At 43.7% G+C, this 72,089-nt stretch overlaps 1 protein-coding gene and 1 long non-coding RNA gene across 2 annotated transcripts; one reads left to right on the top strand and one right to left on the bottom strand.

Moving 5' to 3' along the window:
- Positions 1-16,528: 16,528 nt before the first annotated feature.
- LOC144824843 (uncharacterized) lies at positions 16,529-46,752 on the bottom strand. Its single transcript, XR_013609146.1, has 2 exons — positions 46,663-46,752; positions 16,529-17,110 (listed from the first exon to the last, which is right to left on the bottom strand). It is a non-coding gene; the product is annotated as an uncharacterized LOC144824843 (long non-coding RNA).
- Positions 45,127-47,688, top strand: HOXD1 (homeobox D1). The gene is made up of 2 exons (XM_078683828.1): positions 45,127-45,657; positions 46,556-47,688. The coding sequence occupies exons 1-2, from the start codon at positions 45,198-45,200 to the stop codon at positions 46,906-46,908; spliced, it is 813 nt and encodes a 270-aa protein (XP_078539954.1). The 5' UTR covers positions 45,127-45,197; the 3' UTR covers positions 46,909-47,688.
- Positions 47,689-72,089: the final 24,401 nt, after the last annotated feature.

Raw genomic sequence — 72,089 nt, 5'->3', positions numbered from 1 at the left:
CCCTTGAAGGCTTGGGTAAATCTAAATCAAAATCAGGTAAGTGTCCCTACAAGGGAATTTATTTTCACAATATCTTAATAGTTCTTTTTTTTTTTTTAACAAATCTTTATTGAGATTTTTAACTTTTTATTTTTACATCGTGGTTACCCCTCCCTCCCCCCCTCCCTGCCACCCGGTACAGATAGAGCAGTAAAAGAATCAAAAATTATACAGAAAAAAAAAATTAAAAGAATAAAAAAAATACGATAAAAAGGAATATACAGGCTTCGAAGGATAAGGAATAAAGAATAAATAAAAAAAAATCAAAGAGCAAAAAGAAATACATCGTTACATTCCAAAACACTCGATGCCTCTCAGCCGTATTGATCTATGCTGGGCTCAATAACCATAATCTAACTGGGTCCCAAATTTTTTATCCCGTTATTTTTTTCCTGATACCTTTCCGGCTATAAATGGCAATTTCAAGATTATATGTAGCTAAAAAGCGCATCCGCCACTGTTGAAATGTTGGTGGATATTGATCCAGCCATGCAGAAGTCAAACAGATTCTTAAGACTGCCATAGCAATATATATGAGTCCCTGCATGGCAATGGGTCTACTAACTTGGTCTACTCCTAGCATGATTTCTGCTGTGCTAATCTCTATATCGACATCGAATATTTCAGATAGAAAGTTGGAAACTTCTCGTTTAATATTATCTAGAGTATGACATGTAGCCAACATATGTATCAGATCGACTTTAGGTCGATTGCATCTGGGACAAAGAGTCCCCTTCCCTTCCCCCCATTTTGAAATTTTGTCGGGAGTATAATAAAGGTCGAAAAAAGTTTTATAGAACTGAGCTTGTAGCTTGGTCGACATTAAAGTAGTGCAGGATAGTTCGAGTGCTTTGTGGGCTAAACCATCTGTGATATTGATCTTATTTTGCCAGATATTTGCATGTTGATCGACATCGTCTGGTAGTACAGCAATTAGGTCTTTCTAAATGTCTCCAATTTTTACACTGGCGGAGCTGACCACAGTGTTAATTGTGGGAATTTTTTTGAAGCAACCATTAGGTCCCCCCTTTTTGGGAATAAAATCTCTTGATTGCAAAAACTTTAAAAAATCATGCAAATTCAACCCGTATTTATTTTTTAGCGATTCAAATGAACAAAAACCCGTTGAATCGTAAAATGATCCGAATTGCGATATTCCTAAACTAACCCATCGCCGCATACAGGAATCCAAAAAAATTTCGGGCAGATTGGTGTTGTTTTCTATTGAAGTATAAAATGAAAATCTGCCTATCCCCAGATGTTTCCGAACCATATTCCAAACTGTATAGATACCCTTGAGTGTTTTAAATCGTTCTTTTTTTAGATGACATTCATAGGATAATTTCCAAAGGTGGTTATTGGCGTTATTACCCAGAATTAGTTCCTGTGGAGTTGGAGTCGATCTGGTGAAACTTTCTATTACATCATGGTATTCAAGTTGTATGAGAATCTCTTTAACTTGTTTTTTAGTCTCATTTTTAATATCTTTGAGGTTGTGGGGCTGACCTCAAAGGTATCTCATGATAAGGGAAATCGAAATCCCACCCCACATGGTTACGGTGTAATGAAGGAGTTACAGCTAACACCCACTCCTTGGCATATGAATGTTTAACTGATCTAGAACTAGGTCAGAGAAGGCAGGTACAATTACAATTCCTCTGTTTGGGCTTTCCATCACCAATTGAGGTGGCCAATTCTTTTCAGCCATGAGCATGTCGTAGCTGAAATGGCAAGTTCTCCCAAAAGAGAACATTAATGTATCTTGGCATGTCTCCCTCCAATTAGAGTTGCATCTCGTATAAACAATGTGGGACTCTCAACCTAGTATCTAGTGATTACACTTGGATATAGTCACTCAACACTACTACCACCAGGTAATCCATCAGGTTCCAGAAAACTATTGTGACTTCTGCCATGCTGTCCAGCATGGTCAGAGCCCACTCAAGGTTCAGAAGCAGTGTCATTAATATCCACGGCATGCTGACTTTTAGTCCAACTACCTTCTTTTTTTTAGTTAAGATTTTGACTGTTTGGATTTATCTTTCTTTTTTTATGATGTAGTCAAACAAGCATTGGGAATCCTTCATCGGTTTCACATACTCCTCTGATCTGCACTCTGATTGTCCACCTTTCTCCAATCGTTTCTCGGATATCTCCTGAAAAGAACAAGATGAACGAGTATCAGTATCCTGATACCTGTTAGGCACTTTAATGCTATCATGCTTAAGTAGATTATAGCATTTTTCAGTGGCCTCCAGTTGAGGCGATACACCCTGTGGCTTAGTCTTTTCTTTATGTTTATTATATACCACTTCTTCTTCGTAGAAGACTCGAGTGCTTGCCTAGAGTTATCTTTTTCAGAATTACTCCTAATTTGAGGATTACTAGGTCTGGCTCCCAAATTATCTCAACCCACTGGTGTTTGCGTTTCTTCAATAATTTTTGGTAATTTGCACTTCTGTTGTCCCAGAGCCAAATTAGCGAGTCACTGGCGTATAGCTAACACTGCTGATTCCCATTTAATAATACTTAACATAATGGCGGACACTGCTGCAAAATTGCCCATCAGTTTCATCCCCAAATCCAGGGCAGGGGCTGTCCCGTACTCATTCTGAATCTGTTCAACCACATCTGACAAAACAGCTAATAAGGGTGTACCATGAGTTCTGGTATACACTGTAGCCAAGGCTGTATCCCATGTGGTGCAATCCTCCACCAGGAGAGCTATCTCCATTAGCATGCATACTGTAAGAATTCTATGTTTTTCCTGAGATCTCATTTAGGGAAATACTGCTTCAAGCTAGATTTTTTTTTGCAATCCAACACAGATTATTTTTCTGTCTGGTGGAAATTGTACTCATTACAGCATTAATAATCTGTGGACTAACGCCAGGTGTAGCCAATTATGGTTATTCAGCTTGAGAAGCCCTTGCAGGATTTATTGTCATTGCTCACATGACAAACTGGTAAACATCTCAATGTTTTGACCACATCTGTGTGAAATATATGCAGTTCTTGCGCTTCCAGATTATCTAAAACTGGATATGGTGTGTATCCAGCTAAGACTGGCTATGTTGCTCCCTCATTGCTAAGTGGACTGAGTATAAAGTTGAAATGTGTATGTTGTAGGGTACCTTCAAACCAATTTGGATGTTCTTGGTAAGTTAATGGTACTTTTAAAGTTCCATAAGCTGTGTAGTTGTTGTATTGTATTGTAATTGTAATTGTATTGTATTGTAATTGCATTTATATAGCGCTTACTACCCCTGACGAGGCGTGGAAGCACTTTTTCAGTGAGTAGCACGCTACTCCGGAACCCATAAAGGATTAGTGTTGAATTAGTATAGTAAAATATGAAATTAATTTGAGTGGTGGATAGGTTAGTCAGTTATTTGGATTCAGAAGGATAGCAGAGGGATAGAAAAGAGAAAAAGGTTTGAAATGAAATTAAATGAAATGAAATTGGGTTTTGTAAAGCGCGTTACTACCCGGAGGCCTCGTAGCGCTGTGCGCATTTAGATAGCGCTTGCTAAATCTAATAATGGGGTGTTGAAGCGCTTTTTTGAGAGTAGCACGTTAGGTACTTACATTTTTTGTGTATGTGAAATAGTCTTGTTGTTACACTGAATGCTGGGAATGTAACCCATGAATAGAATACCTCTGTCCTGAATGCTTTGTAAGCCTCCACCATGAAGGTAACCTCTCCACTCGTCTGGGGCAGCCCACGTTTTCTTTTTTTGGAGTATTATATAGTGCAAACTCAACCCGAGGGTAACAGAGCACATTACATGAGCACCATTTGCATTACGGACGGACACATTCATTTTGTTAGGCACAGAGAGATTTCGTGATTTGTCCACAATCACAGGATGTTTAGTGTCCCTGTTGAGACTCGAACCCAGTTCACCCGCTCTAGCCATTAGGCCACATCCTCTTCCCAATGTTGCTACAGCATTTGTGTAACTGAGTGTCAACATTTGTGTAACCGGTGTCGTTTTCAGACATTTGAATATGTAGACTCAGAGAGGGTACCCCTATGGGGAGATCCTTTGAAAGGTTAAGGCTTGAACAACCAACAGTCAATACATAGGGTTTAATCTACTCAGCTGAGAAGGATTTTTCCCTAACACCAAGGAAGTCTCCTGTTAATAGGTGAGTAGGGGTATTTGGGTACACAAAAGAAAACTACTCAGGTGATCCATTAAATAAGAGTCCAAATCCCATGCTGTGCGCCATGTTTTAGCCATATGCATGGGAACAGAATCAGTCTGAAGTGATCTCTGCTTACTTGGAAAGGATCCGGCAGTGTCTTGCATATATAGGGCTAAATTCAAATTTGGGTGATAAATATCATGTTGATGCCACAGGGTTCTTCCATTTATTGTTGACCTACTAACTTCCACATCTTTAAATCTCCAAACCATCTGTGCACCTTGTCGTTTTTCTGTGGGCGCAGTCTTTTGATTAAACCCACTGACACCCCAGCAGTGGAAATATGCCGGCTTCTTCTGTCTTGATGAAGACCCCCCTATAAGGATTCATTGTTCCTCCTAATACCATTGGGGTCAAAACGTCGAATATCCCTCATTTGAACCTGTACTTTATATGCATCTGCATGTAGATGACAGCAATTAATTAACTGTATCTCTTTACTGTTGTGTGGTTCTCCTCAGTCATATAACAAGTACAACTGATGGTCAGACAGTTTTTTTGTATAATAAATTTAAATATTATGATTTTGTAATTTGTAATTTGTAATTGTATTTGTAGAGCGCAACTGTCGCTCCGGAAGGAGCATCCTGGCGCTGAATTGATAGTATGCAATCAGTTACCTAAGCTGAATTAGATGGCGGCCATGACATATTCGTCTGGGAGATTGAAAATCCAGGTTTTTAGTTGCTTCCTAAACTGGGTTTCTAGAGTCTGGGACCGGAGATTTTTGGGCATGGAGTTCCAGGCTCTGGAGGACAGATAAGTCAGAGTTTTACCACCTTTGGTTTTGAGGTTGAATTTAGCTAGTTTTATCAGGTTGTCATTGGAGGATTGTAGAGTCCTGGAAGGGTTGTAGTGGGGGTAACGCCTGGTTAGATACTTAGGGCCTGTGCAATTGAATGCCCGAAATGCGATGATTAGAATCTTAAAAAGTATCCTTTTATGCAGAGGTAGCCAATGAAGAGTTTTCAAGGCAGCTGATGCTGAGGATTTCCTGGGTAGTTTTAATACTAATCTGGCTGCTGAGTGTTGAACACTTTGGAGTTTTTTCAGTGTAGATTTTTTCATTCCTGCCATCAGACCATTGCAATAGTCTAGGCGGGCGAGGATTAGACCCACTGCTACCGCCTTTCTTGATTCAGTGGGCAAGAAGTCGAAGAACTTTTTAAGAGATTTTATGATACCAAAGCAGCATCCTGCCACATTCCTGACATGTTGGTCAAAGGATAACTCGGTGTCAAACAAGACTCCGAGATTTCTTGCTGTCGCTACAGTTTGAGGGGGAGCGATGGAGTCTTCTGGCCACCAAAGGCTGGGACAGAAATTGACATTTTTTCCCATTGGGAGGATTTCTGTCTTGCTGGCGTTACATTTGAGATGTTTTTTTTCCATCCAGTGGAAAACGTCCTTCAGGCAATTTTTAAGATTTTGTTCAGCATCAGTGGAATTTTCCTCTAATGGCACAATGAGTTGAGTGTCATCGGCGTACGAAGTTACGAGTATGCCGAATGATTCAATCAGGGAGATAAGTGGGATCAAAAAAACATTAAAAAGTAGAGGGCTCAGAATAGAGCCCTGAGGGATTTCAGACCGAACCATTTTCTCTTTAGAGAGGAAAGGGCCCAAGGCAATGGTTTGGGATCTATCTGTTAAAAAGGATGTTATCCACGCTAGAACCACGCCTGAGATACCAATATCTTTTAATCTACCCAACAGTATAGAGTGTGAGATGGTATCGAACGCCGCTGTGAGGTCCAATAGAATCAGCACGGCGTTCTTTCTTTGATCCTGAAGCATCTTTATGGAGTCTGTCAATTCAATCAGTGCTGTTTCCGTAGAATGATGAGGGCGTAAACCTGACCCTCTTAAATCCTCACACGAGCACTCCTTTCAGCACTTTTTACTTTCATCTCATCTCGGAGCACCATTTGGCAATTGTACAGATTGATTTCCTTATGTTGACTAATTTGAATAATGTGTTTATTTTTAGTGATGTGATTTGTATAAGTATTTTCCTTCCGCTTCGACCAACTTTTTGTACCATGCATCATACAAAGCCATGGGTGATGAGAATCCTGGAGTTGTCGTGTGTGCTGGAGCATGCGCAGGCGAAGTGCAGCTCTTCTTTGTGACGTCAGTGCCAAAGAATGGAATGTGCACTCGTGTGAGGAGGCCCTAACCTCATAAGAATGGAGGCAGCATTTTTACACAGCGAACGTCAAATTTTGGGCTGTGAGATTGTCACACATCATTGTGAGGATTCTGTTGTGGGAGCTGCACTAAGGTATAAGGGAAGCAGCGATTTTGCAAGCCCAATATGCTACTTGGCTCTAAAAAACATCCAAATGCTGGAATAATTTCTTTTCTGAGGCCCTTCATGTGAAGCCTAGAACATCAGCACTAAGTACTCTGGGGTGATCACTGCATTTAGGATTTCATGCATTGCAACCATGTACTGGATATCCCACTTTACTTTTGGAAATCCTGTGAAGTGTCTCCCGATATCTGGCCCTCATGAAGAACACTGGGTGAGAGATCGCTCACCGGTGTAAAAGCCTAATATTCTGACTGCTATTAAATGTTTAATTTTGTATTATTTGCAGTTATGTATTTTTTAACATAATGAGCTACCTGGTGTACATTTTATGATGCCTTGTGAGGACTGGTTGCTTATGATGCCATGGCCCTATATGACATGCTACTAGATGATTTTACAGAAAATTCATTGCATGCTGTGTTGGTCACTGTTGGTCTGGGTTGCGGCAAGGTGAATATTTTGGCAATGCACTGTTGAGTGTATTGTTCATGGAGATTATTTTGTGGAGTTGCCTATGATGGATGTGCTTGTGCAAGCTTATTTTTATATTCCCTGGTGTGTTTGTGGGTGTGATTGGTCCTTGTTTGAGACCATAATAAAAAGGAATGTTTCTGTATTTCTGATTTTATGTTGTCCATTCTTCCTAAGAGGTTACGGATGAAGGGGTATTTGTTTAGACCAAGGTTCCACACTTCCTAAGGAGTTAAGTGTGTATGGGGCATATGTTAAGCCCAATGTGCCTCCCTTCCTAAGGGGTTATGGGTGAAGGGGCATTTGTTTTGCTCAAGGTTCCTTTCTTTCTAAGTGGTTAAGAGTGTAGGGGCATTTGTTTAGCCCAATGGGTAGTTATCATCTTTTAGGTGTCGGATGATAGGTATTTTAGCCCAATGATTAAGGGGAGAACCTCGTTACTTCCCTATATAGTAGAGGGTAGGTAAAGCCCATGAACCCTTTTAAAGTGCATGGTGATGGGGATATGTGTACATCCAATGCACTCCGGTGTGGAAGAAACCTGTTCCCATTTCTGTGTTGCATTATGGTGGGTATGGGCTGGTCCTGTCAGAGTGTAGATTAACGGGTAGTTGTATTCAAGGTTTGGGTTATCTTCTCTCTGGCACTGTTTATTTGTGGAACGTTTTGATGGTCTGTGAATGTTACCATCATTCACACATTGGAGCTTTGGATTTTGTGCAGAGTATTGTTTGAACTCTCCTGTTTGTTTTGGCGGGGGTGGTATTATGTTATTGTTGGACATTTTGTGCTTCATCCTTTTAAGTTCCTGTTGTTTCTTAGGGGTGGGGATGCGTCATGTGCCATTTCCTGTGTGGCCCCTTGCCATCTTATGCATTCTTCTTCAGCACTGTATCCAGTGTCATGGGACGGTTTCATCAATTACCATTTTACATCCTATGATATTTTCAATTGTAATTTATATTGTTTATATATAAAGAGACACGCGTTGTATCTTAATACATCCTCCCCAGTGTTCCAGGTCCCTGCTGCTCAGCCAGTGTGTGAGATCATCTAGAATGTAGAGTGTTTGTGGGATAGAGTGTCAGTTGGAGGTGCGCTGAGCAGCAGGATGATGCTCCTGATGGGGCTTACCTAATGTCTTACTTAACAGCCTAGCTATTTACATATCTACATGAAACTAAGATCAAATAACCTCCCTATATAATCCACACTACGGCCTCTGAACTTCATTTACAACACTGCCTAAACACTCCTGTTTCTCAGTTTCGAGAGCAGCTACACTGGCTAATGGTGTGTAAGCGAATCATGTTCAAAGCACCTACAATAGCTCAAGCTCTTCACAACTCCGGACCCAGATACTTGGAGAGAATTTTAGAGTACAGACCTGGTAGAGCGTTGAGGTCTAGTAATGCACGCCTGTTATCAGTCCTCCATTTAAAATAAAATGTTGGGGTCCTCGCCGCAAAGATCTGGAGCCAGAGGCCTTTCCATCTGATATCCATTACAGATGAAGTAACCTTTAACCCCTTGAGTGCTCATGACGGCTCCACGCCGTCATGAGCCACGGGCGGGGTGTGCTCATGATGGCGTGGAGCCGTCATGCCTCCGCTGCACCTCCCACGCGGCACTAATTTCCCGCGTGAGCGGGCGAATTAATGAGCGGGCCTGGTCATGACGGAACCACGCCGTCATGAGCACACACCGCCCGTGACTCATGATGGTGTGGAGCCGTCATGAGCACAGAGCTCACCCCTTGCCCCCGTGCCGTGGCGGAATTCGCGGCGCAGGGAAGGGGTAAAAGATCCTTGCAAACCTACCTGTTTAAACATTAATCAGACAGCTCGCACTCAACTGCTCATGTGACCTCCTGCCCGTTCTATTATGCCAAGCAACGGGAGGCTCATCGAGTAGCCAGGAGCTATATAAAAACTCCTCCTTCATTCATTCAATATGGTTCCAGTTCTAATCAGTCTTCACAATTTCATATTTGCCTCAATGCTGCAGTAATGAATATGTTTTCCCAGCAGACAGCCAGGGACGTAGCCTGATCAGCAAACAGGAATACACTGCATTATTATACCTATTCTCTAACAGATATTGACATGTCTTATGTGAAAGCAAGCCTATACCATAGCTGCCTGAGATGTACATTGGATCCAGTGAAATTACTTTGCGCTGCTGTTAGCTATGCTCTGCTTGAAGTGTGAGAGAAGAAACATGGCACCTGCTGCTGGCTGAGCTGTAATATACCTATACGGTATGTCAGTGTGAAGTCTACAGTGCTGCTGATAGTACTTATTCTGTGCTGTTTGTAAGGAGAACTTGCACTAATGTACACACTATATGCTGCCTTTACTGTTTATTCATGGATGTGTGAGCCTTTGGAGGGTATGGTACACATTTTGTGTCTGTTGCAGAAATTGCACTGCTGTTTGCTGTACAGTTCCTATTCTGGGTGGCTAACCATGCTAGTAAGGAGCGTTTGAATTGAAAGAATTGGCTTTCCAATGCTTGTTTATATAGTAGCACAGAGTCCCAGGGATAGGCCTGTCATGTTTCTTGCACCAAGACATGACATTTTTTTTTGACTTTGCACTAATACTACACACAAGGTAATAATATTAGTGTAACGTTGTAATTATGAAATTTTGCTCCAAACTGCTTAATCGTGAAATCCCATATAAAAAAATGTACCACTCCAGAACACCTGAAAAGGACATCCAATAGAAATGACTGTCCTAAATATTTTTTGTTTTGTATTGTAAAGAGACAATGTTCCAAGCATAAAATACAGAAAACTGTAATTTAATGCAAGTTTGTGCCTATGGTGAAGGGAGGTGATGAGGCAGCAGGAAGGAATACTGAACTGTCTTTTGACTCCTAGGAGGAAGACATTTTCTGCAATGAGAACATTCAGAAAAGATAGTTAGTTAGCACCTATATTTTTGTTGCAGTAATTGTGGGCTGCGATTTGTCAATAAGTTCATATATTTTAGCAAATGTCTAAAAAATAAATCAGCTTTCATTAATTATGTTCTGTTTGATGTATTAACATAGAAAGTCATAAACCACAATTGTATATGATCCCATTCACATACTTTTTGCAGTTTTATACAGCATGTATGTTATGTTATACTATGTCATGCTATGAGGATTTATTTAGCACGCTGCTCGCCAGAGGGGTGTGGAGGCACTGGTGTGAGTAGGCTATTTAGCCTCCTAGTCGAAGAGCCACAATGTCAGTTTTTTGCAGAATTCAAGAAGGAATGGGGAGATCCTGATGTGATGGTGATGTGGTTCCAGGATTTAGCAGTGATGTAGGAAAAGGAGCGTCCTCCTGATTTGCTCCTGTGGATTCAGGGTACTTGCGCGAGGAAGACTGAGGCTAAGTGCAGTTGCCTGGTGGGATGGTGGAAGTTGAGGCGGTGATTGAGGCAGGCAGGCCAGACATTGTGGAGAGCTTTGTACGTATTGATAAGCAGTTTGAATGGGCATGGATTCTGGAATGGTAACCAATGTAGCTCCTTGATGTGGGGCATGAAATGTGCGTTGCGGGGGATGTTGAGGATGAAACTGGCGGCGGCGTTCTGGTTAGCCTTGAGTCTTTGTAAGAGTTGATTGGTGATAACGGCATACAGTGCATTGCCAAAGTCCAGTCTGCTGGTGATGAGGGCCTGGTGACTGTGCATCTGGTGTTGGTGGGAAGCAAATTGAATATTTTGCAAAACATAAGTAGGATGAAGAAACAGGAGGAGTGTAAGGTATTGTATTTCTTCTATTTCCATTGTAATCACTGCTCTTATTAGGTCATGCTTTCTTAACCTACTATGTTCCATACTATGCATCCTCGCAGAGAGTGTTCCTTCAAACATGTTTATGTTTGAAGGTGCATCTCTCGAGGATGCAATGTCTGTTAAACTAGTGTTTTGCTTAAACTGTGCTTTAACTATTCATTCAACTGCTGTGCTTGTTACTTACCAGTGGCGCTCCCGTGTAATGCTGGATTTACTGGATTAAACCTCCTTTTGGATTATCACCTACGCCTGAGATTCATTCTTCTTGGATAAATATAACTACATTACATTTGGCGACAGGATTTGGGAAAATCGAACTATTTTCGGCATTTTCACTATTTTCTTGGTTCGTTATTTAATCTAACTAACGATAATCCCAAGAATACATTTGTTCCACTGTGTCTAATTTTTAAAAAGAAACACGCGTTTCTCACCAACTTTTTGAACCGATCTTCAAGGAGGTTTCTTCATCATATTATGGATTTTTCTCTGAATCGGTGATTCACACGAACCTCTCTGAGTTCAAATCACGCGAGAGAAACCTCCAGTGAGGTCATCGCGCAACGGACGCATTTCCTGAAATGAAGTGAATGTCATTGTTTTCGTACAACGGAAGTATTTCATTTCTGAGCCTGATTTATTAAAGGAGACACTACGCGTTTGTTTCCTTTCCCTTTTAAAACCTGCACAAATGTTGATTTCTTAAAGGAAACTCAAGAAAAATGGTATGTACATTTTATTGACATTTCTCGACATTATTATAATCCGTTAGCACATTGGGAATTTCACTTTGTTTCCAAGACTGATATTTTATTATCTAAAAAAACCTCAAGAATTCAAGTCATATTTATATACTTTGAAGATATTTGAACATAATTTACATTATCTACAACGACTTATTTAAACATGGAAAATAATCAACAAGTGATTATATTAAATACATTTTTACCTGTTAATGGCAAACCAGTTGAACCTTGGAAAATATGGTTCAAAAGCTTTGAGAATTACTTAATAGCAATTGATGCTGAAGAATATTCGGCTAAAAGGAAATTAGCCATTCTTTACAGCCATTTGGGAAGGGCTGGTAGAGAAATTTTTGATAATTTACCCACGGCCATTCCACCTCCGGGCAGAGGTGATGGATGGAATGTTTACAGGGATGCAGTTCATAGACTGAATATCAAATTTTTGGTTCAGCCAAACGTTATTTTGGAACGCTATAATTTTAGGAAGAGAAAACAAAATATGGAGGAAAGTGTTGAAGACTTCATTTCTGTATTAAGGAACATGTCAGCTGAGTGCAACTTCGGAGCTGATCTAGACATTTACATCAGAGATCAGTTCGTTTATGGTTGTTGCCATAAAAAAATTCAAGAAAGGATTTTGAGTTGCAGAGATCCTACATTGGCGGAGGTCATTGACATGGCTAAAAGTATTGAGAGAAGCATAGTTTCATCAAAAAGTATTTTTTCTGAAAACTCTCTCCCTGTTAATCTTATTCAAAATGACTTATCAGTTAATGCTTTAGCAGTTAGAAATAAGTTTAGCAAAACTCAACAGCCTCGTTCTAATACATTTTGTTTCAGGTGCGGATCAAGAACTCATCTTAGTAATAGCCCAATCTGTAATGCTCTGGGTAAGAAATGTACAAACTGCCATAAATTTGGTCATTTTAATAGTGTTTGTAAAGCTAAACGTACTGTGCATGTTAGAACTGTTGATACACATGAGCCTTATCAATGTAATAGCTTATCAGGTTTTGATGTTGTCCCATTAGAATCTGATATGCAACATTTAAACATCAATACTATAGAATTACCCACTATGTCCAATGAGCTTAAAGAAATTTTGGCTCTTGATTCATGTGGTAATTTAATTGATGATGAACGTGTTCCTGATCCTACTTGTCAAGTGTTTATTGCTAAACACTCACTTGACATGATGGCTGATTCTGGTGCACCAGTCACAATTGTTTCTGATGTCATTTTTGACAAGTTGTGGGCTCATTCAACTACTTTATGTAAAGTTGACATCATTCCAAAGGCATACGGAGAAAAGGATATTGATATGCTTGGTTTCTTCATGTCTGATGTAACATGTTTGGGTAGGAAAACTTACACTAAAGTTTATGTAGCCATTAAGGGAAAAAGCATAGTTGGTTGGCAAGATTTAGCCAAAATGGGCTAAAAACTTGTCCCTGGGTCTAAAAATCCAGTTCAATTGAATGATGTTGAAATTGCTTTGGTGGAGGGAATTGATGAGTCTTTTATTATTGATATTTTAAAACAATTCCCAGAAGTGTTTAATTCAAATGTAGGTAAAGTTGAAAAATTTGAACATCTTATTAAGTTGAAACCTGATGCAATCCCAGTTGTGCACAAACTTAGGGCAACTCCCCTTAGTGTTAGGGATGATCTAAAAAAATTATTAGATAACATGGTTGCTGACAAAATCATTGAGCCTACAGACTCATCACAATGGGTCAGTCCAATTGTTATTGTTGGCAAAAAGGACTCTAGTATCCGTTTGTGTGCAGACCTTCGGTCTTTAAACAAAAATATATTGATTGATTGTCATCCTATTCCCAGAATTCAGGATCTCCTTGTTAATATTGATGGATGTAAGTATTTCACGCTTTTAGACTTACGAAGTGCTTATCATCAAATCCCTTTATCCTCAAAGTCTACTGATTTGACCACATTTATTACACCGTTTGGTGCTTATAAGTATTTAAGATTGCCTTTTGGCCTAGCCTCAGCCGCTAGCGTCTTTCAAAAGTTCATCGACTCTGTTGTGTTAGGTAAAATTAAAAATGTTCAGGCATATCAGGACGACGTCCTTATTTTTTCCAAAAGTATTGAGGACCATGTTAGCACTTTAAAGGAGGTACTGTTATGTTTCAAGAATGTTGGCATTACGTTGGGAAAGGATAAATGTAAATGTTTAAAATCAGAAGTTGATTACCTAGGTCACTGCATTAGCTCAGAGGGCATAAAACCAAAATTCTCTCTCACAAAGGCCATTTCAGATGTTCCTACTCCTGATAACAAAGATTCTTTGAGGTCGTTTCTTGGCATGACAGAGTATTACTCTAGATTTGTCTCAAGTTATTCACAGATTGTTCAACCTCTAAGGGATCTGCTTAAGAAGAATGTTAGGTTTGAGTGGTCTGATAGTGTAAACAAATCATTTGTCACTGTTAAAGAAGCGATCTTAAATTCTCCAGCTTTGTCATCTTTAACCCCAGGAATTATGTGTACGATTTCGGTCGATGCCAGCCAGTTAGGTCTAGGCGCAGTTCTATGTCAGCACACAGGTTCTCTTGAACGTACAGTAGGGTTTGCTTCAAGGTCTTTGTCCACAGCAGAGAGGAATTATTCAACAATTGAGAGGGAAGCATTGGCTTGTTCGTGGGCTGTAGAGAAGTTTAAAAGTTTTATTTGGGGCACACACTTTGTATTACTAAGTGACCACAAACCGTTGCTCAATTTATTGAATGGTAATGGTACTGGGAAGGCTTCAGCACGTCTAGTGTGTTTACTTTCTAGGTTGCACGAATTTAATTTTACAATTCGTCATGTGTCTGGTGGTCTCAATGTCAGAGCGGATTGTCTCTCAAGACTTCCGCTCCAGGAGGATTATGTAGAGACGAAATTTAGTGATGTGGAATGTGTAGTAGCATCTATCTCTGATTCAAGCGAGGTTTTTCCATTTTTAACTCAAGAACTATGGTTCAAAGCCTACAGTGACGACAAAGTTTTACAAGCTGTAGAGAACATGGTTGTTAATGGTTGGCCAAGGGAACGTTCTTTACCTGCTTCCATGAAATCATTTGCTCAGGTTTCTGAAGAACTTTCGATTGTAAATGGGATTTTGATGCGTGGAGATCAATACATTCCAACTTGTTCTACACGTACGAAATTGGTGGAATGTGCGCATCAAGGCCATTTGGGCATTGGAGGCACTTCCAGAAAACTAAAAGAGTTTTTCTGGTGGCCCGCATTAGACAAGGATGTCGCCTTATTTATAGATAGATGTGATTCTTGTCTTTTATCCGATAAACATTGGAGAGTCAATAAATTGCCTCTTCATCCTGTTTCTATTCCAGATGAGGCATGGTCTAAAGTTGCGTTGGATTTTTCTGGTCCGTTTAATTTATTACCGGCCAGTGATCGCTTCGTAATAGCTTTAATTGATTACCACTCTAAGTGGGCGGACATAGATTTTTGTGACTCCCCGTCTTCTTCTTCTGTTATCAAATTTTTGGAAAGAGTTTTTCATGTAGAAGGCTATCCTAAAGAAATTGTTACGGACAATGGTTCGCATTTTTGTTCCTTGGCCATGCAAGATTACTGTAAAGCACATGACATTAAACATTTGAAAGTAGCACTCTATTCCCCTGCTGCTAATGGTCTGATTGAAAGATTTAATAGGTTTTTAAAGGAGGGTGTACAAACAGCTCTTGCTAGTAATTTCCCAGTTAAAGATTTTTTGAAAAAGAAAATCTGGTCCTACCTAATCACACCACATACAATACCTGGTATTTCCCCGTTCAGACTGTTGAAGAAAAGAAATCCGAATGGGGTTATTTGTCCAAATTGGTTGAGGGAATTAAAGAAGGAAAATTCTCCTTGTATTTCTTGTCATGATAAAAGTATTTTAAAGGAGAATGTTATGAAGAAGCAGGCTCTACAAAAAAAGTATTTTGATGCTTCTTCTCATTTTGTTGTGGAAGACTTTCAAGTAGGTGATTGGGTTTTATTTAAGAAACCTAAGAAATGTGTTAAAGGAATGTCAAAATTTTCTTCTCCTTGTCAAATTGTCAAGACTTCTAAAGGTTCAGTTTTTCTGGAGGAAAAGGGATGGTGGAGTAAAAGAGCTCTTGTTAAAGTTTCTAATGATCAAGCCAAAAGAATTCGTGTATATAAAACTGACTCCAGTGATGTTGAATATTCACATTTTCCTTTAGGTACTCCCTCTGATTTTAGTCATAGCAATGCTTGTTCTTCTGTTATTCCTTCTACTTCTTCTGCAGGTACGGTTTTGCAAACTTCACCAATTTCCTCACAGACATCTTCCATGTCAAGTGCAATGTATGAATCTATTAGACCAAATCGTAATTGTTCCTTTCCTTCTAGGTTCAAAGATTTTTATATGTCTTAGTTCTCTTGTGTTTTATTTATTCTTCAATATAAAAAGGGAGATGATGTAAGGTATTGTATTTCTTCTATTTCCATTGTAATCACTGCTCTTATTAGGTCATGCTTTCTTAACCTTCTATGTTCCATACTATGCATCCTCGCAGAGAGTGTTCCTTCAAACATGTTTATGTTTGAAGGTGCATCTCTCGAGGATGCAATGTCTGTTAAACTAGTGTTTTGCTTAAACTGTGCTTTAACTATTCATTCAACTGCTGTGCTTGTTACTTACCAGTGGCGCTCCCGTGTAATGCTGGATTTACTGGATTAAACCTCTTTTTGGATTATCACCTACGCCTGAGATTCATTCTTCTTGGATAAATATAACTACATTACATTGAGGTGACGGAGTTCACTTGTTTGGCCATTGTGAGTTTTGTCGCCCATGATGATACCAAGATTTTTGGCGTAGGAAACATTGTGAAGGTGTTAGAGTACTTTATACAACAAAATATGGCATCATACATCAGTGAAGAAACTTGTAAACAGAGAGATAAATGGATCAAGTTATTTTTAAATACAAATAAAGGCAAAGCACTGTATAACAATATGACCATTCAAAAACATGGGTGGTTTCGGATAGCCAAAGAAGATCCTACATAAAAACAGGTATACATAGATGAAAGGTTTCACATCAGCAGAAATGGTCCTAAATAACACAAATGTTCTTACATTGACGTATAATTGATTGAGATAACTCGTTCTATGTTGTATCACAGACTGCAGATTTTCTCATCTTAAAGGAAAGCTTTGATTTTATTAAAGACATGAAGACGGATATTGTTTCTTTTTCTTTTTCTCATTCTATTAACACAGCAATAAGAAAGTACACATTTCAAGATGCTCTGGGAAGAAATTATTGAGAACATAATGCCAGAACCACTCAACGGTGAGAGGAACACACAACAGCATTCTCTTCGCTAGTAAGACCGCTTTGGCAGAAGAATGAATTCTAGGCCCAGAAGAACAACGATTCAAGCATCCCGAATCAGACAAAGCATCTGGATTCCATAGCCAGTAGATGGAAGGTGCTGATCGTCCCTTGACTATATGTCAGTGTTGTTGAGGAGCAGACACTGTAATGACAAAACATAACCTTCACAAGCAGGCAGGTGAAATCAGCTAATACTTGGCCGAAGGATAATCGTCACATCTTCACTTCTGAAGCTTTACACAGTGAAGACTTTTCATCACAGTAGCGAGGAACATAGTGTCAAATTGATGTATCATTATATGCGGAAGATATAACACTCTTCATCAAACACCCTGCGTGTAACCTTATTCCCCTACTTAGAGAGTTTGTTGCCTTCGGCGGAATGTCCGGGGTGCATATTAATTGGGCTAAGTCACAGTTCTACCCGCTTACGGAAGCTGTCGGGGATTTCCCCCTTGACTACCCCCTGGAGTGGTGCAGTTCGGAACTTCGATATCTAGGTGTCCAGGTCTCACGTGACAAAGATGAGACGCTACGCTCAAACTATGGTGTGGCAGTCACGAGACTAACCACTCAGGTGGATCGCTGGATATCCCTCCCCCTTTCCATGGCGGGAAGAGCGTCCCTCATTAAAATGGTGGTACTCCCCCGATTCCTCTACCTTTTCCTACACATCCCATACTACCCGGGTGCTTTCTTTTTTAAAACATTGCAGTCGGAGCTCTGCCGACTGTTTTGGGGAGGTAGGAGCCCGAGGTTGAAATGGTCCGTTCTGATACAACCTTATAATAAAGGGGGGTTCGATATACCTGACTTTGAGTTTTACTATTTATGTGCTCAAGCGCATTATGCCTATCATTGGATGGTTCCCACCCCTTTTATGCCGCAACTGGCAGTGGAAGACTGGATTGCACACCCTCTCCCCCTCAACGGGCTTTTACATTGCCCATCGTCGGATATCACCACACCATAAACCTCAGTCACGTGCACAATTGAGGCCTGGCGCCGGCTGACTAAAAAACTGAACTGCGCCCTACTATATTCCCCCCGTATGCCACTGGCCTATCACCCCAGACTCGCGCTCCTGAGTGAACATGGCTTCCGGCTGCTCTGCAAGAAACTGCACATAGCATGTTGGGGTGACCTGTTTACAGCTGGTCGATTCAAAACTGCAGACCTTTTCTGTGCTGCGCATGATCGCACTCCGCTTGAGGTATTCTATTACATACTCTAAATCAAAAGAGAGAGTCAGGGAATTTTACATATGCTATGTGAGGTGGGAACTCCTGGTCCCCGAGATAGTTTAAGAAAACAGTGGAGGAGTATCCCCTCATCAAGGAAGACAGAGAGAATTCTCTGAGGATAGGGTTAAGTGCTTGAGTCAGCACTTTATGCCTCAACCTGTCTTCCTTGATGAGGGGATACTCCTCCACTGTTTTCTTAATTTATTCTACTACATACGCCTGCGCCAGGGAATGAGGGAAATCCTACCTGACTTCCCAGACGAGCCTGAGCCCCTGCCTCCTCTGCACTACATGCTCAGTTCCGTAGATGGCTCACACTTAGTATCGGGCATGTATCGGTAGGTTCGAACGTGTGCTCCAGTACCGGAATCCTCTGCCCGCATACATTGGTCCGCTGACCTCACCGATGAGCTCACGGACGAACAGTGGTCCTACTGCTGTTCCCTCACAGCCCGGATATCGGCTAGTAGCAGGCTCAAAATAATCCATTACAAATTCTTGCAGCGCTTATATTACACCCCTGTGAAAAAATTTAGGTTCCACTTAACTGATAATGACAACTGCGAACGGTGCCATGCGGAACATGCAGGTTTTTTACATCTTGCCTGGGAGTGTCCTCCAGTCCAGGCCTACTGGCAGCAGGTGCAGAGGGCTCTTGAAACGATGACCGGGATAACCATTAGTATTGATCCACTATTAACACTTCTGGGACATACACCGCACATTCCCCCGACATGTAGAAAATTCGTAGATATCTCACTGCTGCTTGCTAAGAGACGGGTGGCGTGCAGATGGGGTCGTGGCAGGGCCCCGAAATTCAAGGAATGGCTTGCGGACATGACGCACAGTCAGGAACAACACACAACCTTTGTGGAATTACTCCCGGCTCCTAACTGACCATAGGACATATGGGGACCACTTACAACCTATTTGCTGGCCCAGACTGGGGATGACCTTCCGGACGATACCAACCCGCAAACGTCACATGCACACACCCTTGGATAAACGTATAGTTGAGATGCTTCCAATCGCACATGCTCGTGGGATCTACTCATGCACACTTTCCTGGCTGCCATAGGCCATTATTAATAGGCCATAGATGTATTCCTGTACTCCTGATGCACTTTCCCTACCTCCCATTGTTATATACCGAATCATGACTCTATCTAGTATATGCTGATTATTTTTGCTTACACCGAAAGCATGGTATGCCACTTGTCCTGTTGCTTTACTCATTGTTGAGTTCATTTGTCTACATTGTCATGTACTATGGAAGATATATGCTTTTGATGCTGCCTTGTCGAATGCTCAGCCGAACTCTTGAGTTGTACTATGTTGAAAACTAATAAACAAAGTTTTAAATTAAAAAGAAAACAGTAGCTAGGAACATCTAAATTTTTTGACGAGGCCTAGAGCTCATATTATGCTTAAGTAAAGTGTATACAAAAAGTATACAAGGAAAAGCACACCCAAATCTGCCATAAAAACTCCAAAATAAAGTGTGATGCTTATGGGTATCATCAAAACTTTTCCATATCCCTTGCATCTACAACAACGATGTGTTATGTTTTGATTGCATTTTCATATACATACAGAGGTGTAACAGACCAGTCATTGTGCATATATCTGTATTCTTTGACAATTCGTACCACGAAAAGTGTGAACATTATAATCTGATGCCTCTCCGCCGATCCAAGAATTCATGGCTAGGCCTGTTTTTTCTGTCCCATTTCACAATGATTTGCTCAAAAAAAAGAGTGCTATGAATGTTTTTTGATTCTGCAGTTGTTGGTCTCAATGATGCACCTCCCTTGGAATGCTACTAGCTTTAGAGAGATGGGTGACAACTGGTCTAAAATCTTTACTCCCCTGTGATGTACAATTAAGTAATAGGCTGTGTTAACTGGCGGTAAGAAAATTGGTACCATTCTATGGCTACATATTTTGTATTTAACATGTTTCTATCAGAAAATTATTATTAATACACTAAAAATAAAATAAGACTTTAGCCAATCCCATACCGTCCTACGTGTATAGCCCCCTAGGTGTTGATACAGTGCAGATTGCCCTTGATGGAGTTTCTGTGTGGACCATTGGTATATTATGTAACTGAAATAGGTACTGTTATTTTGTGCTAAAACAAAAGTATAGAATGAAAGAATATAAGCTTGGGGTAGTGAAAGCTTTGTAATGGGGGTGCTGGATATGCATATTGATTACCTTTAATTAAACTCAGAAAGTACTAAAAAATGTAAACTTGGTAAATTGTAATACTGCTAATGTTTTAGTAAAAGAGCATAGAAATAGTAATGTCTTAAATCTGACATGTCAAGTCCTCCCTCTTCCCTTTCTAACCAGTCTATTCATACTTATTCTAAACTGGTGTTTGCTGAACAAAAGCCTACTAATCATGACCTCAATGTTTTTTTTTATTTTAATACAAGATGCAAGGGAATGTTGTGAAAAGAAATGTCATTAACGAGAGTATGTTTATTTTAGTAAACATAACTCTAACTACTATAGATAAGGAATGGCTGATCTATCTTGCTAGCAGAGCCATGAGTTTCTATAATAATAGGACATCATTGATTTATGTAAGTCATCATAATTATCAGACATCCTGATTCCTACATTTCTTATTGGTTCTTCATTGTAATTCTGTGTGATAAAAGGTGACTTTGAAAGCTGGCATTAAAAAGAAACCCTACATTTTGGAGGTATTAACCTTCATCCCCTTAATATGGTGAAGGAAGCGGTCAGTTGGAATAGTTTATCAATAAACTGAGTGTTTGGATTTAAATCACTGTATCACTTGCACATAATTTAAGCCTTGGGGTTCAGGGTAGAGCTGGTCTTATCTGATGATTTGTCCTTAAAGCAATGGCTAACAGCGCAAATAAAATAGCAAAGAGGAAAAGAAAAGAACAGCCTTGCCTTGTCAGCCTAGTAATGAAAATATCTGATGATTTAACCATTTCACACTTAAGATGCATTGTCCCTAAGTATACGTTGGTAACTGCTCTGGTGAGTTGGAAGGAAAACCCTATTATATAAATTAATTCCAGCTTACTGGATCAAAATTATCACTGTCGGTGTTTTAGTGGAAGAAAAATAATCAACTTCTTTTACCAAAAATAGGTGTTTTGCATATAGCTGATGAGCTGGAATGTTTCAATTTATTGAGCACTACCACTATATGTGTTACTAGTAATTATGTAAATAATTTTATGATCTGCACTGAAGAGAGTTATATTGCGATATGAATTAACAACGTTTGCTTCTTTGTCTTCCTCGGGGAAACAGACCACTGTACCTTTATGAAAAGAGGGCAAAACATTTTCTTTTAATAGGATGTTATTATAGAGCCGCGTTAATGGAATTCTCTTGGGTAACATTTTAATGGGCAACCATCTTCATCTGCAGCTCTACATGTTGTGACATTTTTAACAATAATAACCATCTCTTCTTATTCAAAATGATATATTCAATCTTGGTGTTCCATTGGAGAAAGAGGGATTTCTAATTGGCTCAAGAACATGACCTCCCATTTTGATATATTAATTTAATCTTGATATATTGTTTCAGAGTTGTCCTAGAAGGCATTTGCAGTGTCAGTATGATGTGAGGTGTATTATGGTCTCTGATTTGCGTAATAGTATTTGTTATATTCTGTACTTTACTACGCCAAGCCAATAATTTCCCCTTTTATTCTCCTTCTTCATAAAATTGTTGACCCACTGTTCAAGCATGGACTTAATTATTTATCAAGTAAATAACTCCTCAGTTTATCTTTTGCAAATTCCCATTTGTGGGGATTCTAGCTATTGTTTTGCTGATTACTTTACTTTTTGATTCAGCTTGTTAGTGAGTGCTTCGTAAAGAAGTTGACTACATGTTTTCCTTTTTATTTAAATATGCCCAGAAAGCTATTATTTCACCCTGCAGAGTGGTTTTATACGCATCCCATACATTGACTAGGAAAGCTGATCCTATATATTCTTTAAATAATAAATGTGCTTTTTCTTTACTATTTTTAAGGAAACCCTAGTATGTTAATCAGGATTTGTCCAACTGCCATCTAGGAGAGAAGTTTATTTTAAGCAGGAATTATAAAGATGGCTATATGCCTACCAGTTGAGGAACATTTGGACATAAATTTAACTGATGCATTATGTAAAATATTAGAAATTAGGAAGTAGTCTAGACGGGAAGTGCTCTGAAAACACATAAAGAAATAGATACATTGCTTTGCTGTGTGATGCAGTGGTCTCCATGGAACTATTATCCCCATCTCCTTTTTTAATGTGCTCAATGCTTTAGCAATTCTTTGTTTCCACTGGTGAATATCTGATTTTGTGGAATCTAAAAATATTGATTGGAAAAAACGAAAATCCCCACCTGAAATTACTAATCAAGGAAATTAGAACAAACAGTTATTGGAGTTATATCGGTTTTGGTTCATCTTGCAATGGACCATAATAATAAATCATTGTAAAGAACTGTTAATTTGTTTCTATTGCCTCCCGCTACTCAAATGCCCACATCATTCCAAGCCACCTTTGTGATAATTGCTATACGGCTACTAGAAATAAGAATTCCAATCCCTGTGTGTACTGATGAGACTGAAGAAAATCAAGCCTATCTAAATAATAACCAACTCTTCATCCTTTCTAGTTGTTTTTCGAAATACTTTTCTTGTGTTAAAACGAATGAAGGGTTAAAGCCAGTTACCCATCCTTATGGAGCTTTTCTTTTCTTTTTTTAATATTGTTGAGGCCATTTACATTGAAAAATGAAAATATTTAACTCAGTTATGGAAGTATTCACTTAACAAACATCTATCAATTTAGGAAACCTTTGTTTTTCTTATGGTGACACCTCATTCCATTCTCTACTACCCAAACATCCCCCACCACTACCCCTGTGTACCTCCTTTACACTTTGAAGCTGCTCCTCTTTTACCATTGTCCCCATAACTCCTTCCCTTGCCCGTCTTGGATTGTGCTTGGCCTGATTCCATGAGGGAACCCACCGTTTCCAAACGTACAACGTTGTAGGACACACCTTTGAAGAGAAACAGACAAAAGTCTCCTAATGCCAAGCTTACCCAAACATGAATTTTCAAATAGAAACACCGACACAAATGTGTTGTTATCAAGAAACACTTGATCATTTTGACTTTTTCTGTAGTTTGTTGAGAAATTCATGAGATGCATCAATGTCAAGGACTTCTCCAAGTATTCTATCAGCTAACACCTTAAGTTTGCTGGTTGGGGCAGCATAGCTTAAGCACCTGCACATTTAAACGGAATAATCATTTGTTTAAAATCTCTTCTACGCTACGGAGTTTCAAAAGACATGTCTCAGTACATTTGAAAAGGGAATTTTCCATCTACTTTGAATATCTTTGTACTGACCACAGTGGAGAGAATGTTTTGCTTTGATTATATAGTCACCAGTATACCAAATTGTCATAGGATGTCAGCTATTTTGGCTGAATGAATAGGGGACGCTATGTGCTCCAGTGATTGTCAAATCTTCTTTAGTTCTAGGTAAAACATGATTTCCAATCAGGTCCTCCATCAAATCTATAACAGAGGAGTTTTGTTCTTTTTTTTCTAGACGACCTATAAAATGTAGATTTGTCCTTCTCGTACGATTCTCTTGACATTGCAGATGAGTTTTTAAAACCTTCTTTTCCTTGTTAAGCACTGACGTGTTTTTGCAAACTTCTATGGAAATCTTCAATATATGAAACTCTGTGTTGCAGCTCCGAATTCTGAGATCCAAAGCGTGAAATCTTTTTTTTTTCAATTTCCCTCATTTGATTACTTAAAGACCAGGCAGCTTCCATTTGACTTTGAGAGAATGTTTTGAAGCAAAGGTTAAAAGGGTGTGTTTTTACTCATTGAGTGATTCTTTAGTAACAGAGTTTCCTGAAGCAAAGTTTGCAATTTTTTTAAATATATCCAATAATGTACTAGTGCTCCTTTCAGTTTATCTTTTTCGTCCTATATTTTCAATCATATTTTGTCCCATTTTTTTCTCGGCATTGATATTATTAATTCGGTCTTTTGCTTATGGAATTGTAATGTTTTGTTTAGGTCTTCCGCCCCCTCCCCCTCCACCCCACTTCCCAATGTGATTTTTAAAATAAACGGAATAAATGTTTTGTGTATCAGACTTTTTACCTTTTAGCTTTTTCCCCATTGCAGTAGTGGATCAATTAACAATTTCACTGCAGATGCTTTCAGTCTAACTCTTGGTAACCACACTCCCTGCCCCAGTGTGTCTAGAGTTGCAATACAGTGGCAATTGTCCACTGTTGCAGACATTGCCAATTGTGGAAGAATGCTATTAAATGTATGTGGTGCTTCTACCACTTTTCTCTCCAACATATTACCTTCCCTCTCAATATGTTTCTGGGAGCCCAAACTTTTAGACCACTGTATTGAATTTAAAAGTTAATTGTTTTCGACTTCATCTATGTAGCAGGTTGAGTTTGGCAAACATTGCGTGTCTAAATCACGCGCCTAATAGTTTGTGTTTAATCGTACAATCTTTTTTTAAGTTAATGACACTGTGTGCACTTTAACTTTACTACAGCGATGTGGGCCTTTTCTAAAAGTCACTGGGCTAATTTTAACATTTATCAAGAAAACTGAGAAAACTGTATCTCTAACAAATGCTAAATTATTGTTCCCTGCAAGGTCTGCTTGATAGAAATGCAGGGAAAAAATCTGTCTTCAGACATCACAGTATTTTCTCCTGCACTTTCTGTCCCCTATGTCCTCCTTTCCAGTCCTACCTTGGATCCGAATAGCTGCTCTGGACTCATAGGAGAGGAGATGTCAGGGAGTTGGAGTTTCACCGTGGCGTGACTTCCGCGTTCCTAATGCCTCTGCTTTCCTCCGTGTGACGACTTTCCAGAGTGACGCCCTTGTTCACTCTCCTCATGCACCACCTTATCATCAATTCTGATTTGAGTGCTGTTGCTCCCAAAGAAAAATCCTTAAGCCTGTGTCCCTGATTTAGGCAGTATCGATGATGCTCCAGCCACGGAGTTTGATGCATAGGGATGTAACCACATCTGTGTGAGGCATTAGGCGGAAATGTGGTGTTAGTGTGGATGATGTGAATTCCCTGCAGGTAAATCATTCTGATGCGATAATAGTTTACCTCAATTGTAGGGCAAACGACTGTATGGATCCAATTGAAAGTATTACGTCGCTCTCGAGAAGTGCTGGTAGTCTCCCTCTCAAAATAAAAAAGTGCTGGTACTCCGTACCGGGCAGTACCGGCCCATTTAAAGCACTGGGTATGCCTGTGCTGAGGTGGAGAGCAACATGGTTGAACGGTGTGTTAGACCACATCAGAACGACTTACCTGCAGTGAAATCACATCATCCGTAATGCCACATTTCCTGCCTAATACCTCACACAAATGTGGCTATATCCCTTTGAATCATGGTCACCTGAACTCCGTGGCTGGAGCATCATTGATACTGCCTAAATCAGGGACACAGGTTTAAGTGTGCATGAGCACCATAAAAGCCTTTGAAAGTAGAGTGGCGACTCAGTGGGACTCTCGCACAATTTGGGGTGCCATGACAGAACGTCTTGTTTGTGGAATAGGGGTGTCTATGTTCTTGGGAAATATATGCCCCGTCTCCACAACATACCATTTTATGGCTATTCAAGGAACACTTGGTTCACCCTACCCACCAACGAAAATTAAAGGCGTCTTCAATTCATTCGATGTTCAATGAAAATCATAAGACAGGTGTTTCAAACGAAGGTAGAAACAAGGGTCGATTGCCTAGGTCCAAACCGGCCTGGCTACCATCACTTTCCATGTTTCTGTAAGAGCTTCAATACAAATATTACCCAAATCTCAGAGAAAAGCTGACGGCCTGTCTTGTAATATTAAGCGTTTACACCTCCATAGAAAAAGTACTGTTTTCCAAACCTAAAATATCCTGAAATATTAGGAATTAGCATTGCATTTTCCGAGTTTCCATGGAATGCAGCTGGCTGGTGAATTCCCTGTGGTGTAAAATCATATTTCTTCCCCCACAGCAGTGCTTCGTCAAGAACCTTCTTCTTGCCTCTTGATACTGCACACAGCTGAGTAACCTGACACACAGAACAAAGCCTCCGTGCACCTACTCTGCTGGGTAACCTGACACACGGAACAAATCCTCAGTGCACCTACTCTGCTGGGTAACATGACACACAGAACAATACCTCTGTGCACCTACTCTGCTGGGTAACCTGACACACAGAACAATACCTCCGTGCACCTACTCTGCTGGGTAATCTGACACCCAGAACAATACCTCCGTGCACCTACTCTGCTAGGAAACCTGACACACAGAACAATACCTCCGTGCACCTACTCTGCTGGGTAAACTGACACACAGAACAATACCTCTGTGCACCTACTCTGCTGGGAAACCTGACACACAGAACAATACCTCAATGCACCTACTCTGCTGGGAAACCTGACACACAGAACAATACCTCAGTGCACCTACTCTGCTGGGAAACCTGACACACAGAACAATAACTCCGTGCACTTACTCTGCTAGGAAACCAGACACACATAACAATATGTGCACCTACTCTGCTAGGAAACCTGACACACAGAACAATACCTCCGTGCACCTACTATGCTTGGAAACCTGACACACAGAACAATACCTCTGTGCACCTACTCTGCTGGGAAACCTGACACACAGAACAATACCTCAGTGCACCTACTCTGCTGGGAAACCTGACACACAGAACAATAACTCCATGCACCTACTCTGCTGGGAAACCTGACACACAGAACAATATGTGCACCTACTCTGCTGGGTAATCTGACACACAGAACAATACCTCTGTGCACCTACTCTGCTGGGTAACCTGACACACAGAACAATACCTCTGTGCACCTACTCTGCTGGGTAATCTGATACCCAGAAAAATACCTCCGTGCACCTACTCTGCTAGGAAACCTGACACACAGAACAATACCCCCGTGCACCTACTCTGTTGGGTAACCTGACACACAGAACAATACCTCCGTGCACCTACTCTGCTGGGAAACCTGACACACAGAACAATACCTAAGTGCACCTACTCTGCTGGGAAACCTGACACACAGAACAATAACTCTGTGCACCTTCTCTGCTGGGAAACCTGACACACAGAACAATTTGTGCACCTACTCTGCTGGGTAACCTGACACACAGAACAATACCTCCGTGCACCTACTCTGCTGGGAAACCTGACACACAGAACAATACCTCAGTGCACCTACTCTGCTGGGAAACCTGACACACAGAACAATAACTCTATGCACCTACTCTGCTGGGAAACCTGACACACAGAACAATATGTGCACCTACTCTGCTGGGTAATCTGACACACAAAACAATACCTCTGTGCACCTACTCTGCTGGGTAACCTGACACACAGAACAATAGCTCTGTGCACCTACTCTGCTGGGTAATCTGACACCCAGAAAAATACCTCCGTGCACCTACTCTGCTAGGAAACCTGACACACAGAACAATACCTCTGTGCACCTACTCTGCTGGGTAACCTGACACACAGAACAATACCTCCGTGCACCTACTCTGCTAGGAAACCTGACACACAGAACAATACCTCAGTGCACCTACTCTGCTGGGAAACCTGACACACAGAACAATAACTCTGTGCACCTACTCTGCTGGGAAACCTGACACACAGAACAATTTGTGCACCTACTCTGCTGGGTAACCTGACACACAGAACAATACCTCCGTGCACCTACTCTGCTGGGTAACCTGACACACAGAACAATACCTCCGTGCACATACTCTGCTGGGAAACCTGACACACAGAACAAAACCCCTGTGTACCTACTCTGCCGAGTAACCTGACACACAGAACAATACCTCCGTGCACCTACTCTGTTGGGTAACCTGACACCCAGAACAATACCTCCGTGCACCTACTCCGCTGGGTAACCGGACACACAGAACAATACCTCCATGTACCTACTCTGCTGGGTAACGTGACACACAGAACAATACCTCCGTGCACCTACTCTGTTGGGAAACCTGACACACAGAACAATACCCCCGTGCACCTACCCTGCTGGGTAACCTGACACACAGAACAATACCCCCGTGCACCTACTCTGCTAGGAAACCTGACACACAGAACAATACCTCTGTGCACATACTCTGCTGGGAAACCTGACACACAGAACAATACCTCCGTGCACCTACTATGCTTGGAAACCTGACACACAGAATGATACCTCTCTGCACCTACTCTGCTGGGTAACCTGACACCCAGAACAATACCTCCGTGCACCTACTCCGCTGGGAAACCTGACACACAGAACAATACGTGCACCTACTCTGCTGGGTAACCTGACACACAGAACAATACCTCTGTGCACCTACTCTGCTGGGTAACCTGACACACAGAACAATACCTCTGTGTACCTACTCTACTGGGTAACGTGACACACAGAACAATTCCTCCGTGCACCTACTCAGCTAGGTAACCTGACACCCACAACAATACCTCCGTGCACCTACTCTGCTGGGAAACCTGACACACAGAACAATACCTCCGTGCACCTACTCTGCTGGGTAAACTGACACACAGAACAATACCTCTGTGCACCTACTCTGCTGGGAAACCTGACACACAGAACAATACCTCAGTGCACCTACTCTGCTGGGAAACCTGACACACAGAACAATAACTCCGTGCACCTACTCTGCTGGGAAACCTGACCACAGAACAATACCTCCGTGCACCTTCTCTGCAAATGTTCGGGCAAGAAACTGTCTTCAAATTCTGAAAATGGCTTGCAATTTACAGGTGTATTTGCTAGACAATTTTAAAAAACAATGAGCTAGAACGGATTTGACAGACACCGAGTCAATATTCAGACTCAGTCAGTTATCACTTTAACTTGGGTTGAACTTGGAAGGGTGTCTGAACGTTTGGCTTGAATTGTACTTGAAGGCGTTTCTGGGAGCTTGGCGACCCTCAAAGGGCCTATAGGCAGCATACAATTCACTGCCAATCCCCATTCTCACTTCCACAATTGAGCTAAGTGCTACGACTTCACAGACACCCACACAGGGTCTCCACAGAACAACGAAACAGTCAAGCCCTGCTTGTGTTGTTTGACATTAAAGACCACTTCGAAGCCTGCCATCCGTTAGGAATTCTAAGTAAAACAGAAACATGTTTGCAATGGAGCAACGTTCTCGTGTGTAAGCAGCTGTAACAACCACAAACCTTTAGTGGAATGCTTGAAGTAAAAAACTCAGTTTGTATTCAACATTTTTAGAGAGATCTTTACTATTTTTGGAAATTGTGTGTATTCGTATAGAAAGCAAAACGTGTGCTTTCATAGGTGGTAGTCTATTTTTTTGAGGCGTGCATTCAGTTGTATCAAAACACTAAACACGGAAAATGCCAACAGTGATGGCTTTTGTATAGTGAAAATGTTTCCTTAAGCTTTACTAACACAACTTGGGCAGGTGTCCAATAGCTAGCAGCACTGTAATCTTCCTCTCTCTCACTTAAAACTGGTACAACAAAAATAGATACCTTTTTCGTATAGAGAAACACATGCACAAAGGACACTTGCAGTTTCAGCAAGCATAGTAGTGCAAGTTTCCCTCACACATACGCGAACAAAAGACATTTACAGTTCAAGCAGCAGCAGAGCAAGCTTCCCTCATGCACAACACACCCACAACAGATAGACTGTAAGTATCAGAGGCGCAGGTTTCTATGCACACACAAACTGGGTCCAAGTAGCAAGGTGAACGAAAGGCAGCAAAGCTAAAATATTGGGTGTGGCATTCTGTGGGTCTGCTGGAAAGCTGCATCGTGGGAAGAAACCGACACACAGCACCAGTGGCGGTTGGTAGGGAATGGTGGTGGGGTGGCGTGTTAGAAAAAAAGAAAAGAGGACTTACCTCTATGTCGCCGTCCGCCGCTTTGTCTCCTTCGTCCTCTGTTCCTGGCTCCCGGCAGCGCCCAGGCTCCAAGACTCCCCTAAGCCAATCACGATGCTGCTGTCACCAGCATGACAGCAGCATCGTGATTGGTCTGAGTGTCATATTTGGCCACCCAGGCAGTGCCTGGGAGCCTGGGACAGTTCTCCACCCGACTGTGCAACACAGCCAGGCAGGGAAATGCTAAGCGCACATGACGGCTGGCCAAACCGTCATGCACACCTATGGTGCACCAACCACTACTCCTCCCTCTGATGAAAGCCCCGCCCACCCTAAACTGGCTCCATACTAAAAATAAGATGATAATAACATTGTGTTATTATCATTTTATTTTTCCTATGCACTGCTCAGAGAGCAGTGGGGTGACGCTTCTCCAGCTTAGCGGAGGAGCGCGGCTGCACAGCACATCAGGAATCATAGCAATGGGCAACCATGCCCTACATAGGGGCAGTGTCAATGCAAAGGTTGGGCGAACATCAAGTTACATAAAACAACAACAGAGGGCTATTTCTACAGCAATAATAACCTCAGTATGAAGCTCCAGAAATGGATATTCCAACTTGAGGAGGTAGAAAATGTAAAAGACGTTGACACCTGCTACACAATTCATACCCCCTTTTCTAACACTGGTGCTCAAGTTTTTGGCTAGTGGTGCTAGAGTCTAATAAAAACATGCGCAATGGTAGCACACCAAACACAATACTTCCAATAAACCTGTACACTAAACTGTAGGACAATTTACTAACGTTACACCGCCTCCTCTACTGTATCCAATCCAAACCCTGCCATCTTACTTCAGTTTTCTTTTCTTCCATATTTTTCTCTATATCTTCTAAAACTGGGTATATCATTCCATCCAAAACAATCCCTACAAGGTGAATGTGCAGTAACTCTGGCAAGACTCCTGGAAGAAAATATTCTCGATTATCCATACTAATAATATAAAGAGAGAGACCAAACCTTTGAGGCGGGTAAGCTCCGGAACCACTGCGCCAACAGGAACACCGCATACAGCATTGGAAAGGTGAGGCAAAGCAGATGGACATTTCGTATTTCATAAACTTTTATTCGATTATAGAATCATATAATCATAAAAAGTACATTTTTTAAGAAAAAAGGGAGAAATGGTTTTTTCTTAAATCAATAAATAAAAAACAGTATACAGATAAGATCACAGAGATGGAGTTTCGGAATGGTAATATAGTCTCTCTAGATTGAAAAGCAAAATACATGTTTAGTTAGAAACTTTGCGACGCGTTGATATAACTACTTTAAGAAAGGTAGCTACCAGTTTCGCTTCTTGTAGAGATTTCGGAGATTGTAAATGAGAAAGTGCTGGATGCGATTGTCTGAGTCCATTAGATCGGAGAATAGGAATGATCCATGTTTTTCTTGCTGATCTGTAATATTTACAGAAAAGAACTACATGGATCGTAGATTGTGCAGAAACTCCATCGCAGGGACAGCTCATTAGATTACGGGACCAGATCTTCGTTTCCGGAAATGAGACCAGTCGAAAGAAAAGATCAAACCGGAGCCTTGTAATTAGGAGCTTTTCATAGTTCGATAAGAAGTATGTTAAATAGGGCTGAATAAGTTTCTCTGTCTGCAGTTTACAAATTCTTTCATTTTGAATTTTAGTGATCTCTGCTTGATTGCGGAGTTCCCTTAGATGGCCCATACATATTCGTTTCAACTGTTTCTTCGAGATGTCTTCAATTGAGGGTGGTTCGAGGAAGTAGTGCTCACAATCAAGATCTACAAAGAATTTATAGATATAATTCAGCCACGGAATTTTCCGCCAATGCGCTAGGCCAAGACAGTCGGAGATAAGGGAACGGGTAATGTGGCTTTCGGGATTACACCATATTCGCTGCCACAATAAGATGGGCTGGCTTCGTATGGTGTCAACAATATATTCCATCCCAAGTTCCCGATGCGAGGCTAAAATCGGGGAACTTTGGGGAAGAGATAGAATGTATTTAATAAAATCGTTTTCGGTGACCTGGAGTTGATCAATACATCCATAGCCCCAGATACCTGCTCCGTAGGTAGCCACACTGTGGCATTTTGCATAGTATATAGTTAGCAACTCCGCTGGGGCTGGTTTGCCTAGTTTTCTTGAAAAAACAGTTAGTGCTGAGGTAGCGCGGCGGAAATTAAGATTTCTAGCTTCCACTGCCTTGCGCCAGGTCATTGTGTCGTCCACTAGAATGCCCAAGTATGGGTACACAGGTGTTTTTTCTAATCTGGTGTTGTTTATAAGTATGGGCTTGGAGACTCTTGGCCTTGGGCCAATGTTCATTGTAAAAGTCTTTTTGATATTAACTTTAAGGCCAAGTGAATCCATGAAACTCACATACTTATTAAGCTGCAGCTGGAGTTGGTTAGAAGTCCGTGCAAGAATTACAGAGTCGTCGGCATACAGGAGGATGGGTATCGGGCGGTGGTCTATCTGCGGGAGGTCCTGGCTCCCTTCCAGCATAGCCTGCTCAAGCCCGTTTGTGTATAGGTTGAACAGGAAGGGAGCCAGTACACATCCTTGCCTTACTCCTCTCGAGATTTTAAAGGGTCGTGAAAGTTCACCGCCGGTGCCAAATCGAACTCGGCCTTCTGCGTTGGTGTATAGTTCTCTTAGGAAGGCTAATAAAGGTGGATCCACTCCGAGGTGCGCTAGGATCTGCCAGAGCTTAGCGTGTTGTACGCAGTCGAACGCCGCGCTTAAGTCTACATAGACCAGGAAGATGTTGCCTCCTTTAGCGTGCGCGTACTTTCCGGCCAGGAGGACGAGATTTAGGGTCTGCTCAACCGTTCCGAGCCCCTTCTGGAAACCATATTGCAGATCCGTGATGATGTTATTCTCCCGGGCCCAGGATTGTAGTCGGTCCAGGAGTATACGGCCTGCAATCTTGCCAGTGGAATCCAGAAGGGAGATCGGCCTATAGCACGCGGGGTCATTTCGGTCCCCTTTCTTGAAAATAGGCAGTAGTGTTGATGTTGACCATGAGGGGAAGAGACCGATTGAAACTACTGCAGCCATGACCCGTGTAATTATTTTCGACCAATAATCGATGTCATATAGAAACAGATCCATAGGGACCCCATCTGGACCCGGAGCCTTGCCTGTTTTTGAAGCCTTAATTGCCTTTCTAACCTCATTTAGACTAAAACGTAGGTTGATTGGGTAGATGTTACTCTTAACCAGATCGGGTTCATGCATTTGGATTGTTGGTACGACATCTGGTGGTATTTCAAAGATTTTTGAAAAATGAGAGACCCAATCGTTCTCAGTTATTGCCACGTCGAGATGGTCGGGATCACTGATGTTGGTCAAGAATGGTGATCTTATGGTCTGCCAGAAGGCAGTACTATCTTTCCTTAGTGCAGACTCATGTAATCGGAGCCATAGGTCTTGCTTAATCTGTTTTTTACAGTTTTTTCGAGCAGTGTTGTACTTTTTCCTCAATTTGGAAATTTTTTGAGGATCTCTCGGTTGCTGGTGTAAGGCTTCTTTGAGAAATGTGAGGGCCTTCCGACAGGCGGAATCGAACCATCTCGTGGTGCGAAGTCTGGACTTATTTTTTGGATTAATGAAGAGCTCGTCCCTTATTACAACCTGGATGTTTTGAAAAGAGGTGACAATTAGTTCTGGGGGTGTCACAGGGGACAGACAGTTGGTTAGCCAGATGTGTGTTTTTTCGAGGATCCTTTGAGTCATCTCTTTCGGGTCGATCTTAGTCCATTTAATTGCATATCCGTTCAACTTCTTCAACGCCAGCGACTGTTGATCGAGGGAACTAGATTTTATGGGGAGTATCTCGGCTTGTTTTATATGTATTTCCACACTAAGTGGGTAGTGGTCGCTGATTGGATTAGACCCAATCTTGTAGTTGCTTAATTGCCTTTTATACGAGTTTGAGGCTAGAATATAGTCAATGGTAGACGAACATCCTCGCCCATGAAAGGTGGGTAGAAAAGCCTGTTCCGGGATCACTAGTTCGTTTACAAAGTCAAGATCTAGAGTAAACAGAATTTCGTTTAATTTGTTACCACCTAGGGTGTGCACAAAGTGAGCGATAGGGTTTCCAAGTTCGTTATAGAGCCCACAGTTCCCGTTTTTGTGCTTTGGGCACAATGTGAGGTTAAAATCTCCACCCCAGATGAAGTATATTGTGCGATTATTGTTGATTTTTTGGAATGAAGATAAGTATGTAACTATCACGTCTAGATGTGAGCAACATTCCAGAGGGCTTGAGTTATTGTAGTAGTTTATGAGAAGATATAGATTTCCTTTCGATGCTGTTGTCTGTGTGATTTGTACAATTTGGAAGACGGGTGTTTCCTTTAACAGTTTCACGGTGAGGGGGAGGGTATTGGAAATATAGGTCGTGAGACCACCTTTGGGTCTGCCCATAGTACCTGATAGTGCTGGGGTGAAGAAAGTTTTGTAGCCAGCTAGATGGAGTGGTGTTGTACACCAGGTCTCTTGTAGGCACAGAATTTGGTGACTCTTTGCTGTATCCAGCCATGATGAGGAAGTTATTTTTGTGTTTAGACCTGCAACATTCCAGTAAGCGATGGCAAGTCTCAGGGTTGAGGGTTCCGTCATGATGGGTGCTGGTCTTATCAAGTTGTTAGCAGACGTGATGCCTGGTGTTTGTCGTGTTTTGACACAGGAATATTCGGATGAAACTTCAATGGCTGTGACTTGCTGATGGCACGTTTTGTCCCTGAATGGTCAATCGACCATTTCGAGACAATCAAAACGGTTTCGAGTTGGGAGGCCCTGCCAGCCTTCGTAGGTTTGATAAGGTCTTTCTTGCCAGTAGGGCCTCTGGTGTTCTCTAGGCCTATTTCTCGGTCCACCCCTACCTTCATAGTCATATGGATATTCCGTCTGTTTCCATGGCACTTGATACCATGGCTCTTGGTTCCAAGGTTCTTTAGGGAACTGGTGCCATGACCAAGGTGGGGGGTTGCGTTGTTGTTTAGCTGGGGGATAGAAAAAGGAGAGATGGCAAGCGTCAATCCCCCCTTTTTTTTCGAGCTGAGGCCAGGCACAGATGTAGTCCACTGTTAAGGGATCTCTACATGTTACAATAATGCAATCTCCGCGGATTGTTTTTGTAGTTTTGCCTATCCAGGCTACCCTGCGGGCTGTAGTGACCCCTCCGGATAGGTGGGATTCGAGAGGTCTGTTGATGCTTAACCACTGCATGGCCTTGTTCTTAAGTGACCATGCCGTTTCAGGTGTGTCGTCTGTTAGCTCGGGTACACCTGTGAGGACTATTGTGTATGGGGTGGCTTCCGGAGGCACGTGGGCAGGGCGTCTAGTTGCTACCGGTTTTTTGGATGTGTTTTTAGGAGTCAGTTGAGAGGGCAGTGGTTTCGATGGAAAAATGTCAGCCCTTTTTTCTGGGCAGGCTCTACTGGAGTCTGTATTTGTCAACGGACCTGGGGTATCTGTCATGTCTGGGTCTACGTTTACTGTTTGCTGGATGGATATAGAAGGAGGTTTCTCTCTCTGAGGTTGGGGCGCTTTGGCTGCCGCCTTTGGGAGTGAAGTACTTTGTTTGTGATTTTTCTGTGCTAAAGGCGTTGGATTAGCATATTTCACTGTTTTCTGTAATTGCTCTTGGTGTTGTTTTTTAGGTGGCTGTGAGACATTCCGCTGACCCTTTGTATCTATACGGGTGTTTGTGTCTAGAAGGATCGCCGAGATTACAGATAGCTGAGCTTCAAGATTCCTAATGCTGAGTTGGATAGGCTTTAGGTATTGGTATAGTAAATCTTTCGTTGTGGTAAGAACTTGCGAGGTGATTCTGCAAGTTTTACATTGGTTTTCGAGATGGTCAGTTGAAATTGCCTTGTGTGGTTGGTCGGTTACTGGGAGAAGTAGTGTGCTATGTGACGAAGTGGAATTTGGATGAGTTATCAGGTGTTCTGAGCTCGAGATGTTAGTTCCTAATTCTTCAGTGATTTGTGGATGTTTATTTGGGATTGCTCCTTCCCTTTCATCTTGTTGGAGCGAGTTATCATTCAGCTGGGCGGCCCCCTGAGTATGGTAACCGGCTAAGTCAGGAGTGGTTTCCAGGTCGTCAGATGTTACGGAAAAATCTGACTCAGACTGTGTGACGGAGAGATTAACTACCGACGGTACTGTATTTGATTCTGGAGCTAATAAAATCATTGGAAGAGAACAGTTCTGTGTGCTAAGATGAGTGGGCGAGGTAGCGTTTGCTATAGCACCCAGGGAGGAACGCTTCGCATTTGCGGTCATGAGATCTAATGATACTCTCTTTTCCATGAGGACTATACTCTGGTTTATTGTCTCATGGACCCGCGAAATGAATAGGTCGATAGGACCTGTTACTTGTGCAACCTCCTGTGCGTGTTTGGATTTTGGCTTAGTGGTGCTCCTTGTTTTTGGTGGCATAATGTTACCTGGTGTCGAGTTCAGTGATGGAAAGGAGATGGCCCGGTCCGGTCTCTATCGGGCACTAACGGGCCCGCCCTTGGCCCGGGCTTCGCCCCGGTGTTCGCCCCGCGCGCGTCCCGCGATGCGCGGTCAAGATGGCGCTTATGTGGAGTGCGAGGTTATGGGGGCGTGGCACTGGAAGGGGGCGCGGCGCTCACGGGAAGAGGACCAGCTGGAGATGGTGTTTGCTGGTCCTCGCAGTCCCGGGGCCAGCGCCTCGTCCTCCTCTGCGGCCTCGCGTTGGTACAGGTCTCTCAGCGGCACTTTTGCAGAGAGCTATGCTACTCCTGTAGCAGGGAAAACGGGCAAACAGCAGTCTTGGCAGGAATTAGTCTCCACGAGTGGCACCCGCGAAGCGGGTGCCGCGAGCAGTTGTAGTGCTAGGCTGGGGGCGTGGCACTGGAAGGGGGCGCGGCGCTCACGGGAAGAGGACCAGCTGGAGATGGTGTTTGCTGGTCCTCGCAGTCCCGGGGCCAGCGCCTCGTCCTCCTCTGCGGCCTCGCGATGGTACAGGTCTCTCAGCGGCTCTTTTGCAGAGAGCTATGCTAGTCCTGTAGCAGGGAAAACGGGCAAACAGCAGTCTTGGCAGGAATTAGTCTCCACGAGTGGCACCCGCGAAGCGGGTGCCGCGAGCAGTTGTAGTGCTAGGCTGGGGGCGTGGCACTGGAAGGGGGCGCGGCGCTCACGGGAAGAGGACCAGCTGGAGATGGTGTTTGCTGGTCCTCGCAGTCCCGGGGCCAGCGCCTCGTCCTCCTCTGCGGCCTCGCGTTGGTACAGGTCTCTCAGCGGCTCTTTTGCAGAGAGCTATGCTACTCCTGTAGCAGGGAAAACGGGCAAACAGCAGTCTTGGCAGGAATTAGTCTCCACGAGTGGCACCCGCAAAGCGGGTGCCGCGAGCAGTTGTAGTGCTAGGCTGGGGGCGTGGCACTGGAAGGGGGCGCGGCGCTCACGGGAAGAGGACCAGCTGGAGATGGTGTTTGCTGGTCCTCGCAGTCCCGGGGCCAGCGCCTCGTCCTCCTCTGCGGCCTCGCGTTGGTACAGGTCTCTCAGCGGCTCTTTTGCAGAGAGCTATACTACTCCTGTAGCAGGGAAAACGGGCAAACAGCAGTCTTGGCAGGAATTAGTCTCCACGAGACACCAGTAAAAAACGCCCTCTGTGCCCTCCTCGGGCGAAGCCTCTCCTCACCGCTCCTTTGTGTGCTTCAAGTGGCCCCAAGCTAGCAAACAAGGAGGCAGGAGGGCCGGTGGCAGGTCCGTGGGTGGAGTAGGTCGCCCCGGAGCTTGGGCCAACCTTTTACTGTTTGGCCACTCGGCTCGGCACCTCGACCTTAGGTTGAAGATGAGGCAGAGGTCGGACGGCAAGCGGACTCCCCCTAGACCTAGGGGCCCGCTCACTACACGCTACACGCCGCCTCCGGTGCAATTTTTCGGCCACGGAGCAGCTTCTGTTCTGTTCTGTAGTCCTGCTCTGCTGCTCTGCTGCTCTGCTGGTGCCGCGCACGCGATCGCCACCTAGCGGTTTCCAGGTTTGTAGCAGTGCACAGGCTATCTTCCTTAGCAGGGTGGAGGTCAGCAGGGCTGCATCTCAGTTACAGTTTGCAGATGGACATAGGCTATACACAATCGCAAAATGTAGTTTGGAAGGGACAAAGCACGTTGTGGGACAAAGTAGTCTGTTGGACGTAGCACCACCTCTGAGGTGGGCGTGTGCGTTCAGCATTGTATTACGTTTGAAGCGTGAGAATAGCGTTCTACCACGTTGAAAAGAATAGCGTTCTATCACGTTGAAAATGTGTGGTGGCTGAGTACGCCGTTGGATGACGTTGACGCGGCGTGTGGCGTCTCAGTGCACCACGCCGTGTTGTTGAAGTGCGTGAAAGTACGAGGCCAAACAGAAAACACCCGGGCACGATGTGCACGGCAGGACGGCTGTGCCGCATTTGCAGACTGTGAGGCCAGACAATTTGGGAGCGGGCACACACGCTCAACGTAATCACTGTGCCGCTTTTACAGACTGTGAGGCCACACACATTGGGAGCGGGTAATCGATCTAAAACACAGGTAACAAACTATTTCTACAATTGAGGTTTTGAAATAAAATATACATACCTATTCTAACCATTGCAGACATGTTTGTCATACCCGGACAACGTTGGGACGGGCCGCTAGTTACTCTGATAAACCAACTCATACCAAAAGTTCCATCTCATGTTTGGTTAATTCCAAAAAAGGCAAAAAAACTAAGAGAAACCCAGTGATCATTGAATGGTCATAACACCTACACATTCCACTAGACATTTCCTTCTCCTAAACGACGGCAAAAGGACAACCTAAACGCCCCATGATTAAATGCAGAAACCTTTAAAAAACATCGAATTTTTTTAATTACTAGCACTAAACCTAAACAACGTTGCAGCAACATCTCTAGATGAAATAGCCCCGCTTTTTCTTAAAAGAATAAACAAAAACTTTAGCTGCATTATTCTCGAAGGAACTTATTGAAGAAATGACATTGGTGACAGTTTTAGAAAGGATTTAATGACAGAGGAGCTCCTTAATTTGAACACTCTAAAACTGCCCAAACAAATATAAAGAAACATCCTTAGGGCCCGATCATAAGTCGAGGGGAGTGTAAACTCCGTGGGAGATACCATTAAACTCTATTTCAAACTCTGGGTTGCTCTGCACCTGAAGATACCAGTCATAGTGAAATTGACGACCGCATGATTTACGAGACGCCGACACTCTGTTCGCGGCTTTCACAAATTTTAATTCTTCAAAAAATAAGGGAAACCTGGTACACCTTGGAATTATGATAACTTACTGATATTTGAAAATACTCAAGTCTCAAGCTTGAAGACCATTGTGAAGCTTTATTATATAGAGAATTCTGAACAAGCCCTGAAGAAGTCCGGTCACGGACGAAACGCGTTGGCTATTGGTTTTAAGTATCTCTTGTGAATAAAGAATTTGTCTACTGAAGAAATCTGACTTTGGAATTCTTGGGAGAATGACTGAAAAGACAATGGAACAATATTTACAACATTATTGATACTGTAATATTCACTGTTGAAGTGTGCGGGGTCACTTTGGGCAATAGTGAAATTGGTGCTGGTCTCATCCTGGCAAAAGTAGGTGGAACTCCTTTCTGAAAATGGCCCAGTATTGGGGGAAGAAATGAGTAAACTGGTGTGATATGTCTGCACGTGTGGCATTCCCATTACAAGGTAGGTATCTCATAATGTAAGATAGATACCACATGGGATGGGTCATTCTGAGTTTGAAGACATTTCCTGCCATTACCTTGCAACTTGGAATTGTCCACTTAGAGCCAAAGCATTCTTCCAAAATGAACTTAGCAGTGCTTAATTTGAGACAGTGGTTTCCGGTGCTCAGCACCGGAGCTTAATCATCAACACCGGCGCTTTCCATGAGCACCAGTTAAGGACACATTCATTTATGATAGGCACAGGGAGATTAAGTGATTTGCCCAGAATCACAGGATGTTGAGCCGACAACGAGACACAAGCCCGGTTCCCCTGCTCTGAAGTTGGCAGCTCTGGCCATTACGCTTCATCCTCTCCCCACTTTCATGGTTAGTAGTTGACTATGTATTTGGTGGCGATAACAGGGGGTATGGGCTTGTGAAAGCTGCCGACTGATAGAGCCCCAGCACTTATTTTTTACAAATTAACTAATGGAAAGCCAGATAGAGACAAAACAATACCTGTTTGACGTGAGGAATGAAATTGACGAACCCTCCTTCCACCCTTTCCTGACAGATCTAAAAGTAAATCTGAACAATTTGAGAAATTCTTCCTTGAAAAGATGCAAAAAGAGAGGAACAATCTCTTCATCTATGTTTACCCAGACAATACCTCCAAAATAAAACTAAAAGAGAAATACATGATAGAAAGCAAAACGTGTCCTCCTCGTCACCAAAATGCCAGAACAAACGGAGGAACTAATGGCTCTCATCACATGGTGGAGACCATTTTGCAGCACACCTAACCAAAGCCACTTGCCTCCTGATAATACCTGAAAATCACTAAATCCTCCACAGCAAAATATGTGTTCCAAAATTACTGAAAAAAGGTACAAACCTAACCCTTTTAAGAATAGCCATCTGCAGACATAATGTATCAGCCGAATGATTTGAGAAGATAACAGTTTTACCCTTTCCTGGAAGAACTCTAGAGTGTAGTCAACATTAAACTAAAAGAACCTACTACAAATGCAACCTTCTAGATAACAACCATTACTGCTTTAGAGAGGTGGGCAGCCTTGACAGTGACTGATGATGCACTCAAGGTCCTAGACAAAGGAGAGTCGTGCATTCTAGTTCTTCTAGACCTTGACGCCATTTGATACGGTTGACCACTAAACCCTTACAAACACCCCTTAAAGACAGATGGGGATGGATGACACTGTCACAACCTGGGGTAAGTCTTACATGAAGGATAGATCCAGTAAAGATGGACATTTATGCTGCAGCACTTCGAGTACCAGAAAGCTCTATATTGACCCTAACACCTTTTTATTAATTATTATGTGGAATCTCTAAAAAAAATACATTAGAGAAACAAGCTTAAAAATGCATCATATGCTAATGATACTCATCTTTATCTCAATATTAGCTCAGAGTAAGACTCAGATAAGGTTGTCCAAGCACTTTATAAAATTACACCTCGACGGACACCAAATTCCTTCTCATTACCACTAAGGCTAACAGCAATCCTGCCCGCAACGAGATCCTAGAGTCTAATCCTTTGGGAACAAACCCATGATTTTAACCAAAGCGAAATTCCCTGGTTTTTTACTAGATGGCAACCGCTTTCTAAAACGGTACATAAGCATACACGATTGCTAAATTACACCTCCATATCATTGCAGTCTAAATATATTGTATTGGATCAAGACCTACAAACCCAGTCCAGTCCCCAGTTCTTTCCAGCATGGGCTACACTACCACCTTATGCACAGGCCTACCACAGTCAGAGTTGACTCTGCTACAGTAAGTACTAAACTCAGCACCAAAACTAATATTGAATACCAAAAAGACATATCACATCATATAGACCCTCACACCTTTCCAAAGAAGAGCTATATGCTCTGAGGTGAAAAACATACAACGCCTTATATCATGACTCCTTGGCGTACCTAGCACAGAAACTGAAAGTACAAGGGTGAACCAGAAATGCCTGCAGCAAGGATCTGCAGATGTTAACGACTGCAAACTTCAACAAGCTCTCTGCCAATCATTCTGCAGACAGCACCAAGAATGTGGAACAACGTTCCCTCCAGGCCTCGGGACATCTCCTTCTTACACTTATTTTAAGGGATGGCTGGAAGAATTCTTAAAACACCAACACCATGCTCCCGCCAAACTGGCCTACAAACAGCTTTCCATAAGCCTCAGATCCTTAGGACACTCAATGAATAGCTATAGGGTATTGATACTTCCATAAGGACTAGAGTCCACCAGGCATTGTACATCAATCTGTAAAGTGGAGGACCATGTTACCTACTGGGACTCAGTATAGCAAAATGTTTGTACATGCAGAATGTGTATTGTCATATAGTAATGTATTGTTTGTATCTCTTTGACATCCCAAAGTGTTATTGTACATGCTATATGTAGCGCTTTGACGTTAACAATGACTTGGTGAGCGCTATAAGAAACCACAAAAATAACCCCTTTCCTCTCATCTTATCAAACACTATTTGCCCCTCACTCTTTTTCTCAGTCCCTTGCCCCATATGTCTCCTCCTCATATTTGTTTGCTTTTCCTCCACTTATACCTGTCCCCCCATTGCTTCCTCCATTTCCCTTTTTCAGCATCTCATCCTGTCCCGCTCCCTTTCCCTCCTCACTCACGCACCTCCTCCGTGCCCCTCTACATGTATATGTGCCTTCCCCCATACACCATCTCTCCCTCCACGCACACCTCCCAATTGTCCTGCTCTTCCTCATTTCCCCCTATCTCCTTCTCTTGACACACCCACCCCCTCCCTCCCTTTTCCTCAAGATCTCTTCCTGATCTACCACTCCCTTTGTCGCTCTCTCACTCTCCCTCCCTCTGTCCATCTTCCTTTGCTCTTTCCCTCCTCTGCATCCTTTACCCTTCTCTTCATCACTCTCCCACTCTCTGCCCATCTTCCTTTGCTCTGTCCCTCCTCCTCTGCACCCTTTACCCTTCTCTTCATCACTCTCCCAACTAAGCATAAACAGAAGCGGCATTGTCAGGGGAGCGCCTCTGCCCATTAGCACTGTCTGTCCAGACTTACTAAGGAGCAGCACTTACTGTATGATGAGAGAGAGATCCATTAACTGCAGCCAGGACGGAGAGAGCTCAGATGTGCTTAGGATTGTAAATGATTAAACTCTAAAAACCCGCGCAAGGAGGCAAGAACATGGAGAGGAGGCATGCTGATGCAAGCAAGCCCCGTGCTGCCACCAGAGCCTGGTGACACGGCTGTGGGCGCTGTTTCCTTTTCAGAAAGTCTTCCCACGCACCGCTGGGGCACACACTGACCTTTTGCACCTTGCGGCGGGAGTAGCAAAGGGCCATGTCTTCTGTTAGAGGCCTATCTGAAGCACAGAGGCGCATCGTGGTTGAGCAATCAGAACTCTGGATGAGTGAAGAATACAAAGTAGTGATCGTGTGTCATTGGCAAATTGAGTTGGGGTTATCAGAGGAGAGGGCTGGCAAGCAACCAGCAACACAAATGTCAAATTAAGGCCCGAGATTTTCCGATAAATATGTAGTTTGTCGACCTATGGCCGGGAAAAGAACGGCGAATGAGATGCTCTTTCTTGGTGCTGTCGGAGTTGCATCGGGCACAGAAAACAAGATGGCTGAATTTGGGGTAATTGTCTCGTGTGCAATCCAGGAATTCGTGAAGTGACTTGGGGCGTGGGTGAAGGAACGTGTCCGGTGCTGTCACAACACGCAAGGCCTGTGTAGGCTTTACATTTGAAATGCAAAGATAAGCACGTTTAGGCCCGCATGTGAGGTGCCCGTGGCGCCTCGGGCCTGGCACGTGATAAGCAGAAGGCTCCAGGGGGATTCCTGTAGAGGACGAGAGTTCCCAATTGTTGGAGCCTCCGGCGTGACGTGGTCTTAGGGCATCCGTTCTGAGGTCAGCCTCTGAGGCTCCTGCACCTGGACCGGCACCCACCCCGTCAGAGTAGGTGGAAGATTAGAGTAAAATGGGGGCTATGACCCTCCAAATAAGGGGCACTTGGAATCCCTGGTGTTCACGTGCGCAGGCTGGCTGGAAAAATATTAGGACAGCAGAAAGTGAAGCCTTCCACCCCTGCCTAGGCCTGAGGATGATGATGCAACCAACATGTGCACTGCCGAAACCCTCCCCTGCGCATCAGTTTAATCAAGCGCACCCCTCTGCACCAGCTCTATCACCTTTAGGCACCTTTCACTACCCTGCACTCCTCTGGAATAAGTTCGGCCTCCCGCACTCCTGTTCACTCCCTTACAGTCACGTGCTTCAGACCCCTCACCTGCACCTTTGTGTGCATTCTCACTCCCATGCACCACCGGGCACCAGTTATCTCCCCTGCATCTGAAACGATTCATAGGTTCACTCGTCTGCAAGTCTGTGCATGAGTGAAGTCCCCCCTCTCCCGTGGACCAGTTCACTCTCCTGCATCAGTGTACCCCAGCAACCGGCTTACCCCCGCCCCAGGTCACATCTCTGTAGTACAACACTTAACTATCCCGGGCCCGCGGAGCACACTGTTGCAGTGTGTGATCTGTACACCAATTGACATTTCTACGCCAGACAGTAACATTCCCTGCATCGGTTAGTTTCAATGTACCTTCGTGAGCTGGGCATACATCCGCACTTGTCAACAATACGTCCTCTGCACCTCTGTGGACCAATCACTCCCTGCGCCTCCGTGTACCAGTTCCTTATCCGGTATCACTAGTATCACCCTCTGTATCTCTATGCTCCACTTCACTCCCCACATATGTGTGCCCCACGGCAATCCCCTGAACCGCTGTGCATCCATTTCCTCTCCGCCCCCCCCTCATCTTTTTGCCCCACTTCGCACACATGCACCATTTTGCACCAGTTCACAGTCTGTGCACCAGTTACTTTGCTGCATCTGCGTGACTTTTCCAGCGTGTCAGGATACAGTGCACTCTGTTCTTAGGGGGTCTTCTGGCTGTGTCATGGACGAGAGGGCTGAGCTGATGTCTTCAGCCACAGCCCCTCCTTGCCTGGAGAGATGCTCTGATGTGCTACAGCGGGGAGTGCGCCGCGGCTGGGTCAGTCTAAGGCTTCCTGGCTCCTGGGGCAAAGTTTCCCTGGAGCAGCTCCCATCCCAGGGGGTCTGCTCAGCGCCCACTGATTGGTGCACCCCAGCCCACCGGCCCCGCCTCCGCTATATCAGCCCTCGGCGCTCGCAGAGCAATGGCAGCGCCGAGAGAGCGGGGCAGGTGAGCGCCGCGCATCCATGACTTCCTACCTGGAGTACTGCGGGGAGGCGCTGGCCTTCTCCCCGCGGCTCTGCCGCGCCGGGGGCCCGCGCGCGCTCTACCCGGGGCCGGAGCCCGCATACGCGGGCACTCTGACCGGCCATGGCCCGCCGTACAGCCTGGAGAGCCCGCAGGAGCCCGCGGACTACCCCTTCCTGCCCTCGGGGCCCGAGCTCTACCACCCGGCGGCCGAGGAGAGCGGCGGCCACTACCCCGGCGCTGCCCCGTACCTCTTCGGCGCGCAGTCCGAGTACAGGTACGGGGAGCAGGCGTCCTTCCAGCCCTGTGCCGCCGAGCAGCCCGAGCTGTACCCAGGCCCCTTCCAGAGCTTCTCCCCATCCCCCGGCTCCTACCCCCGGCCGCACACCCCCGCCCACGGGGCCCAGGCCGTCAGCACCTTCGAGTGGATGAAAGTCAAGAGGAACCCTCCCAAGAAACGTGAGTCTTCACAAACTTGTTTGCGCGCTGTTGTAAGTAACTGCAGACACTTTCTTTATAGTTGAAGGTAATTTTATTCCGGAGAGCAAAGACAGACAACCCAACGCCTGCTGGCCAAGCTCTAACTGACCCTCCTAGAATTCCAAATTGAGGCAGAGCCATCAGTATTCTGGAATAGGTGTAAAGGGCATAGAGTAGGAAAGGTCATAGAGAGACACAAATGCAAGTAGTTTACAACACATCTTCCCTCTTTACAAGGAGAATGAATCACGACACATTAACTGAGAAAATTATGAGACATAAAATTACATAAAAAGATTAATTACAACGCTCCTCCCTGTCCAGTGAGTGGGCTCCTAACCAGAAATGATCGTGGTCCCCCGCTGTCCTAACATGCTTTCTCCTTCTAAAAATGTCATCGCCAGTATACAAATAACGTTACCTTTTTCTACGCAAAACTCTCTTTTGTCTCTCAAAAGTCCAGCTGGCATGTTCTACATTATAAGGAGAATTGCGTGGGGTCAGGAGAACAAAGTTAACTGTATGCGCTTGCCTGCCACTAGTACTTTATTGCACTGTTTGATCACTTTTTTAGTTAAAGTTTGCCTTAAAGTGCATCCTCGATATGATGTGCATGTTCCGAGGCAGGTGGAACTCCCAATTGATATATGATGCTATTGTTGCGATTTGTGATGTCTAGGCGCACTTCCGCTGTCACTAGGGAAAGTGACAGCTAGAATATAAATACTCGCCCCGGGCTATATCTGTTGTTTTCTCCAAATACTGTCCTGTGCTCATTGTACTTCTCGGCCTCGCTTCACATGCCGCTCTGTTGCTGTCTCTTGCACCGTTTCCATACAACCGTACTGACTTGACTGTCCCTTCCTCCTCCTCACAGACACGGCGGCCGAGTACGGGCTCTTCGGCCCTGCCGGCACCATGCGCACAAACTTCAGCACCAAGCAGCTGACCGAGCTGGAGAAGGAGTTCCACTTCAACAAGTACCTGACCCGGGCCCGGCGCCTGGAGATCGCCAGCTCCCTGCAGCTCAACGACACTCAGGTCAAGATCTGGTTCCAGAACCGGAGGATGAAGCAGAAGAAGCGCGACAAAGAGGGCATCTCGCCCACCAGGCCCGGCCAGGGGGCCCTGGCGGGGGGACACAAGCCCGGGAGAGCGGGCGACAAGTCCGAGCCCGGCTCAGGGAGCCCCAAACCCTGCCCAGTCCCCGCGGAGGGGCTCGGATTGTGATTGGGACAAACGCCGGGACAGGAAGTGACGCCTACGCGCTGTGCGTACGGGGACTCTGAGGAGGCTCGTGCGACCCGGAAGGACGTGTCAGCTTTGCTCATCCAGAAGCTAGTGAATGGGATGAGACTGCACTGATAAACTTCACTTTTGACGAATTCTCGTGCTCGACTATGCAACGCGAGTAACTATGTATTGCCTTGCTGCAGACACGTGCCAGTGTCTGTTGAGAAATGCTGCTTGACCAATATGTTTAATGTTATTTATTGTTTGATAATCAGTGGCTGGTGCGGTTGGAAAGACAGGGACTCTTTAATTTCCGACTCCAGTTAAGAATTCTATGTATACTTGGATGTGACTTGTTCTTTTCAGGGGTTAAAGGTCACCTGACATCAACAAGTTGTTTTATCTTGTGGTTTGTTGGCAGGATATGGGAATCGTCCCTTTTAATCAAACCAAAGAGACTGTGTGAGGTTAGCACAGTCAGTTCGATGCGTATACAATTACGTCATTTGCACTATAGATTATGATGATTGCCTTTATTTACATTGTAGGAATAATGCACACCATATGCACAGATGAGTCCACATTCAGGTTACCGATATGTTTTTTCGTTACAAACAAGGGTGTTCCATAGCACACAAAGCTGGAATTGTTAGTATATATTTTGTACACGATAAATAGATCGCCCGTCATGTCCAGAATTATTCCTTTATGCAAGGGAATGTAATTAATTATTTGTTTTTTTATAAAGAAGTAACGAATAAATAAATATTTGCTACAAGTCGATGCTCTAGAGTTTGTACAAGTTTCGCCTGGTGTGCTCGAAAATTCATCTAAAACGAATTCTTTCAAAGGCTGTTTCCTGAATGGATATACTTGCAATAATGTTTAGATCTATATAACGGAAATTCTTTACTTTGCACAGTGACGCGTTTGTTTTTCCGGAGAGTGGGAATATTCAGAGTAACAGCTAAACCTCCTGGATTTTGTATAGTACTGACCTGTGAGGATGTGATTTTGGAAGCTGAGTTGTCGCGTACGGTCACTTTACCCCTGAAAAAGGGCAACTGCTCATCAAATAGGGTAGTCTGGGGCTCCAAGAATGGCCACTTTCAAAGTCAAGAATCACAAAGGATTAGCCGGGACAAAGGGAACACGTGGATGCTTTATTCAGCCTGGTTCAGGGGGTGACAGGTCTCAAAGAGAAGCAAAACAGGAACCGGGCTCGGAAGGGCACAACATTCCAAGACGACATTTCAAACACTCTTGAAGGAAGCATGGGGTGCAAAGGGTGGGGCTTCAGCAGACAGATGCAGCGTTCACCGGGCTGTCCTTATACTGCATTAACTTTTGGCAATGTTAAAGGGCCTGAACTTTGCAGCCAGGATTAGATTTCTCCCGGGTTGACCTTATAAATACATTGCCACTTTTGGGCTTATAATGGTTTCGGGTAGGGGAGGGGGCGTTGCAGCCAGGCCCCATATAATACACTATTACGTTTTTGGGGCGGTTTAAAGGGTTGGAGGATTCAACCGGATGTGCCGAGAATTCACTGGTCTCTACTTTTTGGGGTGTCTGCACTGAGATAGCAGCCATGACTCGGGTGTCTTTAGAACATACTATGTTTTACCTTAACTACAATGCGAGTCGAATATTTTGCAAAGGCCCAAGGAACCCACTGATGCAAGCCCACACCAAGGGTCCTTATCACAGTATATCTTTCTGATAAGCCCATGTTACCCAATGTCCACCTTCAAGAAACTACAGACTTGCAAAAGTGCAAAGATAATGTCATTTTTATCAGAAAGTATAGCACTCGAGGCATGTTCCGTGGAAGAAAATGTGTATTTAAATGTAAGTTTCCAAATCCTAATACAAGAAATGAACTAGATGTTGCCCTAAAGTAAAATGAAAACTGCGAATTAGAAAAAAGTTTGTTCAAGCCAATGTTCTTCTTATCCCCGTGACCATCTGCCCTTAACAACCTCATGCTAATTACCTGCTGGCTGACACCACTGAGGCTCCTGGGTGAGCTGCTGCCATTTCAAAGGGTTCAGGGTTTGACACATTTACAATGACCTCCGGTAGTGCCCGAGTGCCTTTGATATGACAACTCCGCCCTCCTTTGATAAGCATCAACACCGACAACTACCCCATTGTCTGTTGGGGGGGGGGGGGGTGGACTCTTCCAGTACACCAAGAAAGTCTCCCTTCTGTGCCTCACAGGAAAACTCGCGTTAAAACAGTACATTTAATCACTTCTGCATGCCGTATTGTACAACTGAATTGCATTTCCACATGTTTGAATAGTATGCCCCTATATTGTACCCCATGTGGCCTATGTCCACATGATTATATAGGATAAGCCCGTCCCCACTTAAGTTGTTCTGTGTGACCCTCAAGTGCGTAGACTTGTGCAGGGGCCTTCGCACGCACTCCTTGTCACTGTATAATCCCCACGAGCATGCTGGCACAGTGTGAGCTGCTTCTGGCCGCTGCAGGATGCTACAGTGTTGGCCTCGTGTTCTCATGACTGTGCCAGCGGAGCCTCGCGTCACTAGATTGGTACAGTATGAACCTCACGGCCCTGGAATCGCACAGCGTGAACCTTCTCCGCAGGACTGGACAGGGTGTACAATGTGAGCGCCTAGACATGAAGGCGTGTACTGTGTGAGCCCGCTGTCCTTACCATCGTCCGGTAAGAGGCCCACGTCTCTAAGAATGGACGCTAAATGCGAGTAGCGAGGTGTGTAAGCGTTGGCATCTTCACTAAGAAAGTCCGTGTCTAGGGGTGTACCGTGCGAGCCTCACACCCACGGGTGTGTGCACTAAGGTGTGTCCAGGGTGCCAGAAAAAGGAATCCACTTAATATAGTTTGTAAACAAACAGGTAAGAGTGCAGTAAATTCTTCTCCTCACCTGGGCTGAGGAAACAAGTTCTGTGATCAAGAGGTTTATATAATATATGCTTATTTTTTCAACGAGGTGGGCGACGCGCTCTGTTCATTTTCCCCTCCCAGCTGACAGTTCCTAGAGGCCGATCCTCCGGGCCTCTGGGTTCCCAGTCGTTATTGAGACATAGGTTGGTGGGTGACGCGTTCCTCCGTGGTACATTTACTTTTCGAGGTAAGATGACAACTAGATGTTGCCCAGCTGCGTCTGCAGGAGGGTCCCTGTCCCTCTGCAGGCCTCGGCGGAAGGAAGGGTCACTGGGAGTTCAGAGCAGACATAAGAGCGGCCGGATCACAGCGCGTCCCCACATTAGCATTCTGGCCTTTGATTCCAACTGGCCCAACAAGCGCCCGTACAAAACACCAAAGCCTCAGTGAGAGCTCAGCCCCCGGATTAAGATGTCGCGATGTGTGCCTGGCATGAAGATGCATGTCAAACAAGGAACAATGGCTGACCTGTGCCTACAGTACCGTGCCCGCCCTGCCCACGCCAGGCCTGCATCAGGTTTGAGCTCTCAGGGGGGAGTGTGAGACGCTTAGTGATTTGCTCCCACAAACTGAAAGCACTAATGACGTCATTTCTGCTCCTGCTTATATTGGAAACCAATATATTTACTTATTGTTATTTCTTGGAAAGCGCTTCCGTACCTGGCCAGCAGAACGGTTCCAATACACAGCACACACACCTCAGTGAAACTACGTTCCCAGAGTCGCCATTTTAGGGCAAGGGGTCAAACTAAGAGATAAATCCCATTTTTATCTTCCTCATAAAAACGTGGTTAGGGCTTAAGGCACGAGAAAGAGTTGGGTAATTTTCTCTCTCCTCATTTCTCACCTACACTCGTCCTCCGATTTTGACAAAGTTTCCGTGGGACCGAACAAAGACTTTTATGGGCGGGTAAAGAGTATGTTTGCCACCGATGGATTGACCTACATCCCGCGATGAGGTGTCCGTTTGCAAGTGACAGCTCAGCTTTGCCCCGAGAGCGTTCTGGGAGAAGCAGCTCTCTCTGAATCCTCTCAGAGGTGTACTTTGAATTCATGCCACATGCACTGCAGCCCACACATATTTGCTGGCATGTGCACATGAAATGCACCACAGGCTATGCACTGACGATATTTTACAGAGAACAAAACATGTGTTGGAGTTTTTTTTATGAAGCAGCACTTCTACAGTTTACAGACACTGGCCCTGACCTGGATTTCCCTCATTATATAGTAGCTAGAGCACGAGAGAACCAGCAGTAAAACAACCCGTCCAAGGCTCACTGTGCCCAGAATATCAAATCAACCCTCAATGGTCACCCTCAAACCTCAGTCACTCTCTCTGCCTGAAACTCAAGCTACCTATATGGCCACAGCCACTCAATGAAACTAGAAACTCAAGTACCCTACAACGATGAGGCTGAAACCCCAGGTCCGTGCTATGGCTAACGACTGGGGCCATCCCTCAATGAAAGACCCAGTGAAAGACCTCCCTGTTACTAGAAACTCAAGCCGCACCGTTAGGACAGGACCCAAACTTTAGTCATTAGACAGACAAGCCACATCTTTAGCAGAGCTGGCCTTTGCTAAGATAGCTTCCTTGTCAGAAACAACATTTGGCGCCCAGGCTGCTGCTAGTAACTAATGCATGAAGCAGCATGGGGCTTCCCTTTTCGATTCACAGGTCAGTTGCTAGCTCACATCAGTGACAGGCCTTTTGAGCACAAACATTTCTGCTCCTCCCCAATTCTCCGTAATCACCCACATCGTACTTCCTTCACACTGGTGACAAGTGGTGGTTTTGGAGGTGAGGTAAACCGGGTCTGAACATGGGGGAGGGTGTGGTGAGGGAGTGGGGGGTGAGCCAAGAGATGGGAGGGGAATTGTGGGTGTTAAACATGGTGTCTGTAGCATGTTAGTAAAACAAGATTAAACCCAGTTTAGGCAGAATTACTGGAGCCATGTCAGCGGGAGAATGCTTTATAGAGACAGGTCAGTGCGTCCGTCCAAAGGCTGGTGCCCTGGGCCTGGGCACAGCTCACCCATAACACAAGCCGTACCTGCCTTTAGGATGAGGCCCAAAGCCAGGCCACTTACTGTGATTAGAAACTCAAACAACAATTCAGTGAGGAGGCCCTAACACAATTCACTCACTTTTCCTAGAAATGTAAGGGGTGAGGAAAAACCCTAACCACTCTATGCACTTCACCTCAGTGACGAGGCTCTAACTCCAGTCACATGATGTGCCTCGAATTCTATTCGTCATACCTCCAGTAAGATTCCAAAACCCAACTCCCACTCTGCCAAGAATCTCATTGAATATCCTGCAACGACCACTGATTACGTCAAGAGTCTAGAGGCACATGTCAGACTGATAGTTGTCTGAGCTTCCTATAATGATGGCGTAAACAAGCTCTTAAATATTTGGAAGTGATTATGAAGCATTGACGCAAGCATTCGTATCACATTTCCTGTTGTTAGTAATATTTTCGTTTTCACAAACACCATTGTCTTGATGGTTTTCAAATCCTCTTTTTATTTCCATAATTTTCTCACTGCATCTGTGTTTAGTGTGTGTGTGTGTGTATGTATGCACCCTTTGCCATGGAAACTGTCACTTTGCTGCTACTGGTTTCTGGTTTTCCAGGAATGAAGGGGTGAAACAATCAGAATTATGTGAGCTGCAGTCTCTACCATGACTTATTGCACTGCTAGTGCTTCTACATCCCTGGTCCGGCATAGGCCCTACTTTGGGCCTACACAAATCAAGCTCACCAGAGCAGCCAAGCCAGCAGTTTACAATCAATCAGCTTATGGCCAGGTAGCGCTAAATAGGTCACCCTGGGTTCACAGAGTGCCAGGTCCCACCCCCAACAAACTCTGCTATCCGTGTCCTCCCAACTGTTCACTTTCGTAAGGGACAAGCGTTGGCAAAGCCAATCGGTCTTGCGTTTATAATGTGAGTGCTGAATTGTTAGCTTGCCAATCTTGGTGTGTTAAGTATTGTTTAAAAAAAAAAGTAAAATCACAGAATTTTTCAAAGGAGTGGAGGAAAAGGAAACACATTGTAGTGGGCTGGCTCCACGTGTTCAGGTGACATAGAAGACATAGCCGAGTTAAGGGTATTAAGATGATAGGTAGAAGTTACAGCAGGCCCCACCAAGAGCAGCCTTCCAACTGACCACACTCACACACCAGGCACCCAAGCATTCCCCTCATGTCACTCACACCAGCATTCTACACGGAACACTAACACCGGCTGAGGAGCTAGTTACAAAGAGAAAGGGAACATATATACATAACTTGAGGACTCTACACACATCTTTTGGTATTTCCAGACTGTATACTGAATTCAATGTTCCCATTCTTTATAAATGGCATGAATTATTTTTCCAATACTCCTCACTCAGGAAACTGAACACAAACTAAAAAGAAAGAATAAGGAAGAGTCAGAATGTAAAGGAAAACATTTCCCAAGGCATAAAAAAACTTCCCACAGCATTTAGCCATTTGTCCTCTGTGGTAGTCCAGGGGGCAGGTATATGGGCCTCCAGGAGCACGGTCATGTTGAGTAAACCTTGTGCCTCAAGAACCAGGTGAGTGAGAGCAGCATATGGTCCTGCGCCAGTGCCATAAAAGCCTTTTTGTGCTAATGCTTGTACATTCATGCAATATGTGGAAGGCAGGCGATTAAACAAAAACAACAATTAAACGTCTGCTCTTCAGCCATACCACAGCAAACATATCCCATTTACTCTGCTTTAAAAAACAACCTGGGAGGGAGGGGGGGCAGAACACAGTGGAGGAGAGAGCTAGAAACCACATGCACTCTCTTGGAGAGATGAATGAAAAAAAAGCAGTTCCCTAAATGGGAACAGTGGAACGATACAAGTTAGCCAACCAGAAGCATTTTAAAGAGGCGATGCTCCAGGGGAGGAATAAACAAGCAAGCAAACACACATGACAATAAAGCCACCCAATGATAAGCAATAGGCAGGTGGGAGCCCACTGTAAATCCACAATAGGTCTTTCGTAAGCAAACAGCTCACTCTTTCTAGTAGGCAAGATCTAAAAAGGCATTGGCAACTATCAGTCAACTCAACTCTCCCCTCTGATTTTCTCTTTTTTACAGTGGGCATATAAAGTGATCTGGTGGTGAAAAGGAGCAGCAAGTACAGAAATGGAAAGTTCCGTAGCATCGTAATGCTTTGCAACTTTGGGTACATTAAAAAAAAACTTCGCCCCCTTCACAAATTACAAGGGGTCCTGACTTTTCAAATAAATGCTTTCACATCCATAGAAGGAAGGCCTGTCTGTCCCAATATAATATTTTGCTTGAGTCCTGTGAACACACCACCAATGGGGCAGATAATGTACCCATAGTAGTTATCTATCACTTGTCACAGACATAGCCCCCCCCCTGCCGATCTAATTTATTCCGTCTCCCAAGGCATACAGCCAAACTATCCCTGCTTGTCATAGACAGCATCACTATTTCTTGGTGAGTTGATGTATCCATTGAAGTGCAGAGAACAGCACAATTCCTAACTGGATGCAGGCTACGCAGCTACCGCTCACCTACCACAGAAAACTGCTATCCATTAACAACTGCTTTAGCCATCACTCAAAAATACAGCAGAGCGAGCCCTCACTTGTAACAGACTGAAGATCTATTTTGGTTTGGCTGATTATCTATTACCTAGTGCCAACAGAGCTAGGCCTCATTTGTGGCAAACAGCAATGCCATTCCTTTCTATTCAATTCAGACTTACGTATATAGCGCCTGGCTACCGTCCAAGGCCTCCCAGCACTATGAAGTTTACTGAATTGAAATCCAACACCTTTGCTAGTGTTCGTTATTTTCGATTGCCATTATTTGTATTTTTTTTGCAAAGTTTCTATTATTTGAATAAAAGTATTGCAGTTTATGTAATTTTTTTATAATAATTATATTAAGTGCGATATATGTTTTTGTTATATATGGTTGATTTATTTTTACCTTTTAGGTTATCACTAAATATTTTTATAGTATATATATATATATATATATATATATATATATATGCATATATATATATATTGTCGCTCCAAGGTTGTCCACCTTTGAGTAGCACACGAGCAGCAGCTTGATTTATGTATAGGTGAGGACGGGGATCCGCTTGTAGATGCCGCTCCGTAATGGATCTGCCCGACGCGTTTCGAAGCTCCATATGCTTCTCATCAGGGGCTTTAACGGAAGCGGTGTGCGCAACCGCTAACCCACTTCTCCATTTTCCATATGACACACCCACCAATGGGAGGCTCAAATGAGACTGTGTATTATGGGAAGTGTGGTGCGGAAAGCACATAATCAAGTCCTGTATGGACCCCGCAAGTGGGCCCGTCCTCGATCCCGTGTACGGCTGCTGTTTCACTTCTGTGACCCCCAAGGATGACGGGGAGGTGCATACTCCGCGGCTGGACGGCCACGTATAAATTGTCGCTCCAAGGTTGTCCACCTTTAAGTAGCACACGAGCAGCAGCTTGATTTATGTGTAGGTGAGGACGGGGATCCGCTTGTAGAAGCGCCACAGGAGGTATACACAGGTGTGGGTTCAACTTGACTGTGTTTGTATGTGCATCTGATGAAGATGCTGGAGCACTGAAATGCATTATGCCGCATTGTCCTATTAAAAGTCTCTAACAGGATTCTCCGTGTGGCCTCTTGCCTTTCTACATTGGAGGGGTGTTGTTTGGATATATATATATATATATATATATATATATATATATGTACAAAGAAAAGCTCCACGCGACCTCCAGCAAGCCACAGAGCAACGCCGGTGAAGAAGGAGACACAGATTCCCCCGTGTGGCCTCTTGCCTTTCTACATTGGAGGGGTGTTGTTTTGATATATATATATATATATATATATATATCCAGCAAAGAGTTGCCTGTTGAGAGAGGACCGCACTCAGGTGAGTATCTGTATAGCTTCTTTTTATTGACTGAAGGCAAACACAACAACATGGTGCATCGCAAGAAAAAGTAAACAGTCCACCCAAAGCGTTTCGTGCCTTGTGGACACTTCTTCATGCGGTTGTGGGCTGACGACCAGTGAAGAAAGCAGCAGTTTCCCAACACTCCTTAGTCAGTTGGTGTGTAAGCGGCTGCATGAGTTGGTGAATAGCTACATGAGTGTCTATATGGGTTATTGATTTGTTGTCTGAGTATCTGTATGGGGGCCTGAGTGTGTGTGGGTGGGTGGGGGGTGTGTGTGTGTTTGTGCATAGATGTGTGAGTGGGTGATTCACTTGGTGTATGCGTTCAAGAGTACATCTGTGAAGGGCTGTATGGGTGGGTGAGTGTATGTATGGGTGTGTTGGTGAGTGTTTAGATGTCTCAGTGGTACATGTGTGAGTAATGATATATGTGAAAGGCAGTATATGTGAGTGTTGGAGTATATAAATGACTATATGTGAGAGTGAGTGATTGTGAGAGTGGCTGGATGAATACGTGTCTGCTTGTATTACCTATTGTATCAGAATGTAAGTATGTGTTTGTATTTGTTTGAATAAGTGAGGTGGTGTGTGTATAACTGTATAGGTGAGTAAATGGAGATGTAATTGATTCTTTGCATGACTGACTAGGTGTGTGAGTAACTCTATGGATGATTGGCAGTGTGTGAGTGTCTGTATAGGTATATGGATGCATATGATAGTGCCGTATTGATGGTTGACTGCATGTATGAGTGACTGTATGGATGAATGAGTGGATGTGTGTGTAGACCTAGGAATCAGTGTGTGGGTATGTAGTAACTGGTATTGGTGTGTCTATGGTTTCGAAAATGGTAGTCTGTATTTTAGAGTGGGTGTATCAAAGGTTATATTAGGGTATGAAGAGGTGCATAAGATTATCACATGGATGATGTCATCAGTGATGTCACTGATCATGTCATGAATGATGTAATATGTGACGACATCAGCAGTGCTTTGCGGGGGAGCGAGTCAAAGTTAGCTGAACTAACTATAACGGCCGAATTCTCTGGTTTTGTACAAGTGAAATATCCAACTAACTATAACGTCCCTGAAACCTGTGTTTTTTTTCAGTGAATTTCTAAAGTTTTTTAAATGCTAATTTCTAACTATAAAATCCCTGAACCCTGTGGTTTCTTTAAGTACATTTTGAAGGTTTTTTAAATGCTAATGTCTAACTATGCCTACAGAGGTAGGACATGTGCAGAAAGAGGAAGAAATGCGCTCAAAGAAGCAAGAGAAATGCATAAAGAGGCAACAGAAGTCCAGAAAGACGAAGAAAGGTGTAGAAAGAAGCAAAAGACGTGCACAAAGAACCAATAGTGGAGCAGAAAGAGGCCTTGTTGCAAAGTCATCCTGTGCCCCCAACTTTTTGACGGGTACTGGTGGTAACTGACTCTGACTAACCAGGCCTAGAGCCAGTGCAATGCTAAAAGACGCACTGGGCCAGGGACAGACTAATTTGCATGTAGCCAGGTTCTGAACTGGGATGGTGCAGTGAGCTAAAAAACGGTGATGGATCAAGCCCTGATCTTTTGACTGGGTAGGAGTGTTCTGCTTAATTCAGATACTCTGTCCATCACCACCCCCCTTTTATTAATCACAAAAAACAGAGCCTTGGGAAGCTGGCAGTCCCTGGGGCTGCGGTGGGTCACGTGCCCCCCGCATACAATTAAATAAGCCCCGGGGACGTGGCAGTTCCCGGGGCAGCATGGGGGGTTTGGGACCCCCGTAGCATTTGTTTTTAAAGCCCTGCATACAATTAAATAAGCACCGGGGAGGTGGCAGACCCGGCAAATTAATTACACATTGCCCCCGAGACCTGGCCCACCCGGAGGCTTATATAAAATGGAGCGCAGGAGGCAACGCTTCATTTTTTAAATATTTTTTTCGTCCAGATTCAGACAATTCTTTTTTAAATGCTTTCTTTGACCCTGGGGGTCCTTGTGGGACCCCCTGAGCAGGCCTAGAGGGTCAGGGTGTTTGTACCCTACTCCCTTTTCTTGTTTTTCACCTTTTTTTAAACTATTTTCTTGTGACTCGGTTAGTGAGTCACATGATGTCTGCCAACACTTCCTGGTTTGGAGAGTGAAGCTTGTGCTCGGGAGGAGTCGCGACTTCGCCTCGGTGCTTAGATATCGAACGTTTTATTTTTTTCATTTCTCAGGAACTACTGAATGGATTTACACCATTTAAAAGAAAAGTCGCTTTCTGGACCAAGACCTACCTTTTTGCGAAATTTGGTCTAATTCCGTTCAGCAGTTCAGGCTATAGCTGTGTCTAAAGTTCCTGCGGAAATTAACATGGAGAAAACGTGTTTTGGGACCCCATTTTTTTCTCGCCCCCGCTTGACGAATCACACCGAAACGTTCAAGACAGGAGCTGACCGGAGCAGGCCATTAGTTTTGAAAATTTCGCAAAGATTTGTCAAACGACGCCAACGTTATTGGCAAAACAAAAAACGCTTTTTGAATAGAAACGAGGTCCTAACTATAACCCCTTCATCCAGAAGTAAATCGGAGGGTCACATCAGGGAAACCAGGAAAGCTATTTTTTTAAGCTGTGGCATGACTCGTTTCGGCAGGTATGCCTTTATTCAAATGCCAATTACAGCACTTGTTTCCTCCAATCAGTTTTAAATATATTCAAATCGTTCTCCCGTTGGTGGCAACCCAGGTGGACCAAGATGACAATCAGAGCAAGCCAACAGCCCACATCGGTGGACTTACAGCTCCCAGCAGGCACCATTCCCAGCAGGCACCATTCCTAGCCAACCGGGTGAGTGTCTCCTATCGGTCCCAATTTCTCATAGTGAGTACTGGATCCGTTTATACAGAACTTAGTAGTCCGCTGATTGGTGTAAACACAGCGTTGCTGCTAAAACAAAATCATTTCCCTGGTCCCCCAACGCCCAGCCGCATGTATCCAGTGATCCTGTTCCTCCGTGTAGTCACGGTCTGCAGCTGTAGCGGTGTCTTGCTTGCTCCAGATGCGGCGGGCCAGAGTTCATCCAATACCTTGGGTCCTTCACAACAACAATGTCCTTGTGACTCCGGCCTCGTAATGGACGGGTCCCCCCAGCGTGCCAGGGGCAAGAGCGCAAAATATGAAACATACGATCTCTTCATCGAGAAGTAAATCGGAGGGACACAGCAGGGAAACCAGGAAAGCTATTTATTGAAGCTGTGGCATGACGTGTTTCGGCAGGTATACCTTTTTCAAATGCCCATTACAGCACTAGTTTCCTGCAATCAGCTTTAAATATATTAACATTGTTCTCCCGTTGGTGGCAACCCAGGTGGACCAAGTTGACAATCAGAGCAAGCCAGCAGCCCACATCGGTGGACCACAGCTCCCAGCAGGCACCATTCCTAGCCAACCGGGTAAGTGTCTCCTATCGGTCCCAATTTCTCATAGTGAGTACTGGATCAGTTTATACAGAACATAGTAGTCCGCTGATTGGTGTAAACACAGCGTTGCTGCTAAAACAAAACCATTTCCCTATATATATTTATAATGATAAAAATTAAAACACTTTGTATATTCCTTTTATTTTTTAATTAAGTTTCATACATGTAAAAAAATATATGATTGACAACTTTCAATTTTAAGTTATTGTTAATATTTCAAATGTAATATATTTTTTAATTGTGTGACAATTGTTTTTATGTTTTTTAGAATATATATGTATATATATATATACATATATGTATTTGTAATTAATAGTATTTATTTTTAATTATACCATCAATAGAAATTGATGGTATTTTTAATCCGGGGCTTTGTTCTCAATTGCACGCTGTGTTTTGTGTGGCATCATGTTTTGTTCATTTTAAAAAATTCAATTTTTACCGTAAATCGCAGTGAGTACTACTGCAATTAACTTTTATCCTTCGTGTACCGCCTGCTGGTCCCCGGTCCGCCACGGCTTGTGCCGGTTGTTGCGGAGGGACACTCAGCAACGGAACACACAGCAGCGTCACAGAGCTGCCCCGCCCCTTCCTCCTACATATTTCCTTCCACAGCGCGGACGCGCGCAGCTAGAGCGGCACCCCTGTTGTAAGGTGGTCGACGTGCTCTGTTTTGACCTGTGCGAAATTGTGTGGGAGAGACACTGCTTTCATCTTAATGTTTGGCAATGATTTAAAACCCTAAAAACACATTTTTAATCCGGGGCTTTGTTCTCAATTGCACGCTGTGTTTTGTGTGGCATCATGTTTTGTTCATTTTAAAAAATTCAATTTTTACCGTAAATCGCAGTGAGTACTACTGCAATTAACTTTTATCCTTCGTGTACCGCCTGCTGGTCCCCGGTCCGCCACGGCTTGTGCCGGTTGTTGCGGAGGGACACTCAGCAACGGAACACACAGCTGCGTCACAGAGCTGCCCCGCCCCCTCCTCCTTTATATTCCCCACCACAGCGCGGACGCGCGCAGCGGCGCGCCAAAGGCGAGCCCGTCGGCGCCCGTCCGCGCCAGGACGCCGCCTGGCGCCCCCACCCCTGCCCATTTCTCAGCTGTTTAGCGGTAAGCCCTCTCTATCAGCCATTATGTTCTACTACTCTCGAGAAGAACTATTTGCCCTCAATCCCAGAAATGTGTCGAATGTATGTAAAGTCCAGGCTGTGCAGAACATACTGAAGGATAGTACTTGTAAACCCACTGCCTCCGCTACGCCCTTACTTGGCCTGGCTCGTTCTGCCCCTATGAACCCGGATGCGACCAAAGGATGCATCCAGATATCAGCTCTATACCTCAATACTAGATCCATCCCCAAGCATGCCCTTGAGGTATGGAGCCTTTTAGACATGGAGCGGCCTGATATCTGTTACTTCACCGAAACCTGGTTACATAGCCTAGCCTCTCCTGATGTGGTTACTGCCTTTCCCCAGGATTACCATCTTATCAGGCAAGATAGAGAAGGTAGGAGAGGTGGAGGTGTTGTGGTGGCGGCCAGACCTCCCATCTCCATTACCCTTCTCGAATCTTTCATCAAACCGATGTTTGAAATACTAATAGTCAACATCATGTATAATAAAACATCACTGGGAAGGGCAGCCCTTGTTTATAGACCTCCGAGAGACAAAACCAATTTTGTTAGTGTTCTTCTTGACACTATAGCTTCCCATGTATTGGCGAAAGATAATTTTATCTTGATAGGCGATTTTAATTTTCACGCTGAACTTGCCCATGATGAAGATACCTGCCATTTATTCTCAACCTTAGATACACTTTCACTATCTCAAAGAGTCACCGGACCCACACATCAAGCGGGGCACACTCTTGATTTGATTTTTACCAATCTCTCTAGCCTAAATTGTGAGCCCCCATTACCTATGATGTGGACCGATCATCATCTTGTAAAGTTTAGCTTTTGCAAACCAACTGACTCTAGACCTCTTAATCGCTCAGATACTAAATCAATACGGCCCTGGCGCAAGTTGACCTCAGAAGCTTTTTCCTCTGTTTTTATCCCCCCTAACCCTCACATCACAAACATCAACTTAACCGCAGTCCAGTTAGAAGGTTCTATTAGGGGTACTCTGGACACTATTATCCCTGAAACCATAGTCAAGGTTAAATCTATAGCATCGCCTTGGTTTGCGGTTGAACTCAAAGCGGATAAATCCGCCAGTAGATCAGCGGAAAGATTGTGGAGAAAGACTGGAACATCAGAAAATCGTTTGAACTATAAACGGGTTCATGCAAACTACCTAAAAAACATAAAAGCTGCTAAATCCGCTTACCTCACGTTAAGGATTAATAAAGCTGCCAACTCGAGCAAAGAATTATATAAAATAGTCAATGAATTCACCTCCCCGCAGATGGAGCAGTCCGCATTTATGCCCACTGCTCAGTGGGTTGACTCACTTGCAGTTTATTTTGATAATAAAATCAAGACGATCGATTCCACATTTGCTGCCCCCAAATCAGATACCCATCAAATCGGAGAGGCCCCTCCCTGCCATCCTTCCACCCCTGTTCACACTGAGTTCCCTTTCATTCTGGAATTTGAGCCCACCACTGCGGCGGAAGTGTTGGAAACTCTCCTGAAGGTAAAATCTGGTTCCCCCACAGACTCTTTGGTCTCGCGTAAGTGCAATAAGATCTTTCCATCACTGATTAGCTCCCTTACTGACATTTTTAATGCCTCATTTGATCTCGCCTTGTTTCCCAGTTGTTGGAAGGTGGCTCAGATTAAGCCTATTTAAAAAAAAAAACAACAGTGACCCTACCATCCTGTCTAATTACAGGCCGATCTCGCTTTTGCCTTACTTTGGTAAGGTACTGGAGCATCTTGTCAACAAGCGAGTTTCAACATTCATAGAGGAACAGGGTCTTCTCGATCCCTCACAGTCGGGGTTCCGGGTTGCCCACGGGACCGAGACTGCAGTAATGGAGGTAGTGGACAATATCCGCCTCTCTCTTGACCGGGGTGAGTCTGCTGTTCTTATCTTACAGGATTTATCGGCCGCCTTTGACACCTTCTCCCACAGTATTCTTTACCAACGACTGTGGGAGATCGGTGTCAGAGGCAAAGCCCGTGCATGGTTTGAGAGTTATCTGGCCAGCCGATACACCTATGTAAAGGTGGACACCCTGGAATCCAGTAAGATTCCCCTTTCCGTCGGAATTCCCCAGGGGTCGATTCTGAGTCCCCTGCTTTTTAATCTTTACCTCACCCCTCTGGCGAATGTAATAAAGTCCTATGGCTTTTCTACAGTATCCTACGCAGACGATACTCAGGTGTTGATTACCTGCAGTTTGCACTTTCTTGATACCCGTTCCAGATTCCAGAAATGTATGATTGCCATTAAGGACTGGATGAGTACCAACAAACTCCAACCGAATTGCAGAAAGACTGAAATAATGCTGTTTGGTAAGGCCAAGCAGATATGGACACAAGATTGGTGGCCGCAAGAAATGGGATCTTGCCCTGAGCCCAAAGAAGTGGTTCGTGACCTAGGTATCATGATTGAACCCACTCTCTCCATGAAGTTCCATGTCAATCTGGTGTCTCGTACCTGCTATGGCATCTTGCGCAGGCTGCGTAAAATATTTAAATGGCTCCCCCTTGAATCTAGGAAACCCTTGATTCAGGGGCTCATCATTAGTCGTTTAGATTACGGCAATGCCCTGTTTGCTTCTATAAATGAGTGTCTGTTGACCAAGTTACAAACGGTCCAGAATACCGCAGCGCGCTTGGCCTGCCCCCTAGATCATCAGCCTTGCCTAGTCTCAGGGAATTACACTGGCTCCCTGTGCGCCAAAGAAGCCACTTCAAGATACTTAGTATTGGCCACAAGCTTCTAATGGGAACTGGTCCTTCCTATCTAGCAAAGAAACTGGTTCTATATAATCCTTCCAGAGTCTTAAGATCCAGTTCCAAATGCCTCCTGGTTCAACCTAGGGCCAGAACCACGAGAAATGGCTGTCGGGTCTTTTCTTATATAGCCCCCTTACTCTGGAATAGACTGCCCCCTCATTTGTCATCCATCTCCAACCACTTGGCCTTCCGTAAGGGTCTGAAAACTTGGCTCTTCCCTAATTAACCAGTGTCACTTTCCTTAACTCAGGGTTGTTGTCTCTTCTGCTAAGCGCCTTGAGACCTTTTTGGTGATTCGTGCGCTATATAAGAACCTATGACTTATGACGTATGACTTATAATTAACTAATTATTTGTAATAATATTTTGTATTTTATTACATATACGTCGGTGTATATATAGAGAGAAAGAGATGTAGATATGTTAATGTATTTACCTTTTTTGGACAATATTCTGTTCAATGATATTTTTGTCTTGATAGTTTGGTAGTCCCTCGATTTTTTTGCAGACAATATCTTTGCCACAATATTCTGGTGTCATAATTCTGTTGTTCGTAGTATTTGCTCATAGAACCAATGCTTCATTGATACACGTATTCAGTCATCAAAACAAAGCCACAGTGCAATATGCAGTACATTCTTGGTAACCCACTACCCACCGTCCAGGATATTCACTTTACTGAGCCCAATAACTGAGCCCAGTTAGGGAAATAAAGAGGGCACTATGTGATTCTCCCTGTCCCTCTTGTGTAGTCTTGTGTCACACCCATGTGTGCGTCTGCGTATTCCCTGAGTGGGAGCTCTGGTGTGTGTTTACCACCATCATCTGTTGTTGGACTGCGGCTACTTTAGGAAAAGAGGGGCATATTTACATGGAGATTGTGCCAATGGAGCGTCACTTTTTCAGACGTTCCAGTGGCGCAATGCTCTTCTCCATATTTACAAAACAACGTTAATCCACTTTACGTGGCTTAACCGTGCTTTGTAAATATCATCCACTTTTGCGCAGGTATCAGTGTTTAAGGGGCGAGCAATGGGTGTTGCTGTGGGCGTTCCATTGCAACACCCTTTGCTTTATGACACTGTGCCACATTTACAAGGATTTGTATATTTGAGGCAGTGCCAAAAACGAATGCCACTGAATAGTAGGCGTTAGATTGGTTATAATACTTTCATTTCTCCTCGTTTTTGCTCTTTCTATGTGTGCTGCATGCTGCAGCACACGTAGAAAGAGCAAAACAGCTTTAATGATTGTTTATGTTCAGGAAGGTGTCCCTTCCTACACATAAATAATCATTCCCTGCAGCATAGACATCCTTTTATTCCCTGCAATGCAGGCACCCCTGCGCTATGGCACTAGGCAGTATTGTTAGCACCAGTTCAAGGGAAAACACAGGAGTTCGCCATATTCTTTTAAATACGGCGCATCTCAGCGTTTTTGAAATGACGCATCGCTGCGCTGCAAAATTGCCTGAGCGCCACGCTGTACCAGTTCCTTGTAAATATCCCCCAGACTGTTTCCCTCAGATGCAACTCCATGCATAGCCACCAAAAGGATTTTGTCTTACAGCTGCAGAAACGGAATAGACATTCTGTCTGTATATTTCTTTGTGTCCGTAATGGGGGTATACGGCAAAATGACAGCAGTACAACTCAACTTGGACTTTTCGGGCTAATGGTGTAAGCCATAAACCATGAAGGACTAGTTCAAGCAGAAGCTCTCAGTGCTACGTACTGACCCTGGAATTCTTAAACTTGTGTCGATTGACTGGGCATATGATGGGCTCAATTTAAATGTTCTCATTCGACCTCCATTTTCCTGTGGGAATATCCAGGATTGCAAGCTTAACGCTATTCCCTGATTCCATTTGTGGGTATATTTGACTCACTTTCTATTGAATTTTGACTTACTGCAAACTGCCCTTCAATTTATGATTGGCTTGCCTCAAGTATTGCTACTCAAACGCTCAACGTACTGTTTGTCCTGATGATGACCGCACAGTTACCCAGCGGTTGAAACGCCGTTGACGCTTTTTTGTGGCCATAAGTTGTGAAGGACACATTATTTTTGGTTTTGTTGTTCCTCCTGTATATGTAATGTCTGTTTGTCAGCCACATGTTTGGTATATAAATTGGTTGTCTCTGTTTTGCCAACACTTTCCTTGAGCGTTTTGATTTTATCTGAATTTTTATATTTGAAATATGTCTAATAAATTATAAGTGTTTTTGAAATTTGTTTTGGTACATAGGCTTATTTTCTTCCTTTGATTTTGTTATTGCTATTTGATTTCCTTACCTGAACCTTTTGTTAGGTGTTGCTATAAACCATGAAGGACAGGGATTGGCAAGGGGTCTTGGTATGCGTAGGGTTAGGAATTTATGGATTTTGGGGGGGAAGGGACTAGGGTCAACAGTTCCCTTTCGTCTTTAGGGTAAGTACTGGGTGCATCCCAGGTAGGAAGAGTAATTTAGTTAGCTTAGCTAGCCATTTACTTGGCTTTTTTTGTTTTGTTTTTTTGTAGAGTTTTATATAGCGCAAACTAGACCTGAAACATCGGTAGTTGGGTGGTAGTCGTGATGAGTAGAGGCTGAAGTAAGGGCACAGGGTATGGGACAAATAGGGATGCTGGAAGAGTAGACCTACTGGTATTTAGTACTCTAGAGCAGAAATGGGTATCGAAGAGGGACTAACAGTTGAGAAGTAAGCGGAGTGGGCAGTCGCCTCAGTTTTGGCACGTTTCCTGACAAATATAAAATGCAGTGGGTGGGGAAAGAAGCAGGAGGAGTCTGCAGAAAGAAATGGAGTCTGGGCGAGACCACGTCAGGCAGTCTGGGCTGTGGCAAAGATGGCAAGAAAGGAGCCGCACTGCACCTGAGGCCAATAGGGCGGCCGGCAGAAGTGGAGAAGGTATCTGACATGGCTTATTCGAGGTGCCCAACTGCCACACCTACAGGTTGTTGAGGTAGAGTGCGGTCCTGTGGTGGATGGCAATAACAGGAGATTTTAAGGGCTGCAGGGAATGATGAAGCAAAGGGGGAGGCATTTTCCAGGAGAGGTAGAATAGAGGACTCCAGAAAGGGAGCACGATTGTAGATGTGACAGGACGAGTAATAGATGCTGCTTTGAGGTACGGAAAGACAGTGTAATCAGCATAGAGAACGGTGGGACACAGATGGGGTGGTGGCAAACTCTGCAAGAGTCTTGTGTGGCTCCTTTTCCCGGGTAATAAGACATATTTTAGTCAGGTGTGTCCAACCTCACGGCTGTGTTGGACGGTGCTGGATTAACGGCATGTGAATCTCGTGCAGCCACTCTCGAGAAGATTGGATCACCTAAGATTCCTATTGATGTGAGATTTTGGGACAGGGTCTTGGCATATAGTGACGTGTCAAGCACAAGTAGGGCAGGTTACATGTGGCAAGCCTGCCTATTGATGAGGAGACACAGTTAGATTATGATGAGAACGATGAGGATATTGCAGAGGGAGAGAACTTTTGAGCCGGTGAGAGACAAATGCAAGACCCCGGCACAGGAGGAATGGCATTGGTGGTTGGACCCGTTGTGGCCCAGAGAAGCTAATAGTGACGGCACAGTTGGCATTTTTCAGGTGCTCTATAAGAAATAAACTCTGCCACAGCAAGATGGATGCAATCAGAGAAAAGGGGATCATGGACGGATAGCGTTGGAGCTTTCCCTGATAATGAATAAAGGTAGGCCACTTGTGAAGAAGCAGGAGTTGCCACAATCATGATCAGTTGGGGTGGGTGGGGGACAGGCTGAGAAGAAAGTCAAGGTCAAATTGAGACACAGCTTGTATGTTGTAAATAAAGGCATAGCAATGTAGGATGTGGTGATGGCAAACAAGAAACAAAGTTGAAGGAGAGTGAGGGTCTGGGCATAAGAAAGAGAATCAGTATAAGAAGCCACTGTAAATGGGTATTACAAAGCCTTTGATGGTACATTTGATGGCAGCCATCAAGAACAATATTTGGAATTTATGTTGTTGCTCAGAGAAGTTTGAGCAAATGAAGGTTCAAAGGATGTATAATTAGAGTTTTATAAGAGACTGAAGGTGTCTGTTACCATAGAGGACTGGACGGCAGCACTTCTTGAATATGCAAGTGTACATTTTGAAAAATCTTCACAGTGCAGTGTGATCCTTTTTAAATACATTAATGTTATCAGGAAGGCACAGCTTAGTTTGGTGGCATGGGTCAAATAAGATGAAGAATTTAGAGCTTGCTTGGCAGAGGATGCAGAATATAAGTGGGGTAGCAGTGGATGGCACCTATGAGGCCAGCACACACAAATTGTATGGCCAGTGGCCTACTATTAGTTTAGGGGCATATTTAGGGATGTCCCACCCAGGGAGAGGTGGGAGGTGCAACTAATGGCAAAAACACACAAGGTGGGGCGAGTTGGGACAATAACAAAGGCTACTGCAAAAGAGAGTTTTGCAAGTTTAAACATGATTTGAGACCCTTCTCCCTAAAATTAAATGTTGCAATAACAAGAACTCCAACTCATTCATTCCAGAAATGCTCAAAAACCGTTAGAAAATCTCTCATATATAGGTATTTTTCACTATCATTGGTTCCAGACACAAAATCATTAGATTTTAGCATTGAAAGAAACTTAAGTTGTCACATATCTCAACATATAAAAATACCTCCTTTCAACTACATATTTAAACCAATAAAAATAAATCATTTCATCTACTATTTAGAAAAAACCCAAACCCATCATCCCTTGACAAAAGTACAAGACTTCATTTTTCACATCTAAATGCTTAGGTAAAGTCTTTAAATGCATAATTTTCAGTATGCAATTTCATCTAAAACTTCACTTAAAGTTACCTGGTTAGTTTCATTGTTTTATTTTTATCTAATTCAATTTCATCTAACATTTTCATCACAAACGCTGCTTCTCACGTTTCATTAATTTAAAAAATGTGCCACTCGATGTTTAACAAAAAGACAGTGGCCTTTATTAAAATGACACCATTGAGTGTAGATTCTTTTATGAAGTGTAATCACTTTCTCAGTTATGATCTTGATCTTACGGCCGTATTTTCATAGAATGCCTCCATTTTAACTATCTAAAAAATATGCCAAACCTAGATTCCCCTAAAAGTAAGCCTCCCCTACTGGGGGGCTAGAAGAGACCCGCCCGCCTGTATCCCAGGTCAAGTTTTACCTACTCTGTAGAATCCTAATCGGAGCCAGTTCATGTGTTTTCCCCTACACTTAATCTCTCCCTTCGATTACCATTCACATTTTTATAACCACGACCCTCTGTCCATACATCTAGTGGTGCAACTCACAGCGATGAATACAACATTCATAATAACACAGGATTGGAAACATTGTCCAGAGATTGACCAGCCCGACCCAGATATTGCTGCCATATTTTTCTTCTTGCAATGTAGCCCTCCTCCCTTCTACCTTTCTTTATTCTTTCCATTCCAGCCTTGCTATGTCATCCTGCGTGCTCAACCTCCCTGGAAGGGCCAACGAGTATGAAACATGGTGCTTGGTAGCCGGTCTTTCACTATAGAACGCTATACCCCTTTTCCCACATTTCATACTTCATCCTGCTCTCCCCTCACTACCCTTGTTTCCATATTCCATGAAGAGAGCATAAATGCGAAGGGGAAATAAGGGTCTCCAAGTAACTTATGGAAGGAACGGGTCAAACTGCAGAGCCCTTAAGGCGTTTCTCATTTTTCAAATACTATAGATTATGGTGCTTAGACAACAGTAGCACACAGGTTTAATATACATATGTATGTGGTATTTGTAAAGAGCCAAATGGTAGTGGGCTGCTGTTCAGAGAGAAAGGTAAAGATACCATCAAGAATGAGTGATTGGAAGCAGGTTAAGAGGAATGAATGTTCCCCTAAACACACATACAGATATCTGCAATGCTGCAGTGATGGCTACCATATATTTGGTGGAGACAGTGAGTAAATGAGTAGGTAAACTCATGCATATGTTTTAAAGTATGTGCAAATGTGCGCTAAGAATCGATGAAGATAACTGGTAGTTGAAGATGCCACATCTGAAGGTCTTCTCTTGAGATCATACAGTACAGCATATTCTAGACTACATTGATGATTAGCTTCTTACGAAGTTTCAAATTAAAGGTACTTCTTCTGGTCTTGAAATACTAAATACTTCCAACAGATTATGTCTACCAGATGGATGATTGAGGGAAATAATCCATCTGAGTTGTTGAAATTCGAAATGACTGGTTTTAACCACTCCATGATTTTAAAGTACAAGGGACTGTCATGGTTGAGCCATGGATTCTGCGATAAATGTGCACCATCTGCATTAGTGTCTATTACCACTTCATGGACAGCCTTACTCTTTCCAATAACTAATTTCTCAATAAAAAGAAAAGATAACCTGTAATTGATATGATGCCCAAGATATAATTTCATATCTGAGGAGCTCATACATTCATAATGTTGGAGAAACCAGCAGGGAGGAGTAATAGCTAATCTGGTCTTATTTTGTGCACGAGCTGGGGAGCCCCATTAGACACTAGATGTACTTGTTCAAATAATATAGACAATTTCGGCACTAATGGTTAATAGTCAGCTCAAGCATTTATTTCTAACATATAATGTAGGAACCTTCAATTCATGTTTGTGCTTTTAATAACCATTGTGCGAAGTCTAATGTTCACTGCTATTGGAATGATATGTAATCACAGTTTATTTATATATATATCTATAGTCCTGCCCCGTTGACTTGAATGAATATCTTTGCTTTACGCTACCCCTGGTTAGATGCTCCAGTGGCTGGAATATAATCCTCGCCCCCTCCAACCATCTGGAGCGGATCACCCTTGCTTCAACTGCTCCTAGTTATTTGGAAATAGCCCTCAGCTCAAGTCCAATGTTTACAAATGACGATAAATGTATGCTACCAGCCTATGTGCTCGGTCCTTCCTCGTCCAAGAAGCCAATGGTTAACATTGTAATATAATCATTTCACGTGTGCAATTTAACATTACATACTAAAGTGTTTTTTTTGTATTTAATATTACTGATGTGTTTTTATATAGTGGCTTCAGCTGTTTCAAAGCGCTATAAAAAAGTAAGATAATTCTTCTCATTCTCATAGTGATCAATTTACCAACCTTTGAGGGGCATTGGATGCTGAGTCGGCCTTGGCGGAGTTTGAACTCAAGTGATCACTGTTCTGTTGCACCGACGCATTGTCAGCTCACTGAACCACCTCCTTGCCTCCCAACTTTTCATATAGCGCTACACGATGTGGCGAACCGCCTCAAAGCACCGTAAATTCACACCTTCAATTTATAGGCCATTAACACACTTGGTTTTTACACTTCAGAAATATATACGCCATAAATCACACCTGCTTTAAGGTAATATGAACCTTTCTACATTGTAAAAACGCACAAAACGAAAGAGTTTGACGAAACAAACTAATGAGACAGACTAACATGGCACCGATAAAAATCAGATTTAATCGTACCTACTCAGGGGCATATAAAAGCAGGCTCAAAGCGAGAGTGTGCTTTTGATCAGGGCACAAGTCCTAAAAAAAAGAGGGGGGCGCTGACGTCACGACAGGAAGTGACGTCAACAAACGGTATGGCACAGACTTTCCACAGCAGTCCTCGAGTTCTTTCTGTGTCTGCCCCAGCCACAGCGCCTGAAGGGCAACGTCAAGTCTCCGACTCCAGGAAGAGCGCCCTGGTGTCTGACAGGGGCTGGTCCGCCATTAGAAAGCCATTAAGAAACAGAATTTGTCACTGTTAATACCAACAGTCGTTTAGCAATTAGGAGTCGATGCGTCACATGGACAAATACTTGTGAAAGTGATGCAAGTAATAGTGCTGGTAATAGCTAATTGGGTATTTATTGCCAGTGGTTAATTCAGACAGTACTCATTTATGATTAGACCTGGCACTGGTCGCAGAAATTAATGCTGCCCGTGGGCATCGTGGGTACTTCATGCCATTATCTCTAATAACTTGGCAGTTGTTGCTGACGATTAGCAGTGGTGGCAAACCCACTAGACGAGTAATGGGAAGACAGGCAACCTACAGTGCTGTAGTGTAGACATGAGAATCCTGCTCACTGTCTGCAAAGGTGACTGTTCACGAGATGCCTGACGCCAGCCACTGATGCCGATGCGTGCTTGGCATCCTGGCTGTTGGACTGGATCCATCGCTCTTGTCATTTAGGCAGTGCTCACTGAAGCCAGTGCCACAGAGTTAAGGTGCAGGCTCACTGGAGGTGATCACACTTGTTCCACGCTGACAGTCAGTACTGTGAACAATTGTAAGAGTGGTTGTTTAAAACAGTGTAGTGTCATTTATGCAGCTATGTGGAACTTTGTTGTTTTTATGCGGATTTCATTACAAGACAAGGAGGCTACATTATGCATTAATCCTTTAATGCCAACTCACAACAGCCGCTTACATCACAAAGGAAAAACAAAGAACTAGATGACATCACGCCAACAATATAAGCCATGAGCAGGAGTAGAGCTGCCTCTTTTAAATGTGGCTCACAACAGATAAGTACTATTCTTCAAACTTTCAATGTTGTTGCTCGAATTTACTAATTGTTATATGGTACCTATATATTATAACAATGTGCTTATGTATATTGACACGGTATGGCACCTTTTGGGCTGAACTCGTGTGTGACTCGCTTTCTGCCCCTCCCTCGATCGCTGTGACTCGCTGCGATCCGCCCCCTCCCTCGACTTCCAATTTATGGTTGTCGATTTCCTGTGCCCCTCTGTTCCCCTTCCCTTACCGTTGGGACTCGTAGAGGGTTTCCACTGTTTGCTGGTGTTGCGCCCGTTAAGATCGGCCTGGACAGACTCACTGTCAGCCAACTGCGTAAAGCTTTTAAAGTT

Source organism: Lissotriton helveticus, chromosome 3_1 (genome assembly GCF_964261635.1).
Source record: "Lissotriton helveticus chromosome 3_1, aLisHel1.1, whole genome shotgun sequence".
Lineage (NCBI taxonomy): Eukaryota > Metazoa > Chordata > Amphibia > Caudata > Salamandridae > Lissotriton > Lissotriton helveticus.
Note: the sequence above shows the minus strand (reverse complement) of the source record. Positions and strands in the feature narration are given on the sequence as shown.

Bases quoted from the DNA above. Each gene is read 5' to 3' on its own strand.
- HOXD1 (XM_078683828.1), top strand. From the start codon at position 45,198: ATGACTTCCTACCTGGAGTACTGCGGGGAGGCGCTGGCCTTCTCCCCG. The intron at 45,658-46,555 runs GTGAGTCTTCAC...TCCTCCTCACAG, and splicing joins GAGGAACCCTCCCAAGAAAC to ACACGGCGGCCGAGTACGGG.